The sequence below is a fragment of the Tasmannia lanceolata genome, unplaced genomic scaffold (assembly GCF_043159265.1).
Source record: "Tasmannia lanceolata isolate RefF3 unplaced genomic scaffold, GAP_Taslan_0.1 ptg000006l, whole genome shotgun sequence".
In the NCBI taxonomy this organism is placed as follows: domain Eukaryota; kingdom Viridiplantae; phylum Streptophyta; class Magnoliopsida; order Canellales; family Winteraceae; genus Tasmannia; species Tasmannia lanceolata.
Genome location: NW_027518683.1, coordinates 20,931,750 through 21,003,838, shown reverse-complemented (window position 1 = coordinate 21,003,838; position 72,089 = coordinate 20,931,750). Strand labels below are relative to the sequence as shown.

Below are 72,089 nucleotides of genomic sequence, written 5' to 3'. Positions count from 1 at the left end.
GCCCTTTCAGGTTTTCAGTCTAGCAGATCTTCAAACTCCATTTTTTTTTATTCATCATCATTTTTTTTTTTTGTTTCGGGACCTAGATCATTAGTTCTGAACGCCGGAAGGACTTTATAGGTAGGATAGGGCTTTTCAAAGAATGGCTTAAGGTTCAACAAAGATTTCGACCGAACCTGTGAATAGGTTGCCTACATATCCCAAGGTAGGAATCAGGTCGTGTATAGTTCAGGGCGAATGCCCCTAGTTTGAAGATAAATTGTTCGAAAGTTTATTGATTTTTCTTTTTTTTTCTTCTTTCTGGAATAATTGACTTCTCTTCTTTAGGAACTTGTCCCCTTTTTTTTTTTCTGAAAGGATTGAATTTCTTTTTTTTTTTTTGGATTGATTGAATTGCTTTTCTTTTTTGAATTGACCGAACTCAGTTTAACCGAGCTGCCTACGTACCCCAGTGTAGGGATCAGGTCTCGCGTAGTTCGGGGTGAATGCCCCTAGTTTGATGGGTTTTCAAGAAAATTTCATTTAGGCTCGAAGGGTTTGCAAGCCAGTATTCTTTTGACGTTGGGTTCTGATTTTGGGATTTATTCGGCCAAAGGAGGCCTTCCGATGTTCAGATTGGGAGTCGATCTAGTTTACTAGAGTCCCTCTGGTACTGATTATTTATTTTTTTATTTTCTTTTTCTTTTTTTTTACGGAGTTTGACGGCATTTCCAGGTAAGAGATAATAAATCTTCTTCTTTCAAGATTCTAATACGTGCCTTCGACTTTCATAGAGCGAAACTTGTTCTTCGACATCCTCCATCTATGGATTTGTAACTCTTGATATCTGATGATCACTTTTCAATGCTTGCTCTTGAACTTCTTATCTCGAATTTGATGGCTTCATGTTATGAATTTGAGAACCAAGGTCATTGATTGGAAATATGAAAGTTGTTTCCACTCCATGCCCCTTGCATAGCATATGATATTCACTTCATTCTTTCTTGAACCTTCTATCTGGGTCTTTCTCTTGGCATTAATGGTAACACTTACCGGACCATCTTTTTATCCTCAAAATGGGTTTACCAATTCTTCACACTCTTCAGAGGGTAATGTATTTTCAATCGGCATTTACTGGATCAAGGTTTCAGTGCCAGTGTTTACCACTTTAATTTCATCTTTGAAAGGCTGAGATTGGCGCTCCTCCTCTTGTTCAAGTAATCGTTGTGACTCAAGTGGAGTTTCGTCAATTTTGTCCTCATTTGATGAGGGAGTCTTACTTTAAGATCAGAAGCACACTTAAGAAACAGACACCAATGAACTTTTGGAACTGAAATTTTTATTTAAAGAAATGGCTATTACATCTGATGACCTATCCTGAACATTCTTAGGATTCACAACTCTAAATAAAAAAGAGAAGCAGAAGATATCTTGCCTGGACTAGGCATTGACCTTGAAATGTAAGACCGGACTCAACAATTGTACTGACCATGATTACTGATTCGCATAGGGGAACGCCCCTAGTTCAAGGATTATGATAGTGAACTCTGAAGGACTTAGCAAAATATTCTTGAAAAAGGTTGCCCTTAGAGTAAGAAAAGACCAAGGGTACAAGCAAGATTGGATCATCTGGACCAGGCATGATCAGATCATGAGATTGCATAATCGAAAGATTGTGAGATTCTGCTCCTGCCAGTTAGGGGATGGCATGAAGATACGATCGAATCGTATGACAGAAGAATGAAAGACGCACGATCAAGAGATTAGATGAGATAGTATAAGATTGCTTTCAACGGATAGATCATGAATGACTAATCCTATGAGATCTTTGGAAATGATGGGATTTATATCCTAACCCCAAAGGAAAAGTTTTTAGTCTTCGCACATTTTAACAGTGTTACCTGAAGGCATCAACCCTAATCCTAATCTAGCGGAGTGGAGAGAGGATCTCGACTCATGACTTTGTTTGTGTACCTAGGACCGATCGTAGCCATTGGAAGATGGACTACGGCCTAATCTAGACACAAATGGGTAAGATATCCTAAACTAGGCTCACACATGTGGTGCACATGTGTTCGTATACTGCATGCATGTGTGGGTTAATCTAGGGGTAAGGCCAAGAGTCCCCTTAGCGCGAATCCATGTTCGATATACTGTACCAGTGTCCGGCGTATCAGTACGTGAACAAGAGATCCGTTTACGCACCATAAAGGTACTAGGCTAAGGGTGGAATGCTTCTCTAGCACAGAGGCACCAGGTGATGAAATCCCAGTCAACCATGCTAGATAACACTCCGGGTTCCTAAAATAGGACGTGTGTGCATGTGAAATGCAAGGGTTTAGATGCAAGTGATGTAAGTGTGTGCAATAAGTTCGCGCAATCTATGATGCCTTCAGGTTTTGTTAAATTAAGTTCGAGTAAAATGTGATGAGAAAATAAAACGAGACAAACTAATCTAACAAGTATAGAGTTTTTATGAGCCAGTTAAATTAAATTTAAATGAATTATCTTTTGAAATTTTAATGAAGTTAGGTGGTCCCCAGCAGAGTCGCCAGACTGTGGGACATGATCCCGCGAGAGGGGCGTGGGGCGCGAGCCGCCGCGCGCTCTCTCTTTGGTCTCTCGTTCCCACGCGATTGGCATGTGCATTTTATTTGTTGATTTGAATTCGTCTTTCCTGTGAACTTGGGATCACTAAGGCAATCTGAATTCCACACGAAAGAGATTGACAGAGTCGCCACCTAGATGTGGGATCTAGGACCCATAATTAACCAGAAATCTAGACTCGCTACCTGGTTACGAGAATGGAAGGTATGGGGAGTTATCCACCACATGCACCATTCTTGTCCGATAATCGGTCTTCGATTCCAAAAGCTAACTCTTTTAAATTTATTTTAAATGGCTCATTCAACTCTATGTTAATGTGCGAACTAAGTGACATGCATCCTAGAATCTAATTTCAATGTGAATCCTAGATGTGTATCTTGATTTATTAATTTGTCTGGATTCATTCTAAGTGAAAGTTCTCCTAGAATTCTAATTTCATGGAAAACCCTAACTGATTTGATTAAGTATTTACAAGAAAATTAATATACAAAACACCACAATTTGTTGTGGTGCCGACTCGCGGGTGGTATGCCGTCAGACATCCAAGCTGCCTACGTACCCAAGCCTCACTGGGATCAGAGTCGACGTAGTTCGGTGCACCTAAGCTAAGCTACATATGCCTAACTCAACTAGGACACCGACTTAGACGGATTTGACTGTTTCAACAGTTTTAAGAGAAATTATTTAATTCAAGTTGAGGATTTTATTATCTTAGGATTTCATCTAAGATGCTATATGATTCTTATCTGAATGCAAGTTGTCCCTTAGACTAATGCAGGTTTTGCCTACATCCTAGTTTACTAGGCTTGTCCTAGGGAAAGATCGGGTGACTAGTGTAACTAGACCTATGGTACGGTTGCTATTCATAGCAAGCGTCCGTGATGAGGCTGGACTCCTAACTCTAGGACTCCCTAAAACCTAGGACACGGCACGACACCAGTGTTCCTAAATTGGGCTCTAATGGTTCTTAGATTGGAAACCATAATCCAATGGTTCCGAAAGACACAAGATAAATCGATTTAAGTTCTCGAGGTTAATGAGTTTCAGATTTCGAAGATTTTCAGTTTCTAGACATTTAAGGATTACCAATGGTTCTAGGGTTCACCAATTTCGGCCTTGAATGGCATCCAAAGGAGGGAATCGTGCGCTCTTTCCTTGTGCAATTTAATACTTAGGTTATAGCATCTTATTGCCTGGCAGAATCTCAGGATTTCCGTGGACACCAACCTCGGAGCCAACAACATGCTATAACTTAAATATTCAAATTGTCAAAGATCAAGTTGCAATTGGGATACGATTATGGATGCACGGGCCATTTTTCCAGGAAAATCTAAAGATCCTAAAATTTCTGTTTCAATGAATTAAGGAGTGAACATGTGACAGAATTTTAAAGTTCTTTAGGAATTTTTATATGATTTTCAATTAATTTCGAATTTTCCATGGATTTTATCAATTTTAAGCATATGAGCGGTTTTACAAGTGAAATTGTTGCAAATAAATTCGAAATGATTTGAAATTTCTACAACAGCAAGATGAAAATGTATGTAGCTTACAGGATGAGTTTTGCATATTTTTACATTAAATTCACATTTAATCTTGATTAAACCATTAAATGTCCAGATTGCACAATTAACACATAAACTAGTAGAAATGTAACTCTAAATTCTATGAAATTTCTACAGAAATACTATATGAATCAAAATAGCATGCAGTGAGATTTTCATGAATTTTAGAAATTATTTACTACCAATTTCGGATTTTACAATTTCCAGACCAGATTATAAATTAACACTACATCCCATATTAAAACAGATCCAAATCACACGAAACCTTTACAGTAACAAGTAATATGGAAGATAAGACTACTGTAAAAATTTTATGAATTTTAATGATGATGTGATGTTAGTAAAAATTCTCCTAAAATCTGATAAGTTTCAAAGAAAATATTAAATAATATACCAAATAAACTCCAAAAATCTTTATAAATTCATGGTAAAATGAATAAGTAACATATTATTTTCCCACGAAATTTCATTAATTTTAGAATCTGTTTGGTATATAATTTAATTTTTCTTCTTCAAAAGATGTTTTTTGAAGAGTTTTCCATTTTTAAAACACAATTTGCGGAAAAAATCAGAAAAATTCGGAAAAATACAGAAATATTTTGAGAACAATGCACCTACCTGTGGTGAAGATCTCCGCCCAATCCAAAAAAATATAAAAAATCCTGCCGCCGCCGATCCGCTCCGCCGTCTTTCGCTTTCTCTGGAGTGTTTAGAGGGAGTGATTGAGGGAGTGAAGAGATAATGGAAGAAGAATATTAGGGAGAGGGATGGAAGAATATATTGAGGAAAGGGATTGGAGGGAGTGATTAGAAGAGATAATGGAAGAGAAAGAGATAATGGAAGATAAATTTCTTTCTTTTTTTCCTCCCTCTCTTATGGATGGGAAGGGAGATATATATAGGGAGAGAAAGAGAGAGAGAGAGATATGTTGGTGGAGAGCTCATCATGTTGTCCCTCTTAGTGGAGAATCCATCATTATTGCTCTTAGTGGAGGGCCCATCATGTTTCTTAGTGGAGAGTCCATCATTATTGCTCTTAGTGGAGGGCCCATCATGTTTCTTAGTGGAGAGTCCATCATTATTGCTCTTAGTGGAGGGCCCATCATGTTTCTTAGTGGAGAGTCCATCATTATTGCTCTTAGTGGAGGGCCCATCATGTTTCTTAGTGGAGAGTCCATCATTATTGCTCTTAGTGGAGGGCCCATCATGTTGTCTTAGTGGAGAGCTACCATCATTGCTCTTCATAAGAGGCCCCACAACGCGGGCCCCACAATGTGGGCCCTCGGTTGATTCGATTTTAAACAAATGTTCAATGCGGGCCCACCAAACGGGTACAAATTCTCCCTAGTTTAGATTTTTCTGAATAATCCTTCTCAACATTTAGCGGGAAAATACGAAACACGACGGAAACGACCAAAAATATTTAGAAATGTAACAAACGGATGCGGGAAAGAAAGACATTGGAAAACCGACGGAAAACAAACCCTAATTTCTTTATCGATTAAGGTAGAGCAAAATGGGGTGTCTACAGATGCCCCTCTTTGGTAGAGATGACGTAGTCATCGAATACCAAAGTCAAAATGACAGAGCTATTTTGCGTAGCTTTAATCGACAAAAGACTCTACACAAACGGAACTTAGACGCAAACATTTACTACCTAATGCAAGGCCCTAAATGAAATCCTAGAATTAGAACATAATAAGAAATCCTGATGCGGTGCCGTTCACAAACGGGCAACGAGAGAATGAGATACCACTTTCGAATGGATTCCGAACAGAAAGAACAAAGATCGTTCTCAAGCGGTTTTTTTTTTTTTTTTTTTTTTTTTTTTTTTTAAAAAGAAAATGAGACATCTTTCACAAGCGGGCTCAAGGAGGATAAGAGACCATTCACAAATGGATTCAGAAAATGAGGTACCGTTCACAAACGGGCTCAAGGAGAAGACGAGACCATTCACAAATGGACTCGAAAATGAGGTACCGTTTACAAACGGGCTTAAAGAGAACACATGACCATTCACAAATGGACTCGAGAAACGAGGCACCGTTCACAAACGGGCTCAAGGAGAACATGAGACCATTCACAAATGGACTCAGAAAATGAGGTACCGTTCACAAACGGGCTCAAGGAGAAGACGAGACCATTCACAAATGGACTCGAAAATGAGGTACCGTTTACAAACGGGCTTAAAGAGAACACATGACCATTCACAAATGGACTCGAGAAACGAGGCACCGTTCACAAACGGGCTCAAGGAGAACATGAGACCATTCACAAATGGACTCAGAAAATGAGGTACCATTCACAAACGGGCTCAAGGAGAATAAAAGACCATTCACAAATGGGCTCAGAAAATGAGGTACCGTTCACCAACGGGCTCAAGGAGAAGACGAGACCATTCACAAATGGATTCGAGAAACGAGGCACCGTTCACAAACGGGCTCAAGGAAAACATGAGACCATTCACAAATAGACTCAGAAAATGAGGTACCGTTCACAAACGGGCTTAAGGAGAAGACGAGACCATTCACAAATGGACTCGAGAAACGAGGCACCGTTCACAAACGGGCTCTAGGAGAACATGAGACCATTCATAAATGGACTCGAGAAATGAGGCACCGTTCACAAATGGGCTCAAAGAAACAAGATAGCTTCAACCACGAAGAATTTAGAGATTTTTCATAAACTTGAATTTGACGTAGGATTGGATTTGATGAATTTTTGATTTTTCAGAAATAAGGCAGCGTCCACAAACGGGCTCAAGGAGGACATGAGACCATTCACAAATAGACTCAGAAAATGAAGTACCGTTCACAAACGGGCTTAAGGAGAAGACGGGACCATTTACAAATGGACTCGAGAAATGAGGCACCGTTCACAAACGGGCTCAAAGAAACAAGATAGCTTTGATTGATGAACTCAACAACGAAGAATTTAGAGTTTTTTCATGAACTTGAATTTGACATAGGATTGGATTTGATGAATTTTTGATTTTTCAGAAATAAGGCACCGTCCACAAACGGGCTCAAGGAGGACATGAGACCGTAAATGGACTCAGAAAAATGAGACACCGTTCACAAACGGGTTCAAGGAGAAGACGAGACCATTTACAAATGGACTCGAGAAAAGAGGCACCGTTCACAAACAGGCTCAAAGAAACAAGATAGCTTTGATTGATGAATTCAATAACGAAGAATTTAGAGATTTTTCATGAACTTGAATTTGACATAGGATTGGATTTGATGAATTTTTTATTTTTTTGAACTTAATGAAATCGAGGATGTTATAGATCGTGCCTGACAAAGATATCGGAAACTAGGACTTTGACGAATGATGAAACGGCAAACCGAAGAACCATTACTAACAAGAATGGATTAGAAACACTTTTATGAAACTTCAACAGGATTTTTCTCAAAGAGACTGCTGGTCTTGTCTTTGGGGATTTGGATGACTGAAACCTTGAACAAGACACTTGAAATTGGTAATCTAGAACAACGGCTCTCTTGGATATAATCATGGAAAAGTGGGACTTGCCTCTTGATAGGTGTTTAGATAAACATTTCTTGACCAGGAAAGTATTTAACTAACTGGAAGGAAATTCTGAATTTTAACGGTTCATCTTTCTGAGAAATTGGCTCGACCATCATTGCATCTGAGGCTCTTCCAAGCTTAAGATGCCTTCCTGGGGTATGATCTTTTTACGGAAGCTGGGCTTTCTGATGTTTCTACTTCTGAATTCTTCTGGGTTGATCATCTTTGAAATATAGCTGTTTGACTAGATTCTCGAACTTTTTCAGGTACAATCGCAGGGAGCTGACGAGGCCGGGCCTCCTTCACCGAGACAGTTGCATCATTTGGACATATGGATGACGATTGACTCTTTTTAAATAGAAAACTTAGATAAAAGGCACTACTCAAAGGATTGAGGAGCTCTAAAGGAGTGAACATAGAATAACAACGATTGATTAACTACACTGACAGACACAGTAATGCTTCTGACTTAGTTAACGTTTTATTTGGTAAGTCTATCCTTTCAAGGAATATTTTTTTCAATTGGTAAACACTGGACTTTTTCCTTAAAACCGTAATGCCTCAATGATTTAATTACAACTCCTAGGATTGCTTAGCTCCAATGCCCCCAGTTTTGAGGATGTCACTTGAATTTGTTTGAACTTCAATTGATCTTCAGTCCTGATACCGGCTGTAACCTTCTTATAAATTTGCTTGAACTTCAGTTGATCTTCAGTCTTGATACTGGCTGTAGCCTTCTTATAATGATTCTCTTACCGTGACCAAGTCACCTCTTCAGGGTTTTTAACTTGGCGGACCGTGGTAGCCTTAACTTTTGCCTGAACCGTCTTTCTAGGTTTTCGATTCAGCAGGCTATCCCCTTAGCTTTTGCCTAAGCCGCCCTTTCGGGTTTTCAACTTAACAGGGGAATGATCTTAAATTTTGCCTAAACCGCCCTTTCAGGTTTTCAGTCTAGCAGATCTTCAAACTCCATTTTTTTTTATTCATCATCATTTTTTTTTTTTGTTTCGGGACCTAGATCATTAGTTCTGAACGCCGGAAGGACTTTATAGGTAGGATAGGGCTTTTCAAAGAATGGCTTAAGGTTCAACAAAGATTTCGACCGAACCTGTGAATAGGTTGCCTACATATCCCAAGGTAGGAATCAGGTCGTGTATAGTTCAGGGCGAATGCCCCTAGTTTGAAGATAAATTGTTCGAAAGTTTATTGATTTTTCTTTTTTTTTCTTCTTTCTGGAATAATTGACTTCTCTTCTTTAGGAACTTGTCCCCTTTTTTTTTTCTGAAAGGATTGAATTTCTTTTTTTTTTTTGGATTGATTGAATTGCTTTTCTTTTTTGAATTGACCGAACTCAGTTTAACCGAGCTGCCTACGTACCCCAGTGTAGGGATCAGGTCTCGCGTAGTTCGGGGTGAATGCCCCTAGTTTGATGGGTTTTCAAGAAAATTTCATTTAGGCTCGAAGGGTTTGCAAACCAGTATTCTTTTGACGTTGGGTTCTGATTTTGGGATTTATTCGGCCAAAGGAGGCCTTCCGATGTTCAGATTGGGAGTCGATCTAGTTTACTAGAGTCCCTCTGGTACTGATTATTTATTTTTTTATTTTCTTTTTCTTTTTTTTACGGAGTTTGACGGCATTTCCAGGTAAGAGATAATAAATCTTCTTCTTTCAAGATTCTAATACGTGCCTTCGACTTTCATAGAGCGAAACTTGTTCTTCGACATCCTCCATCTATGGATTTGTAACTCTTGATATCTGATGATCACTTTTCAATGCTTGCTCTTGAACTTCTTATCTCGAATTTGATGGCTTCATGTTATGAATTTGAGAACCAAGGTCATTGATTGGAAATATGAAAGTTGTTTCCACTCCATGCCCCTTGCATAGCATATGATATTCACTTCATTCTTTCTTGAACCTTCTATCTGGGTCTTTCTCTTGGCATTAATGGTAACACTTACCGGACCATCTTTTTATCCTCAAAATGGGTTTACCAATTCTTCACACTCTTCAGAGGGTAATGTATTTTCAATCGGCATTTACTGGATCAAGGTTTCAGTGCCAGTGTTTACCACTTTAATTTCATCTTTGAAAGGCTGAGATTGGCGCTCCTCCTCTTGTTCAAGTAATCGTTGTGACTCAAGTGGAGTTTCGTCAATTTTGTCCTCATTTGATGAGGGAGTCTTACTTTAAGATCAGAAGCACACTTAAGAAACAGACACCAATGAACTTTTGGAACTGAAATTTTTATTTAAAGAAATGGCTATTACATCTGATGACCTATCCTGAACATTCTTAGGATTCACAACTCTAAATAAAAAAGAGAAGCAGAAGATATCTTGCCTGGACTAGGCATTGACCTTGAAATGTAAGACCGGACTCAACAATTGTACTGACCATGATTACTGATTCGCATAGGGGAACGCCCCTAGTTCAAGGATTATGATAGTGAACTCTGAAGGACTTAGCAAAATATTCTTGAAAAAGGTTGCCCTTAGAGTAAGAAAAGACCAAGGGTACAAGCAAGATTGGATCATCTGGACCAGGCATGATCAGATCATGAGATTGCATAATCGAAAGATTGTGAGATTCTGCTCCTGCCAGTTAGGGGATGGCATGAAGATACGATCGAATCGTATGACAGAAGAATGAAAGACGCACGATCAAGAGATTAGATGAGATAGTATAAGATTGCTTTCAACGGATAGATCATGAATGACTAATCCTATGAGATCTTTGGAAATGATGGGATTTATATCCTAACCCCAAAGGAAAAGTTTTTAGTCTTCGCACATTTTAACAGTGTTACCTGAAGGCATCAACCCTAATCCTAATCTAGCGGAGTGGAGAGAGGATCTCGACTCATGACTTTGTTTGTGTACCTAGGACCGATCGTAGCCATTGGAAGATGGACTGCGGCCTAATCTAGACACAAATGGGTAAGATATCCTAAACTAGGCTCACACATGTGGTGCACATGTGTTCGTATACTGCATGCATGTGTGGGTTAATCTAGGGGTAAGGCCAAGAGTCCCCTTAGCGCGAATCCATGTTCGATATACTGTACCAGTGTCCGGCGTATCAGTACGTGAACAAGAGATCCGTTTACGCACCATAAAGGTACTAGGCTAAGGGTGGAATGCTTCTCTAGCACAGAGGCACCAGGTGATGAAATCCCAGTCAACCATGCTAGATAACACTCCGGGTTCCTAAAATAGGACGTGTGTGCATGTGAAATGCAAGGGTTTAGATGCAAGTGATGTAAGTGTGTGCAATAAGTTCGCGCAATCTATGATGCCTTCAGGTTTTGTTAAATTAAGTTCGAGTAAAATGTGATGAGAAAATAAAACGAGACAAACTAATCTAACAAGTATAGAGTTTTTATGAGCCAGTTAAATTAAATTTAAATGAATTATCTTTTGAAATTTTAATGAAGTTAGGTGGTCCCCAGCAGAGTCGCCAGACTGTGGGACATGATCCCGCGAGAGGGGCGTGGGGCGCGAGCCGCCGCACGCTCTCTCTTTGGTCTCTCGTTCCCACGCGATTGGCGTGTGCATTTTATTTGTTGATTTGAATTCGTCTTTCCTGTGAACTTGGGATCACTAAGGCAATCCGAATTCCACACGAAAGAGATTGACAGAGTCGCCACCTAGATGTGGGATCTAGGACCCATAATTAACCAGAAATCTAGACTCGCTACCTGGTTACGAGAATGGAAGGTATGGGGAGTTATCCACCACATGCACCATTCTTGTCCGATAATCGGTCTTCGATTCCAAAAGCTAACTCTTTTAAATTTATTTTAAATGGCTCATTCAACTCTATGTTAATGTGCGAACTAAGTGACATGCATCCTAGAATCTAATTTCAATGTGAATCCTAGATGTGTATCTTGATTTATTAATTTGTCTGGATTCATTCTAAGTGAAAGTTCTCCTAGAATTCTAATTTCATGGAAAATCCTAACTGATTTGATTAAGTATTTACAAGAAAATTAATATACAAAACACCACAATTTGTTGTGGTGCCGACTCGCGGGTGGTATGCCGTCAGACATCCAAGCTGCCTACGTACCCAAGCCTCACTGGGATCAGAGTCGACGTAGTTCGGTGCACCTAAGCTAAGCTACATATGCCTAACTCAACTAGGACACCGACTTAGACGGATTTGACTGTTTCAACAGTTTTAAGAGAAATTATTTAATTCAAGTTGAGGATTTTATTATCTTAGGATTTCATCTAAGATGCTATATGATTCTTATCTGAATGCAAGTTGTCCCTTAGACTAATGCAGGTTTTGCCTACATCCTAGTTTACTAGGCTTGTCCTAGGGAAAGATCGGGTGACTAGTGTAACTAGACCTATGGTACGGTTGCTATTCATAGCAAGCGTCCGTGATGAGGCTGGACTCCTAACTCTAGGACTCCCTAAAACCTAGGACACGGCACGACACCAGTGTTCCTAAATTGGGCTCTAATGGTTCTTAGATTGGAAACCATAATCCAATGGTTCCGAAAGACACAAGATAAATCGATTTAAGTTCTCGAGGTTAATGAGTTTCAGATTTCGAAGATTTTCAGTTTCTAGACATTTAAGGATTACCAATGGTTCTAGGGTTCACCAATTTCGGCCTTGAATGGCATCCAAAGGAGGGAATCGTGCGCTCTTTCCTTGTGCAATTTAATACTTAGGTTATAGCATCTTATTGCCTGGCAGAATCTCAGGATTTCCGTGGACACCAACCTCGGAGCCAACAACATGCTATAACTTAAATATTCAAATTGTCAAAGATCAAGTTGCAATTGGGATACGATTATGGATGCACGGGCCATTTTTCCAGGAAAATCTAAAGATCCTAAAATTTCTGTTTCAATGAATTAAGGAGTGAACATGTGACAGAATTTTAAAGTTCTTTAGGAATTTTTATATGATTTTCAATTAATTTCGAATTTTCCATGGATTTTATCAATTTTAAGCATATGAGCGGTTTTACAAGTGAAATTGTTGCAAATAAATTCGAAATGATTTGAAATTTCTACAGCAGCAAGATGAAAATGTATGTAGCTTACAGGATGAGTTTTGCATATTTTTACATTAAATTCACATTTAATCTTGATTAAACCATTAAATGTCCAGATTGCACAATTAACACATAAACTAGTAGAAATGTAACTCTAAATTCTATGAAATTTCTACAGAAATACTATATGAATCAAAATAGCATGCAGTGAGATTTTCATGAATTGTAGAAATTATTTACTACCAATTTCGGATTTTACAATTTCCAGACCAGATTATAAATTAACACTACATCCCATATTAAAACAGATCCAAATCACACGAAACTTTTACAGTAACAAGTAATATGGAAGATAAGACTACTGTAAAAATGTTATGAATTTTAATGATGATCTGATGTTAGTAACAATTCTCCTAAAATCTGATAAGTTTCAAAGAAAATATTAAATAATATACCAAATAAACTCCAAAAATATTTATAAATTCATGGTAAAATGAATAAGTAACATATTATTTTCCCACGAAATTTCATTAATTTTAGAATCTGTTTGGTATATAATTTAATTTTTCTTCTTCAAAAGATGTTTTTTGAAGAGTTTTCCATTTTTAAAACACAATTTGCGGAAAAAATCAGAAAAATTCGGAAAAATACAGAAATATTTTGAGAACAATGCACCTACCTGTGGTGAAGATCTCCGCCCAATCCAAAAAAATATAAAAAATCCTGCCGCCGCCGATCCGCTCCGCCGTCTTTCGCTTTCTCTGGAGTGTTTAGAGGGAGTGATTGAGGGAGTGAAGAGATAATGGAAGAAGAATATTAGGGAGAGGGATGGAAGAATATATTGAGGAAAGGGATTGGAGGGAGTGATTAGAAGAGATAATGGAAGAGAAAGAGATAATGGAAGATAAATTTCTTTCTTTTTTTCCTCCCTCTCTTATGGATGGGAAGGGAGATATATATAGGGAGAGAAAGAGAGAGAGAGATATGTTGGTGGAGAGCTCATCATGTTGTCCCTCTTAGTGGAGAATCCATCATTATTGCTCTTAGTGGAGGGCCCATCATGTTTCTTAGTGGAGAGTCCATCATTATTGCTCTTAGTGGAGGGCCCATCATGTTTCTTAGTGGAGAGTCCATCATTATTGCTCTTAGTGGAGGGCCCATCATGTTTCTTAGTGGAGAGTCCATCATTATTGCTCTTAGTGGAGGGCCCATCATGTTGTCTTAGTGGAGAGCTACCATCATTGCTCTTCATAAGAGGCCCCACAACGCGGGCCCCACAATGTGGGCCCTCGGTTGATTCGATTTTAAACAAATGTTCAATGCGGGCCCACCAAACGGGTACAAATTCTCCCTAGTTTAGATTTTTCTGAATAATCCTTCTCAACATTTAGCGGGAAAATACGAAACACGACGGAAACGACCAAAAATATTTAGAAATGTAACAAACGGATGCGGGAAAGAAAGACATTGGAAAACCGACGGAAAACAAACCCTAATTTCTTTATCGATTAAGGTAGAGCAAAATGGGGTGTCTACAGACGCGTCTCGCTACAGGACAAAATTCAGTTCATCTCAAGCCGAACTGGATATAGCACGAAGCGCTACAAGATAAAATTCAATTTCGTCTTTTAGCAGATCGCGCTATATTCAGTTCATCCCAGGCCGAATTGGATATGACGCGTCTCGCTACAGGACAAAATTCAGTTCATCTCAGGCCGAACTGGATATGACGCGTCTCGCTACAGGACAAAATTCAGTTCATCTCACGCCGAACTGGATATGACGCATCTCGCTACAGGACAAAATTCAGTTCATCTCAAGCCGAACTGGATATGACGCGTCTCGCTACAGGACAAAATTCAGTTCATCTCACGCCGAACTGGATATGACGTGTTTCGCTACAGGACAAAATTCAGTTCATCCCAGGCCGAACTGGATATGACGCGTCTCGCTACAGGACAAAATTCAGTTCATCCCAAGCCGAACTGGATATGACGCGTACCTCCAAATGACAACCGGACTGGATCTCCGGACTGGATCTCCGTACTCCGTACTGGATCTCCGAACTGGATCTCCATACTCCGAACTGGATATGACGTGTACCTCCAAATGACAGCCGGACTGGATCTCCGGACTGGATTTCCGCACTCCGGACTGGATATAACGCGTTTCTACAAAACGACAAAAACCAGTCCGGCGACGCGTACCTCCAAATGACAAACAGACTGGATCTCCGTACTCCGGACTGGATATAACGCGTTTCTACAAAACGACAAAAACCAGTCCGGCCCAAGCCGGACTGGATATGACGCGTTCGCTAAACGACAAAAGCCAGTCCGGCCTCGACCGGACTGACGAACTCCGGACTCATCTCCAGCCGGACTGGCTCAACTCCGGACTCATCTCCAGCCGGACTGGCTCAACTCCGGACTGACGAACTCCGAACTCATCTCCAGCCGGACTGGCTCAACTCCGGACTGGATTTCCGCACTCATCCCCAGCCGGACTGACGGACTCCGGACTGGACCTCCGGACTCATTTCCAGCCGGACTGGCTCAACTCCGGACTGGATTTCCGCACTCATCCCCAGCCGGACTGACGGACTCTGGACTCATTTCCAGCCGGACTGGCTCAACTCCGGACTGGATTTCCGCACTCATCCCCAGCCGGACTGACGGACTCCGGACTGGACCTCCGGACTCATTTCCAGCCGGACTGGCTCAACTCCGGACTGACGAACTCCGGACTCATCTCCAGCCGGACTGGCTCAACTCCGGACTGATGAACTCCGAACTCATCTCCAGCCGGACTGGCTCAACTCCGGACTGGATTTCCGCACTCATCCCCGCCGGACTGACGGACTCCGGACTGGCGAACTCCGAACTCCGGACTCACCTCCAGCCGGACTCCGGACTGGATTCCCGGACTCATTTCCAGCCGGACTCCGGACTGGATTTCCGGGCTCACCTCCAGCCGGACTCCGGACTGGATTTCCGGACTCATTGCTAGCCGGACTGGCTCAACTCCGGACTGGATTTCCGGACTCATCTCCAGCCGGACTCCAGACTGGATTTCCGGACTCATTTCCAGCCGGACTCCGGACTGGACCTTCCGACTAACCCCTTCGATTCACTTCCATACGGTGCCCGCCCGTCCAGATAATCCATCAATCACACTTTCCCAAGTCACTCAAGGACTTGGAAAACTGGGGGGCAACTGATGGGGTGTAAAAATTCCAGCCTCTCACAGGCCGCCACCTGTCCTGGAGTAGGTGAACTCCAGCCTCTCACAGGCCGCCACCTGTCCTGGAGTAGGTGAACTCCAGCCTCTCACAGGCCGCCACCTGTCCTAGAGTAGGTGAGCTCCAGCCTCTCACAGGCCGCCACCTGTCCTGGAGTAGGTGAACTCCAGCCTCTCACAGGCCGCCACCTGTCCTGGACACCTCACCAGGTTTTCCCCTATAAATAGGGGTTCAAAGCTCAAACCAACGGGTAATGCGAAAAACCCTCTCCACCCAAACTCTTAGACTAGCTCTGCACTCCTGCTCATACTGACTTGAGTGTCGAAGGCCCTGTCCGGAGTAAAACCCGGGTTGGTCTTCTGACCTCGCTTGCCTTGTGCAGGACTCAGCTCCCCTAGTCATCTAGCTCAGCTCTTACGTCACTGTCGTACCCGTTACCGATTTTCGGTCTAACACAATCTATAATTGCGAGCAAGTGAAAATCTGCCCAAGACAAACTAGAAGAACCACGAGCGAACCAACCACAAGTAGAAGTCAATATCAAGCATCCATGTAAGAATCCAAAGCCACTCTAGCAATCGATACACCCCACAAACAACCCACTCCTAGGATCTAAAACGCTAGGAAACCCTGTAAGATGGCCCCGATACCACTTGATGCAATATATTTTGCAGGGTTGATGCACAGAAGTGTAAAGTGCAGGGACTGTTCAAAATTATTAAAAGACACCCAGGCCAAGATTTAAGATCCATCCAGATTTTATCTCCCCGAGATGTCTCGAAATTAATGATCTGGATGATTCTGTTCTCTTTTTTCTAGATTCCCGAAAGGAGGAATTGGAAGCTGAACTAACGAATCTCGGCATCCACTCCTTTTTATTCGCTCCACTTCCGGAACAGGTACAAAAATGGGCATTTTTTCTACGTTGTTGACCTTAGTTACTGAGGGGTTTCGGGGAAGACCTATGTGAGGCACCTTTCGGGTGTGGGATGCTCGTTTAACCTCAGTATTCATCTCGTTCTTACATGGAGTCATATATGTGTGGATTACATATAGATTTGATATGGATCCATTTTTTATTCCTTTGATTCTTGCTCGAGCTGGATGATGAAAAATTTTCATCACCTGAATCGCCCCATCTATCCTCCTAAGGAGAAGTTTGGTTTCAAACTCCGGTTCGAACAGGAGGAATACACCATGCTAATGTGCCTTGGATGATCCAAATCTCCGGGTCAGGAGCTGATAAGCACGAACTATCCATGTGGCTGAGAGCCCTCACAGCCCACGACAACAACGCAATTATCAGGGGCACGCTCTACCACTGAGCTAATATAACCCTGCGGGCCTCCCACGGGGAGGGTCACTATGCCAAAAGTGAGAGAAAGCCCATCCCTCTCTTTCTTTTTTGCGCCCCATGTCGCCACACGGGAGGGAATGGGGGTGCAAAAAAGGGATCCTATCTACTTCTTCCGACCTAGGATAATAAGCTCATGAACTTGGTCCTACTTCACCGTCGAGAAAAGAAAGAAGATTTCCATCTCCAAGTTCCAAGCTTAGCCCTATTAGTTTAGAGTTTAGTAAGGGCGTAGCTCGCTTATTTTTGGGTGTGAAGCAGTGTCAAACCAAAATACCTAACAAGCATTAGCTCTCCCTGAAAAGGAGGTGATCATCCGGTTCCGCATAGACAAGTACCAAGAAAGGAAAAAGCGAACTATGTACCATTTCTTCTCGATACTGATTGAAACTGCGTTGCTGTGTCAGAGGAAGGATAGCTATACTGATTCGGTATACTCTAAATACGAAAATCCGATTGTTGTGAGTAACATATCAAAGCCACTTCTTCCTCTTGATCACTATCACTATTAGTATTAGTACTAGTATGAGTATTGATATTCTGATCGTTATCAGTATAAATTACCACACGTTTGGCTTTTCTTGAACAAATACCATTATCCTCCGTCGATTCTTTCATTTTCAGCCTCGTGTTCTTCCAAATCATCTGTCAATTTATATGACCATCTCATCAAGATCAAGTAAGATTTAAGATCCTCAAGATCAGGTCGGATTGAAGCTCTTTATGAAATGAAGAAGCCATGGAGTCATGTTATCAGGTTCATCAAAACGAGCCAAGCCTTTAAGACATCTCAGTGAAGACAGTTCAGTTAAGCTAACTAGGGCACCTTCGACCTTCGAAGAAGGTCTTGATTATTTCAAGTGGCTGAAAGTCAAGTCAGAGCAGAACCTCCAGGTGAGGCCCCTTCATACAAAATGTGAAGGATCATGGTCACTATTGTTTTCCTCATCGGTATATATGAGATTTCAAGTTTAAACTCCTCATCAAACAGTTCGAATAATGTCAACAGAGGCAGCACATTTAGTTTCTTATGGCAACAATGGAAATTATGATTTGTGACAGAGAATTCTGTCCATTTAAAGTGGGCCAAATTTGATCAAATAAAAAACAGAGAATGAATTCTTGTGAAAGAATTCTTGTGTAATAGGACTATGTCATAGAATCTGAATCTCTTAAAACAATCCAATGGCAATCACGAGGTTAGGGGATGCCTGCAATTCCATCTCAAAATAGGGAACTCTAACAAGTAGCTCTCTTTGTGGAATTGGTATTTTCAGCCCAAATTACATACGCCGAAGCTAATTAGACATATTCTCGTAGCCTTCAAGATGCAATTCAATTTCATATTCACTCTCATATTCAATTTCAGTTCAGCAATTCCGATTCAATTAAAGTATCACCAAGGCGGTAAGCTCAAGCAGCGTATAAACTGTGGTGGAGCTTTATCATATTTTAGCAGATCTATATAGAATGGTGTCTCGGATTGCAAATGGCAGCAATTTTGAGAGCAATTGAGAATTCCGAGTAACACTTCAGGTTCAAGGAATTTAGGCATGGAAATCACCAATGTTGTAATCTTGGACAAGACATGAAAGGCATGTATAGACATGCATTAGATCCATGGACTCTTAGGTCCTTAATGCTTTGAAATTGAGAGCAGAACAATCAGGTTGAAAATAGCTCAGTTAACGAGCTTCCACCATACAAGTTCAAATCCTTGCCAAGCAAGTTGTGACACTTGTGCTAATTCGTTGCCAAGTCAGAACACTTCAATTGATATTGGATATTAGCCAGCAAGGGTTATAAGGACTTAATAGAGGATAGGAGAACGGATTTTGATACAGAATGGTGGACGATGTGGAAGTTTCAAGGGTAGATTTGCACGACTGTCAACTATGCTTCTTTTTCTCTTATTCCAGCAATTTGCTCATGAATCAACAGCTCATACACACAATCCATCAGGTTAATACCCCGAGTCTTCCAGAGCTTTGCACCAATTGCAATTGCATTACGACAATGATTCAAAATCCGTGGCATGGAGACACCAAAGTTCAAATCCGATGGAATTCCTTGAGAATCAAGGAAGAAGATAATGAAAAGAGATGGAGATTGATCTTTCATGCTCTAGACACCTCCCTTCATTAGATGTATTTTGCTAAGGGGAAATATTTTCCCTCCACAATACCAAGCTCTAGATAGATATAGATCGAGATCTTGGAACCAAAATTTCAAATTACAAATGTAAGGTCTCTAATTACAAAATGGTGGGAAAGTAGTTATTTATAGCCAATGACATTGTAAAATGATATTAATAGGGGAATAATATCCCCCCCCCCCCCCCCCCCCCCTTCAATTCGTTAAGTTTTAAAGGCAAAGAATTACTTTAAAAGGAGTGAATTTATCCTCAAGCAGTGAACCATTCTCACAGTAACCGTTAAAGGGGGGGATTTTATCCGGAAAAAGAAGGGGGGGGGGGGGGGGGAGGGGAGATATCATTTCCCTATTAATATCCCTAGTTGAAGAAACATTACTATAATGCCACTAATACTGGTAAAATAACAAAAATTAGTGCAACTCGGGTCAGGTTCGGGTTCAGGTTGAGTTTTCCAACCCAAGTTGAGTTCAGGTCTGGTTCGGGTTGAGGGCTTGGGAAACCCGAGCCGCGTGAAACCCGATATTTTTTATTAACTTTTTTTTGTTGTAAGTTTAATAATTTGGGTTGGGTTGGGTCGGGGTCAGGATGGAAAAAAGAGTTCCTCGGATCGGGTTGAACCTCGTCAGCTTAGAAATCGGGTCGGTCGGGTCAGGTTGGGTAAATGGTTCATCGCGTCAGGTTCGGGTTGGCCTTAACCGACCCAACCTGACCTGAATTGCACCACTAACAAAAATGCAACTACTAAACCGCGATCTCGATTTAATCCTCGAGACAGAATGGTAGACGGGTATGAAAAATCCACGCACAAACAAGCAGAGAGAAACACAAACGCACAAATTTACACAAACCCATACACAACTTTGGAGTTTGAATTAAAAAGCTGCATCAGTTAGACAGTTACAAATTAATATATTGAACTCTAAAAGTGATTTGTATTGCTAAAACATCTATTTTGATCCATTTGCATTTCGTTTCTCCTTCCAACAAACCCATCAAGGACATTATTTCTACAACAAAATTGGGTTTTCCCTATTGACTTTAGTTACAGTGTTTCCTTCTTAGGGAAAAACAAATGTTCGTTTACAAGAGAGAAACAAACGCATTCACAATATTATATTTGCAGTTACACTGATTATGTAAGAGTTTGTATTGCACCTAGGGCAAATCTGATGCAGAGTCAGATAGGATAGCGACAACAGAAGCTCCGATGCAAAACAATGCAGGGTAGGCGTAGCTGAAGCTATGTATGTAGGGATGCGGAAGCAAAGGGGAAATTAGAAGGTAAAGGAAGGATAACTTACTAAAAGTGAAGGGAAAGGAATATGAAAAGTTGAAAGGATTGAAAATGGTAGTGAAATATCCAGCAAAGGGGAAACCGTCCGTAGGGGTCTGATCATGGATTTGAAATATCCAGCCTTCGAACAGCTTAGATGCACCTGCATCAGAATCAACGACCCCCATAGAGGATTGAATCCCCAATGGATGACGAGTATCCACCTGACCTGTCCGAAAAAGGATATGACATGGAGAAAGCATCCAAACCTTCATTGTGCCCCATTTCTAAAGGGCTTACTCTAAAACTATTTGAAGACAGATCAGGTAGAGGAGCATCCCCATCTAGAAACTGCATGACTTGCCTCATGCTTGGCCTAGTGCACGGCAAGGGATGCGAACAGAGCAATCCAAGCTTCAACACCAACTCCATTTCGTGCACTAGGTAATCAGTTCCCAGATTTGGGTCACTTGTCTCTAAAATTATGCCTCTCCTCCAACATTCTGACACCCAATCAACAAGAACCAGTTCTTCTGAAGACGCTCGTAGATTTATCGGCCTCCTTCCACAAGCAACCTCGAGTATGAAGGCCCCAAAGGAAAACACGTCGGTGCTTGTCGTTGCCTTGCCAGTTCTGCTCAACTCCGGTGCCATATAACCTATAGTTCCGACCATATGAGTGGTTTGAGGATCGGTTCCATGATCATATAATCTCGATAGACCAAAATCGCCTAATCTTCCATTGAATTCATGATCTAGTAAAACATTGCTCGCTTTGATGTCCCTGTGGATGACAGTCTGCTCCCATTCTTCATGCAAGTAATACAGCCCAGAAGCTACTCCCTTGATGATTCGAAATCTTTGATTCCATGTTAGAACTGAAATGGGCTGATCAAAGAGTAATTTGTCAAGACTTCCATTGGGCATGAAATCATAGACCAAGAGGAGCTCTCCTTTACGCCGCCAATATCCGAGTAGCTGTACTAAGTTCCGGTGCCGGAGCCTTCCAATGCTGATGATCTCTGCTAGAAACTCCCTCATCCCTTGCCTTGATTCATGAGAGACTCTCTTCACAGCAACTTCGACTTTGGAGGAAGGTAACACACCTTTGTACACCCTACCGAAACCTCCGATGCCCAGAAGCTCTTTGCCGCTAAAGCCCTTGGTTGCTCTGAATAGATCCTTGTATGAGAACCTTTGTGGCCCATATTCACGCTCCCAATCCTCGAGTAATTCTGCGAATTTGATCTTCCTTCTGACAATAAGTTGAATGCTGGTGAGGATCACTAACATGAAAACTGTTGTAATTGTGGGCAACCCAACTGTCAATACTTTCGATTTCTTTTTGGGACCTCTCCGAGGAAGCTTAGGAAGACGTGATAGATCGAGTTCTTGAGCTTTTCCATTCATCTGAAAGCTCCATCCCAAAACATAGTGAGAAGTTAGAACCGATCCTGTCGATGAAGAAAACCCCACATACATATCTTCTAACACGACAGATGAAAGATAAGAAACCTTCGAAGACAAGAGAGGGCGATTAGGTTTAGGTTTCTTGACTGGAGATATTGTTACATCAAGTTTCTTATCTGTATCATTGTACTCTACCCAAACCTGCATTGGTTCTCCACTTATAAGGCTCAAGTTCTTGATCCCGCCATTTTCATTACTGTAATAAGCTGCAGGGGCCGAGTTAGTAGAATTTAAGCTGTTGATATCGATTCCTACGTGGTTATCATTGATATCTCCAAATTCGGTGCTCTGGATGGTATCCAGCTCAACAGCAAGAACATGATTAGAAGAATTTCCATTGTTGCTCGAATTGAAGAGACCCAGATATTGGCTAGGTAGAGCCCCAGGGAGATCTCTCGAGGGGGCGATGACAAAGGCAATACCATGGCCGCTTAAATCAGGATAGGGGGCGAAAATTGCAAAGACAAATGTAGTAGAAAATGAGTAAACAGTACCATTGGTAGCATCCTTAAATTGGAAGGGCATGGAGTGGAAGGCATGACCCTTGATTTGCTTTGTGTTGTTGGTTAGCTGTAAGAGACCGTTGGGTGTAATTCCTGCGATGCCGTCGAAGCTCAGATTGGCACTGAGGAATCCATTGTAGGTGAAGCCATCAATGTTAGAAGCTGTAATTTTGATGAGGAGAAGCACAAGAAATATCTTAGTAAACATTGATGAAATCTTGCTAGAGATTCAAAATGTCTTTGAAAGAGCTTTCCCATGTATAGCATAAAAACTCAATATGAGAATTATAGGAGAAGAGGAAAGTGTATATCCCAGGCATTAGGAGTAAATGCTATTTACTCGTGGAGTCAATGCTATTCATCCCTTGGCTTTACACTTTCTTTAACTGGTTGCAAAAAACTGTTAGAACTCACAAATAGCTCTCACAAGCCAATCAGAATAGTGAATTTTAAATTTCGTCTGAAATTTAGAAACTTCCGCTGAAATATTAAAGAAGAAAAAAAATCCTTACGCCACTTGGGTTGCAAAAAAATCCAAGGCAACTTTGAGTCGTCAGAAAAAAAGAAGAAGCATTTTTATGTTCCTCTGAAAAAACAAAGAAGTCCCTTTTGTAATTGGTATGTTCCTCTGAAAAAACAAAAAAGTCCCTCTTGTAATTGGTGCTCCCAAGTCCCAACCATCATATTTTGATAATGGCACTAATCACCATGTTTACATTTTCAATGTAAATTTATTGTAGATTTACATTTTCAATGCCCCAATAATATATTGTTTAAAACAAATTGAAAGATAATCGGTAAGGGATATCCGCCCACAACATAATCAGACTACGGGACATCTCCCCACCCCACATTCCCCAAGGGCATGCTTGGAAACCATGAAAAAATCATGGAATATTTGTTTACCAAAGGTGGGAAGAGCAGAGATGGAGATTTGTGAGTAAAAAACAAAGAAAAGAAAAGGTGAGGAGAGAAGAATGTGATGGGTTTTGTAAACAAAGAAAATAATTTCATGTGTTAAGATAGGATTTTTGTTTTCCATGTTTTCCAACTCCTTCCTATGCTCTCCTCACTCATCAACTCCCCTCAAATCTCACTCTCTCTTAGCTTTCCACGGAATTTTTTTTCATGGTTGCCAAACATGCTCCCAATCTCATCGTTTTAAATTTTTCTTAATTAATTATCAAAAGTTATTACAATAATAGAAAACTCTCAAAAGCTAATGGAAAAGTCATAAATAAATATTGGACTGCCATTATCCAAACACGAGCGTGGAAGATTTGATTTTTCCCCGGCGGTTGTATGATTCAATAGAAGTTGATAGCCAAACAAATAGTTAGGATGCCGGGAATGGACGGGAAAGGGATTGGAATGACGTGGCGGGGCGGGGGGTGGCGTGGGGGGCAAAAAGGAAAGAGAAAGAATGAATTTATTTTCATGGACTTTTCAATTCCTTTGATTGTTTGGTTTTTGTAACACCGGGCCCCACCTTGGGTCGGTGATACAGGTGCATCTCAACCAATCGACGGTTGGATGTTTCACAAGAGTAATCGGATTGATTGGAAAGCTACAGATTGCTGATCGGACCGCTTTGGACCCTCGGGTCCATGCTCAGACGATCCAGGTCGAAAATCGGGCCAAAGAATATAGCCGAAGATCCTATCTTCAGACGAACCATTCAATGGCTATAAGGAGATTCAAGCATGTTCAAGATCGACGGCCCAATTCAATTCCATCGAAATTTTGATCAACGAGTTTCATAGAAATAATTTCTAAAACTAAGGTTTATAGTTAGTAATTTTATATTTTCTGGTAGTTTGATTTAAGAATTTCATAAATTAGCCTTCCTATATTAGTTATTTCCCTAAGTTAGGAGTTCCATATTAGCAACTACATATTTAGGTTTTTTGTTTCAAATGCAACCATCTTTATTATCAGTTAGAATTAAATTGTTGCTAATTAGCTGCCTAGAAAGAAGCTGCTGAGATTATCCACATAACATTCTCTTGTAAGCGCCTTTTAGAAAGCATCGGAGTGGAGTGGCGGCTCAATTTCCGTACTGGCAACCTCCAAATCTTGGATGTGGCATTTGAATTCTAATAGTTACAAATGTTGCTACTCTGCTTCTTTTATAAACAAAGACCAAGTGGAAGAGGAATCTCACTGAATTTGACGTGTAGAGGTGTTTCTTTTTTTTTTGAAAAGGGCAGCAGAATATATATATATATATATATATATATATATATATATATATATATGAGGAAAGTGTTTCTACTCGGTCCCCTAGATAAGCTTATCTACTCCTCCCTTTAAAAAAATACAGTGGGCCCACGCTGTTTGGATGATCCAAAGCATTCATTTGATAGGTCTTAACATAGATAGGGTGTGCCCAAAAAATCAGCACCAAAGGGTCATCCTAGCCCTTCGTTTTGTAGTGCCTTGTGGTGCCCAGAATGGACACATATAAACGTCCACGTTTATATGCGTCCATTTTGGACACGGTGTGCCCAACAAAACAAAGGGCTAGGATGACCCTTTGGTGCTGATTTTTTGGGCACACCCTATCTATGTTAAGACCTATCAAATGAATGCTTTGGATCATCCAAACAGCGTAGGCCCACTGTATTTTTTTAAAGGGAGGAGTAGATAAGCTTATCTAGGGGACCGAGTAGAAACACTTTCCTCATATATATATAAACAGAACCGAGATGGTCCTGAAGGAACAAAGATAATACAAAGATAGCATTACAATAAATCAAGGAGGGAGATAATCAAAACACTCGAACGCGGACCTAGAGACTCCTTTCTTGGCAAGGGAGTCTGCTTCAGCATTGGCTGATCTCCTAACATGGCCAAACGCGATGGATGAGCCCTTAGAGCAATCCTCTATTTCCTCTAAGAAAGGCAAAAATCTCCAGGGGGGAATAGCGACGCCCGAAAGCCAACGAATAACATTTAAGGAATCCCCTTCGACTATAATTTTGGCGAACGCCAGGCGAGGCATCGAACGAATCCCGCTATGAACGGCTCTAACCTCTGCTTCATTCGAGTCTGCCAATCCAATAGGCCCCGAAAAGGCCCAAAGGACTTCCCCCTTGTTATTTCTACATAACCCCCTATTCCTGCCGCTCCTGGATTGCCTATAGACGATCCATCAAAGTTAAGCTTTAGGGACCCCGTAGGAGGAGGAATCCAGGACGGAAGGATTTTCACTTTGGTAGCCTTTTCCATGCATATGATTGGCCATCCTTCCCAGAGGTCGAAAGCTGAAACAAAACGAAACAGAGGAAGGCTTCGGGCCCAGGATATAACCGTAGCTATCAACTGAACAAAGATCCAATAGGGAGATCTAGCCTTCCCTTCGAAGATACGCGCATTCCTCTCTTTCCACAAGAACCACCACGAGGCCAGGAGACACATCTTCCAAAGAATCCTACCTTTCTTTTTCCAGGGATTCCATTCCCAACTCTGAATGAATTCAGCCATAGAGTTGGAGGGGACCCAGCTGATTCCAAAACGAGAAAATATGAGACCCCAAATATTTCTAGCAACCTTACAGTGGATGAAAAGGTGGTCAATGGATTCGCCAGCGGATAAACATAGAGGGCAGTGGTCTACTAGCCACATTCCTATCTTCCTCAACAAATCCATAGCTTGAATGCGACCCCAGCATACAGACCACCCAAAGAAGGCAACTCTCGGAGGGCAAGATAGCCTCCAAACTGAGGAGGATACATGCTCCGCTAAAGATGGGATCAGATGATGATAAAAAGATTTGACTGAAAATATCCCCGAAGGATTCCAAATCCAAATCCGACGATCAGCGCCCGAAGACTTGATGAAGCAAGAATCCAATAAGGATAGGAGGTCGCGGTAAGAGCTTAACTCTCTAACGAAGAAGTCTCTTCGAAACTTAGGATACCAAACCACTTTCCCTTGCTCCCTAGCAAAACATTCTGATACCCAGGTCTCTTTCTGAGATGAAACAATGAATAAGTCAGGAAACATCACCTCAAGGGGTTCAGCCGAACACCAAGGATCCTGCCAGAACTCCTCGGTCCTAATCGACGATCTAGACCCTGAACTACTAGAAGACGATTCCCCCGAACCGGACTCAGAACTAGAGCTACTAGACATGAAAGCAAAAAAAGAAACGAATGAGACGCGCTCAAGAAAAATTACCGGATTGCACTGAAAGCTCCCGAATCCAACGCCGTTCACAACCGCAAAACTACACGAGCCGAACTGGCCTTCGCCGAACTGGCAGAGAGAAGAAGAGGAGGAGAAGGAGAAGTAAAATGTGAAAAATGAGAAGGTAAAAACCCCCTCTTTATAGATTTTTCTGAGGCGATTTTTCGAGGACACCGAGTGGTGCCACGTGTCTTTTAGTAATGGCGAGCACAAACTTCGAGGCAAGGGCGTAAGGGAAATACGCGCGTACCTCTAAAAGACCAAGGACATTCATCCAAGTGCTCGTATGGAGGAAAAATCAGTCCGGCCCAAGCTAAACGACAAAAAGCAGTCTGGCCCAAGCCGGACTGGATATGACGCGTCTCGCTAAACGACAAAAAGCAGTCCGGCCCAAGCCGGACTGGATATGACGCGTCTCGCTAAACGACAAAAAGCAGTCCGGCCCAAGCCGGATTGGATATGACGCGTCTCGCTAAACGACAAAAAGCAGTCCGGCCTAGATATGACGCGTCTCGCTAAATGACAAAAAGCAGTCCAGCCCAAGCCGGACTAGATATGACGCGTCTCGCAAAACGACAAAAAAAAACAGTCCGGCCCAAGCCGGACTAGGAAAATCCGGCCTGATAACTTCCGGACTGCTTCAAATTCCGGACTGCGCTAATTTCCAGACTGCCCCAAGTTTCCGGACTGCTTCAAATTCTGGACTGCTCCAATTTCCGGACTGCTTCAAATTCCGGACTGCTCCAATTTCCGAACTGCTTCAAATTCCGGACTGCTCCAATTTCCGGACTGCCCCAAGTTTTCGGACTGCTTCAAATTCCGGACTACTCCAATTTCCGAACTGCCCCAAGTTTCCGGACTGCTCCAATTTCCGGACTGCCCCAAGTTTCCGGACTGCTTCAAATTCCAGACTGCTCCAATTTTCGGACTGCCCCAAGTTTCCGGACTGCTTCAAATTCCAGACTGCTCCAAATTTCCGGACTGCTCCAATTTCCGGACTGTCCCAAATTTCCGGACTGCTCCAAATCCCGGACCGCCTCACAGGCCGGGCCTCGACCATCACCAATCAGAGATGTACTCAACCACGTTTCCCCAAGTCACGAAAATAACTTGGAGAACTAGGGGGCAACTGATGTAGTGTAAAAACAGCAGCCTATTAGCTGCCGACACGTGTCTTCAGGGGGGCCCACCGCAAACCCCGCGTCAGCAGGGGTAGTTTGGTAATTACCACAGAGTAGGTGAACTCGGGCCTATAGCTGGTCGACACCTGTCTTGGAGCGTTAACTCCCCAACTACCCCAATTTTCCTCTATAAAAGGGCCTCCAAAGCCCATAACTCAGGGTATTGAATTCTCACCCACCACTCTTAAAACTCCCTCTTCACTCCGGCTCATACTGACTTGAGTGTCGAAGGGCCTGTCCGGAGTATACTCCGGGTCGGTCATTCTGACCTCGTTTGCTTCTTTGCAGAACACATTTCATCCAGACTCGATTTCCTTCTCTTCAGCTCCTCGGGCCCTCCAGCTCGGCTCTTACGTCACTGTCATATCTGTTAACCGATTTCAGGCCTAACAAAAAGGGCCTCCAAAGCCCATAACTCAGGAACACATTTCATCCGGACTCGATTTCCTTCTCTTCAGCTCCTCGGGCCCTCCAGCTCGGCTCTTACGTCACTGTCATATCTGTTAACCGATTTCGGGCCTAACAGGTAGGAAGAAGGAATGTGCTTCATTAATGGAGGAATCACTGATGAAGAATGGACCCGACAGCCCACTGCCGGAAAAGGATCCGTTGTGTAAACAGACCGAATGCCCATCCCCGGCACCTGATCCATCAACGGCGAAGGCTCCGGTGATTAATATAGGCGCTTGCTCACTGCCTGGGGATCTGTTGTGTAAATGGAACGATTGTCGGTCGCCGACATTAGAGCCATTATCGGCAAAAGATCCGGTGGTTAACCAACTCGACTATCCCAGCCGGTTTTAAATCAAGCTGAAGGTTGCGAGGGAGCTGAAACGGCTGCCGTGAACCTGGGGTTGTTACTCCATTGTATGGCGGCCAAATTGGTTACAAATGAAGCAGATTTTCTGGAATACTAGGAGGCTAAATTCAGATAGGAAGAAGATGGCGGTGAAGGATTTGTGCCTAGTAAGACAGCCGGATATTCTTTCAATCATCGAAACCAAAATGATGGGGATCACTGACAGAATTATCGATAGTGTTTGGGGAAGGAACAACAGAGGGTGGATCGCAAAGAATGCAACGGGGTCTGCTGGGGGGTATTAGTCATATGGAAAGACAATCTATTCGAATTGAAGGACATTCCAGTTCAAGATCACTTGGTATCGATATGGTTTAGAAGCCGGGGATCCAACCTTCAATGGGTGCTCACTACTGTGTATGGGCCGGCAAAAGCGCGTGAAAGGAGAGGTCTTTGGCCTGAACTAATGAGGATCAGAGACTTATGGGAGGGACCTTGGATTCTAGGGGGGACTTCAACACCATTCGATTTCCGCAGGAGAAAAACTGTGGAAGTAGAATCACGACAAGCATCAGGAATTTATCGAATTTCATTCTTGATTCTGAATTGGTGGACCTTCCCCTAGAAGGAGCGAGCTATACATGGTCGAATAATCAAGAAAGGTTGGTGATGAGCTGTCTGGATCGGGTTTTAATATCAAAGGAGTGGGATGAAAGGTACCCGTCTATGTTTCAGCGTGCATTACCGAAACCATATCGGATCACAATCCGATCCTGTTCCAGCTTTGCGAAGCATCCACAAGACCAAGACCGTTCAAATTCGATATGGGGTCATGTGATTCTCCGGGATTCTGTAAAAAAAGTTGAAGAATTGGGGGGGGGGGGGGGGGGGGTTTGCATTTTCACGGATGGAAGGGATATACCCTATGTCGAAAACTCAAGGCGTTGAAAACAAAGATAAAGGAATGGGCAAAATCTGAGGCTATTGCAAGGGATCTCAGAAAAGGGGAAATTCTAATGGGGCTTACTGATCTGGAAAAGAGGGAGGAAGTGGGAGGACTGATGGAAGTGGATCTACAAAGTAGGGCGCAGATGAAATTAGAGTATGAGGAAATAAGACGTCGGGAAGAGATCAGCTGGAGGTAGAAATCTCGAGCCATCTGGCTCAAGGAAGGCGATAACAACACCAAATTCTTTCACAAGATGGCTAGTGCGCGGCATCGGAACAATGCCATAAATTGTTTACTTGTAAACGATGTAATGATGGAGGAACCTGGGGAAATTCGAAAGGTAATTGTTGATTTCTACCAAAAGTTATACACATGCAAGGAAAACTGGAGGCCCAAATTTGAAGGTCTTAGTTTCAGACGGATTTCGCAGCAAAAACCTGAGTGGCTTGAGGAGTTTCTCAATGGAGGAAATCGAAGCCGTGGTAAATTCGATGCAGAAAGACAAAGCTCCAGGCCCGGAAGGATTCCCAATAGCTTTCTACCAGAGATATAGGGAAATGATCAAAATGGAGGTATTTGATTTCATGAATGAATTTCACGAAAGAGGGGTGATTAAAAAGGAGGCTAATACAACATTTATTACTTTTGATTCCAAAGAAGGAAGGGGCGGTGAAGCTAAAAGATTACAAACCGATCAGCTTGGTTCATAGCATGTATAAGATTCTAGCTAAAGTCCTTGCTCGTCGTATAAGTGAGGTTATGGGGGAGATTATCTCAAAATACCAAGGGGCTTTCGTAAAGAATCGCCAAATTCTCGATGGGATTTTGATTGCAAATGAAATTCCGGACACAATGAAAAGAGAAGATGGTCAAGGACTTCTAGTCAAACTGGACCTCGAGAAAGCATATGACCATGTCGAATGGGGGTTATTAGATTACATAATGAATCGAATGGGATTCGGTACCGAGTGGCGCGGCTGGATAATGGGATGTCTATCCTCTCCATCTTTCTCGGTGCTTATCAATGGGTCACCGAATCATTTCTTCCAAAGTTCTCGTGGGATACGTCAAGGTGATTCGTTATCACCGTATCTATTCATTATGATGGCTGAAATTCTCAATGCGCTCATAGTGAAGGCTGAACGGTGTGATTATATTAAGGCCTCAAACCTTGCCGCAATTCCCCTATTGTATCCCACCTCCAATTCGCGGATGACACAATCCTATTCCTCGAAGAAGGTACGAATCAGATTCTGTACATGAAGCGGCTATTTCGGTGGTTTCAGATTTTTTCGGGACTCAAAATTAATTTTCCCAAGAGTGTGGTGGCGGGAATAAATCTAACACCACAAATTATTGATGGGATGGCAAGAGGACTGGGCTGCCAAGAAGTCTCTTTTCCGCTGTCATATCTGGGATTACCTCTCGGCTTTGGTATTCCTAGGGATGCTCCCTGGGATCCGGTATTGGAGCGCATTGAGAGAAAACTCGCTACTTGAAATAAGAGATATTTGTATTTTGGGGGGCGGATTACGTTGATTAAAGCGGCTTTGTCCAATATGCCGGTCTACTTCATGTCTTTGTATAAAGTCACGCCAAGAATTGAAAAAAGAATCGAGAAACTTTAGAGGATTTCCTATGGGAAGGCATGGAAAGGGCTAAGCGAAGCAAACATTTGTTGAATTCGCGTAAGGTGGTGAAATCAAAATCGAATGGGGGAATCAGAATCGGAAGGATGAGAATTAGAAATAAGTCACTGCTTGGAAAATGGCTAGAGATTCGGAATGGAGAAAGGGGCTCTTTGGCAGTCTATTGTAGCTGAAAAATATGGTGCTGGCTGGGGGGATTAGATATGTAATGGTGCGGGCAGAAGAGCTTCCGCTGTATGGAAATCTGTCAATTCAGCTCGGGAGGAATTTTACCCCAACATTAGATTTCGGGTTGGCAAGGGGGAAGGGGTTAGATTCTGGGAAGACCTGTGGTTGGAGGATGGCGTGCTATCTTCTAAATTCCCTGACTTGTATCGGCTAGCGGCGGATCCACAGGCACGTATCTGCGATTATCTAATTCGGGGTGAGGGGCTTGATCAAAATTTTTGGGACATAAAATTAAGGCGAAATCTAAAGGATGGGTAGAACATTTCACAGATCTATTACAGCTCTTAGCACCCCACTACTCGTCAAGAAATGTGGAGGATTGGTCGGTGGATATGGACCCCAGATCCAGAGGGCAGGTTTTCTACTAAATCGTTCTTCCGGAAAATGACTGAAGAGGACGGCAGGCAATCAAAACACGCATCGGTGTGGCGTCTGGCAATTCCGCCCCGGAGGCCTTCATTTGGACGGTGTCTAATCAGTGCATAAACACGTGTGATCGGCTAAAGAGTTGCAAGTCGGTGTGTACTGTGTTGCAAGGCCGAAGAGTCGATTGACCACGTGTTGCTTCATTGCCCGTTCTCTTCATTGATTTGGATGGATATTATCCAATTTTTCGGCATGCAGTGGGTTTTCCAGAAAAGAATATCAACTGTCATTACTGAATGGTGCGGCGCATTCATCGGCAAGTTGAGGGAATCAATGTGGAGATCCATACTGTTTGCAATCACATGGTATTTATGGCGAGAAAGGAACGACCGTATATTCAATAACACTTCAAGGGCCCACCATCTCATTAGCCTCGACATCGAACTTGCTATTATTGAGTGGGAACGGGCAAAAGGAGGATGCCCCTACTCGGTGAGTGAAATATTGCGACACTGGAAATTGGTCATTGGTGAGAAGAAAAGGCGAAGGCCGACAAATTCCCCGAATTGGTCGCCACCTCCGGAAGGATGGTTAAAGCTTAATTTTGATGGGAGTTCAATTAGAAATCCGGGTCCAGCCGGTTTCGGGGGAGTGCTCCGCGACCACAATGGGAATTGTATTCTATCTTATTCGAGCCCCGCAGGCATTTGTGATGCAAACGAAGCGGAGGTCATGGCCCTGCTATTTGGGCTTCGATGGTTCATGGTTAATAACCTCGGACCCTTGATAGTCGAGGGAGATCCGTCTAACACCATCTCTTGGGCAAGCAGTAGAAGCAGCGGCCCTTGGCGTCTGGCACCGAAGATTGATGAGATCAGGGATCTTGTCGGATATATACGCCCAATACTTGCGCATATGTGGAGATCGGCAAATTCTATTGCTGATAAGTTAGCGAAGGAGGGAGTGGACAGGGCTAATACCTTGTTTGTCTTCACGCCAACTTAACAGCTTTGCATGATTGTATTTTCTCCTTGTCTATGGTGGGCGTGGATTATGTAAACTTTGGACCCATACCAGGGGACATCTTGTCCCTATTTGTATGGAACCACTTTATGAAATAAAGTTTTGTTACCTTTTCAAAAAAAAAAAAAAACAACAAAATCACAAAAGACATGACAAATAACCAGACTGACTAGTATACCCTACTAATGCAAGTGAACAAATAACAAAAATGACCCTACAGTAATGGATCAATGTAGGACGCCAATGGAATAAGGGATGCACCTACATCACTTCCCCGGCACGTGCTGACTCGACGAAAGACATCATTTTGGGGGTAAAACCGATCATCCATAGAAAGCCGACGCATGGCAGAGAGTGCACCCGGCCAGGAGGGGCCCTCAAAGTTGAGGGTAAAGAGCACCACCTCATGAAAGCTCCGCTACTACCTTGACCGAGAGAAGAGCCCTTGATTGATTGATGCTCAACAGCCTGTTGCGACTCTCAAGCAGGCAAGAGCACTCAAAAGCCGCACGGCACCACAGAGCCTGTTGATCGACAGATTCACCGCTGCCGAGGATTGTATGACATCCCTCCAATTGCCGACCAATTCCACCAGATCCTTGCAAGGCCCTACCATTTTCAAAGTCCCATCCTTGTCAGAGATCGTACACGGTCCCATCATTGCCAGTTCCTTATTATAAATGATAGCTTCTAACCAGTCATTATGAGGGACAGATTCTGTCATGATACATCACATGTACCTAATCCCCCCCCCCCCCCCCCCCCCAACATGACACCAATCACCCAGCATTTTGTCACCTTCATATTGCACCCACCAGACATGAAACCTTCGCCTATAAAAGGGAACCCACCCCTCCATATCAAAAGGTCAAATGTTGACTGCTTCAATCCAGGTAATGATAATCCACCGCCACACCATCCAGGTACGAGCATCTTAGTCGGGCTACCAAGCAACATTCACACTCCTCACCTTGCCATTCACCACCATCTTTGTGTTCAACTCTCACTACGTTGACTCCGTCTGACTTGAATGTTGAATGGTACCCCTGGAGTTCCCACTCCGGATGTCTCTAACCTTTTGTCTGTGAGGGTAGGCCGTAGAATGAGATCACCACTATTCTACTAAAGTGATGACGTCGAAATATGGTCCCTTGCTCCAAGGGCTGGTAGAGGTTTGGCTCCAAGAGAGCATTAGGGGTCTCAGAGGTTTGGCTCCGGGAAGCCACTCCGACGCTCAAGTCAGAAATCGATGTCACAAACAGAAATAATAACTGAGAGGGAGCATATCTCCTGGGCTTAAGTTCAAGGTGAAGTAATGGCTAGAAAAGATTAGATTCTGATAATTTTGAGCATGGGGACTTATATAGAGAGGGAGCTTCTACACTGTAGCTTAGTGTGATCGCCACGCAGCATAGTTTCATCGGGGAAGAGGTGATGATGGCGTTGCGCCATATTGGAAAGTCCCTTTTAACACTCCTTGACAGTATATTAGAAGAGCGGCAGATAGGGATATGGGTCAAAGGGTGTGCTACTGGCACGTTGTGATAGGGTGCTGGAGGAATTCTCAGTTTAATCCTCAACACGAAGCTAGGCAAAAGGTGGGACCTCTCATGCGTTAGTGCCATTATCAAAATAGGTAAATGATTTATGGGCTCCAATGTTTTGATAAACATGCGCTCCAATTTTTTTCGTGTAGTATTGAAAGGGCTGTCAGAGGAATATTACTGTTTTCAAAAAGCTCCTAAAGCCCTTTAAATACTACACGACAAACATGTGGAGTGCATGTTTATCAAAACATTGGAGCGCTGAAATCATTTCTCTATCAAAATATTGTGATTAGAAGAACTAGTCACAATCATGGTTTTAAATTTTGGCCGAAATCTGAAATTTTGGATTTTGGTCGGGACAGAAACTGAAATTTGCCAAAATTTGGAATTTTGCAAAATACCAAATTTGGTACTGAAATTTCGGAATTTCAGTAATTTCAGTCTGACATTTCAATTTAATGTAATTTAAAAAAAAAACTGTTACAAAATTTCGGCCGAAATTTTAGAATTTCAGTCCAAAATTGCGAAATTAATTAAATAATATTTTATAAGAGAAAACGGTTCCTACACATATGTGTAGAGAGTTCTCTACACACTAGCTTAAAATACAGTGGGGGCCCACATTGTTTGGGTGATCCAAGCCATCCATTTTAAAGGCCCTCACATAGATACCGTCTACAAAAAATCAGATCCATAGGATCATCCCAACCCTACGATTTGTGGAGGTAAAATGGATGTCTTTAAACCTTCAAAAATTAGTCTATATTTTGCCTCCACAGTTCGAATGGTTAGGATGATCTTATGGATCTGATTTTTTCTAGACACCCTATCTATGTGAGGGGCTTAAATTGAATGGTTTCGATAAGATTGGAATCAGGAAACCATGGCAATTATCTATTGGAATATAATCTTTGGCGCCATCACGTGAAGAACTTACCCGGTGGAAGTCCTACTCCTCACGGTCGCCAAAGACATTTATTCTGCAAAATTGCAACCACCCAATTAATATTATCTAGATCTTTCATTATGACTCTTCGCATGATTAATTCAAAAGTTGATGGAAAAGTCTTAAATAAAGATAAGACTGCCATTATCAAAACATGAGCGTGTGGATACGATTTTTCCCATCATTTATTATTCAATAGAAGCTTATAACGGAGCGAATATTCCTCGAGGTAGAGATAGGAAGTTGGCTATCAAGAGGAAAAGAGTTGGACGCACAAAAGGCCAAAACTGAAAGAAAGAAAAGCCAACCACAGGCTTTGTTACTTCTTCTCTCTCCTTTTCTAATTAACATGGACCCAGGGGGTCTGTTTTGATGCCCGGCAGGAAAAGAGAAAACATGGATTTATGTTTCCATGGACCCTTTTTAAATTCCTTTGACTCTTAGGAGGAGTGTGAAAGAATAAATGATTAAATAACACCAACTCTAGTAGCTTAAGCTTTTGAATTAATTGGTTGTTTCACACTCACCTCACTTATTAACACACCCCCTCTCTTGCATACACGCACAAACAAGTAGAGAGAAACAGAACGCATAAATTTACACAAACCAACTTTGGAGTTTGAATTAAAAAGCTATTTCAGTTAGACAGTTACAAATTAATATATTGAACTCTAAAGTGGTTTGTATTCCTAAAACATCTATTTTGATCCATTTGAATTTAGCTTCTCCTTCCAACAAACCCATCAAGGACATTAATTCTACAACAAAACTGGGCTTCCCCTATTGACTTTAGTTACTGTGTTTCCTTCTTAGGGAAAAACAAATGTTCGTTTACAAGAGAGAAACAAACGCATTAACAATATTATATTTGCAGTTACACTGATTATGTAAGAGTTTGTATTGCACCTAGGGGAAATCTGATGCAGAGTCCGATAGGATCACGACAACAGAAGCTCCGATGCAAAACAATGCAGGGTAACCGTAGCTGAAGCTATGTATGTAGGGATGCGGAAGCAAAGGGGAAATTAGAAGGAAAAGGTAGGATAACTTACTAAAAGTGAAGGGAAAGGAATATGAAAAGTTGAAAGGATTGAAAATGGTAGTGAAAAGGGCACATGAAATGGTTGGAAAAGCTCCTAAAAGGTAACAAGGACTGGTTTGCGCCTAAAATTAAGGGAGACTATGGTGTGGTTATGAACTGACCTCAACAATGGTTATCAGTTGATCTCCAGCTAGTTTAGGCAGCACAACAACAGCAGCAGGTGGCTGTGCTTTTAACCAGAGGGCAGGATCTTCAATTGGCGGGACAATCTTGGCAAGTAGCAGGTGACTTGCTACGAAACTTGGGACATGGACTAGTTTTTGAAGATATTCAACTAAACTAGAGTTTTCATTAATCAAAAGCTTGTCCAAATAGTTTACATATATGGCTTTTTATAGGCCTTTGATGAGCAATCCTAATCCAAGACAAAGATTGTAATTCTACTCAAACTAAAACAAGAAAAAGTCTAAGATATCCCTAAAATTTCTACACTTCGAAGTAAACTTAAACTCTCCCTAAATTTTCTCTCCTTGTGAACGACTAACTCTAATCCAAACGAAACTTCTAAATAAATCTAAATTTTAGCGAATAAGAAAATAGCAAAAAAAGAAAAGAAAGGGAGATGATATTTTCACTCCCCACGCATTAGGCATTTGCCCCCCTTATACCGTGAACAGTGGACAACTTTAAGGCTTTTTGACATCAAATCACGTTAAAAGGGCGGCGAATGCGTACTGGGGGGCGAATATCATCACCAGAAAAAAAAAAAACCTAACTAAAACTAATTAAAATTGGATTCATAGTAAATAAGAACCGTCGATTTGGACATCGTCCGATATCAGGATGATCTGGGACTTTTCGTCCTTCTGGAAATATGATCTGGCATTTACTCAAACTTTACTGTCAATTTGGACAGTTGGTTCACTGATCCAACAGTCCCTAGGTGACGCAGGGAGAGTGAGAGCAGCAACACCAAGATGGAGATCAACACAAGCAGCAACTAAAATAATCTAGTGGGGGCTTGAAAACCAATGCCACGGTTTGAAGAAAAACTCCAATATAACACGTTAAAGGAGCGAAGCTCCTTCACCCACGTGAACGAGCCAATGCTCTTCACAAGAGATATTCCAAAAATCTTCTTTATTCAATCTGTCTTTCTTTCCTCATGACATTACATAATATAGAGAGTCAAATCTAAGAATAGCAACATTAAATACTAACTTAAGACCTAAGCAATTAATTCCACCTAAGGCAACAAAAACTAAACTTACAAATATTACTAATAACCCTAAAATAGCAATTTCGTAATTGACCCTTACCATAACCAAAAAAAGACCATAACTTGTTGAAATCAAGTCCAAATCGCGTAATCTTGGGCTCTTTAGATAGGTAATCGAAAAACCTTTCTAAAAATACCAAAATCAAGCTAAATAGACAAGTTTTGACACCCTAAAAAAATAATAAAAATAAAATGACGTAAATTGAAAATAAAAAAACAACAGATTCGATCAACGCCGCACGTTCTGCATCAGTAAGGGTCTGATCATGGATTTGAAATGTCCAGCCTTCAAACAGCTTAGGTGCACCTGCATAAGAATCAACGACCCCCAGAGAGGATTGAATCCCCAATGGACGACGAGTATCGATATGACATGGTGAAAGCATCCAAACCTTCATTGTGCCCCACTTCTAAAGGACTTACTCTAAAACTATTTGAAGACAGATCAGGTAGAGGAGCATCCCCATCTAGAAACTGCATGACTTGCCCCATGCTTGGCCTAGTGCACGGTACGGGATGCGAACAGAGCAATCCAAGCTTCAACACCAACTCCATTTCGTGCACCAGGTAATCAGTTCCCAGATTCGGATCACTTGTCTCTAAAATTAAGCCTCTCCTCCAACATTCTGACACCCAATCAAAAAGAACCACTCCTTCTGCAGACGCTCGGAGATTTATCGGTCTCCTTCCACAAGCAACCTCGAGTATGAAGACCCCAAAAGAAAACACGTCGGTGCTTGTCGTTGCCTTGCCAGTTCTGCTTAACTCCGGTGCCATATAACCTAGAGTTCCGACCACATGAGTGGTTTGAGGATCGGTTCCATGATCATATAATCTCGATAGACCAAAATCGCCTAATCTTCCATTGAATTCATGATCTAGTAAAACATTGCTTGCTTTGATGTCTCTGTGGATGACAATCTGCTCCCATTCTTCATGCAAGTAATAGAGCCCGGAAGCTACTCCTTTGATGATTCGAAATCTTTGATTCCATGTTAGAACTGAAATGGTCTGATCAAAGAGTAATTTGTCAAGACTTCCATTGGGCATGTAATCATAGACCAAGAGGAGCTCTCCTTTACGCCGGCAATATCCGAGTAGCTGTACTAAGTTCCTGTGCCGGAGCCTTCCAATGCTGATAATCTCAGCTACAAACTCCCTCATCCCTTGCCTTGATTCATGAGAGACTCTCTTCACAGCAACTTCGGCTTTGGAGGAAGGTAACAGACCTTTGTACACCCTACCGAAACCTCCGATGCCCAGAAGCTCTGTGTCTCTGAAGCCCTTGGTGGCTATGAATAGATCCTTGTATGAGAACCTTTGTGGCCCATATTCACGCTCCCAGTCCTCGAGTAACTCTGCGAATTTGATCCTCCTTCTCACAAAAAGAAGAACGCTGGCGACGGTCACTAAGATGAAAACTAACATAAAAATGGGCAAACCAATTGTCAATACTTTTGATTTCTTTTTGGGACCTCTCCGAGGGAGCTTAGGAAGACGCGATATATCGAGTTCTTGAGCTTTTCCATTCATTTGAAAGCTCCATCCCAGAACATAATGAGCAGTTGGAATCAATCCCGTCGATGTAGAAAAACCCAAGTACATATCTTTTAATACAACCGATGAAAGATTAACCACCGAAGACAAAAGAGGGCGATTAGGTTTAGGTTTCTTCACTGGCGATATTGTTACATCAAGTTTCATATCTGTACCATTGTACTCTGCCCAAACCTGAATTGGTTCTCCACTTATAAGACTTATGGTCTCGATCCTACCATTTTCATTAATATAATAAGCGGCATGTGTGGAGTTGGTAGAATTTAAGCTGTTGATATCGATTCCCACATGGTCATCATCAATATCTCCAAATTCGAGGTTCTGGACGGTATCAAGCTCCACGGCAACAACATGATTAGAAGAATTCCCATTGTTGCTAGAACTGAAGAGGCCTAGATTTTGGACAGGTAGACCTCTGGGGAGTGCTCTCTCTGGGGCAATAACAAAGGCCATCCCATGGGCAAAAACAGGATAAGTGGCGAAAATTGCAAAGATGAAAGTAGTAGAAAAGGAGTAAACAGTACCATTGGTAGGATCCTTAAATTGGAGGGGCATGGAGTGGAAGGCATGACCCGTGCTTTGCTTTGTGTTGTTGGTTAGCTGTAAGAGACCGTTGGGTGTAATTTCCGCTATGCCATCGAAGCTCAGATTGGCACTGAGGAATCCATTGTAGCTGAAGCCATCATTGTTACAAGCTGTAAGTTTGATGAGGAGAAGCACCAGAAATATCTTGGTAAACATTGTTGAAGTCTTGCTAGAGATTCAAAAAGTCTTTTAAAGAGCTTTCTCATGTAAAGCATTCTGTTTGATAATATATAGGCTTAGAGGAAAAGTGTATATCCCATGCATTCTGAGTGAACGCTATTTACTTGTGGAGTCAATGCAATTACTTATACAGATAATAGACGTTAACTTCAGAATGTACGAATATTATATGTACCATATTTTTTGTTAATGGCACTCATCTCTTGGCTTTACACTTTCTTCAACTAATGCCAATCAGAAAAGTATAAAACATGGTGATTAGTGCCATTATCAAAATATGATGGTTGGGAGCACTAAGTGATAAGAACTAGTAAACTAAATTATGGGACTTAGCCAAGAGACCATCACACGTCCAATACTAGCAAAACAAGACAGAGAAGAGAATAGGAGAGGTCTTTTTGGCTTTAGGGAAGAGTCCGTTTGGATGCCGGGAATGGAAGGGAAGGGGATTGGAATGACGTTGGCAACAGGGAAAGTGAAGGAATAAATTTAGGGTAATGATATATTGGCACCCGTTTAGGATGATTTGCACCCCTTTTAATGTGAATTATGGCAGACTTTAACTTTTTGTGTAGAAGGGGTACGAATCATCCTACAGGGGATGTGAATTTATCATCTCCCTAAATTTATATTTCATGACCTCTTTTCAATTCTTTTGACTGTGGTTTTTGTAACACCCGACCCTACCTTGGGTCAGTGATACAGGTGCAACTCAACCGATCGAGGGTTGGATGTTTCGCAAGCGTAATTGGATTGATCGGAAAGCATCAAATCTGTGATGTTTCGCAAGTGTAATTGGATTGATCGGAAAGCATCAAATCTGTGATCGGACCGCTCAGGACCCTTGGGTCGATGCTCAGACAATCTAGATCGACAATCGGGCCAAAGAATTTGGCAGAAGATACTATCATCAGATGAATCATCCAAAGGCTATCAGGAGATTCAAGCATGTTCAAGATCCACGGCCCAATTCAATTCCTTCAAAATTTTGATTAACAAGGTTCATAGAAATACTTTCTGTTATCGTCAAATTCCTGCCTATGGATCGAACGGTTTAAAGAAAACTGTTACAATGATCTATGAAATAACTAAGATCTCAGGCACAAAATTATCTTATTAATAGAGCAAGAATCTAAAGAATACATTTGAGATTCAAAGCAAAATGATCTAATCAAAACAAAGAGAAAGCTAATTAGAACTCATATCTTCTCCTAATCGAATCTCAGATCGGAAACAGATTAAAGAAGACGAAGTTTTTCTCTTTGGAACAATGTTCTTTCTTTTCATCTCTCCCCCTCAAATGAGGGGGAGAGTCTCCTTTTATACTAGACTAGTTGCAGACCCGTGCGTTGCACGGGAACGAAGAACAAAGAAAATCAAAACTCAAATGAAGGACACAGGAAAAAACAAATAAATTACTATTTTCTGTTTATTTCTTCTACAGTATCCTGCCAACTAAACACTGATCTCAGAGGTTTTCCTTTCCATTTAGCGAGCTTGATGCTAAAAAAAAAAAATCAATAATAAATTAAGCAACAAACATTAAGCAAAAAGAGAACACTACTACTTTGAATTTTATAGCAAAGAATTCAAAATGAAACTTCACCAACATTGATGCAATCTTGATGCCAAAACAACAGAAATCAAATGTACTTTTCTTTGTACCAAGATGTATGGGCAAATATATGTATAGATAGTAGTCCTTTTAATGGAAAAATTTAAATCCAAGCTATGCAGTTTGCTTAGGGAAAACCAGATGTATGGACAGAACATGGTCCTTTTTATTTCACTAATTATTGAAAGCAGAGTCATCTATCAAGGGATTTGCTAATGTCCATTGCAAAAAAAAAGGAAAAAGAAATGCTTGAAGCACATAGGTAAGCAACTGCATCACCTGGACACAGTACAACTGATCTGTGGGTGTCTTGCTTCCAATCACAACGTTTAGTCTATCGTAGCAAAGGCAAGACAATGGGATATTTCATAGAGAATAATTATACTTAAAATAGATAGAGAACACATAATAGATAGAGAACGTGAGTGCATACATCAAGGGAGACAAACACAACCGTGAAAAAATACAGCGCAGGGTAGAGCAATAGAGATTGTGGAGAGAAAGAGATATTTTTTCCTTTCATTCTAGCATTATTTAATTGTCACTTCCTTCTTGAATAAGAGTCCTAGCAAAATCTTTTTCCTATCTAATAAATAAGACTACTACATGACGACATCTCCTCATTAGATGATAGCTATTGCTTTAAAGAGGGATAGACACGTATCATAACACGAAGAGTAAGGATTCTAGTAAATATGATCATCATAGGGCTTCTAGTATATATGGGATTCTAGTAAGAGAGAGAAAGAGAGAACGAAAAGAGGAAATAGCCCTAGTTTCTAGGGGCGAGGATTCTAGGATATATGGGATATACGTTTAGAAAGAACGGGTATAGGAGGGGTGACACATGGCAGCACCACATTGTGCGACATTCAGCTTTACTTATATATAATTAGGTTAGATGGGATCATACATCTTTACTTTGATGTATCACCTATGTGGCACTTCTTCATTCGTTCTTTGCCATCTCAACCATTCTTGGCATATATTCCGAATAAAGCCATATGTCGCTGTCAACTGATTGTGTGATTAGATCTATAACAACTTTATCTGAAGTGACTTAAAGGAATCATGTGATTTGTTATAAACGGAAAGCGCTGGATGATTTATTTTAGGCTGTCGGATGATACTCTGTTATGTGAATTTACCCTCAACATATTGCCCCCCTACTTCTTTGACCTATTTTTAGATCTGAGAAGTAGTAAGACTTCAAAATCTTCGGTTTTGATAAAAAAGATCCAATACTGATCCTTCTATAATTATATCGGTGTATAGTCTGAATGTTATTTGAGAAGTTAAAGAATCACTTGGATAAGTTTGGATATTGTCAGTCGGCGAACGGAATCATTACTTTGCCTTGGGAACTTGGAACGTCAGCCAAAAGCAATCGAAATGAGTACGGAATATCTCTGTAATAATGAAGCACGATTTCCGTTTTAATCTCTGCAAAGCCACGTGTCGAAATAGCAATAGGTCTTTCGAGGACGCGACTTTTGACCAATCCTCTATTTAAGAGTATCGCTGCTTTCTTTTTCCCTGTATCTTCAAACCTTTTCTTTCGCCCACTTTTTAGCGTAAATTTTTCTTCGTCTCCTTCAAAACCTTTTATGGATTCCCACTCATCTATTCGGGGTAAGGAGCCCGTGGTTCCCATCATTGACCTCAGCTCTAAAGGAGAGAGTGAAGAGTCGGGATCAAAACCTGAACCGAAATCCACAACAAGAAGAACGAGAAAGAGGCCGGTGGGGAAGGAAGAAGCAGAAGCTTCTAGCTTGCCCTCTCCTCTTCCTTCTATTGAGGTGGAAAGAGGAGAGTTGAGAGATTTTGTGGAAGAATGTTTACTCTTCCAAAAGGAGGTGACTCTCTTTTATTTCTTCCTTTATTACTTTCTTTTTCATAATCTCTTGATACCTTTATCCATTCTTTCTGTAGGGTGAACTCCCCCATAAAGCCGCTGTGGTTCGCCTTTTGGAGCTAGGAGATGAGGTCTACAACCTCAAAGGGAGAGTTTACAAGTTAGAGATGGAGGCTCGTGATCTAATGGCGGAGAAGGAGTTTTTGTTGAGTCGTCTGGAAGCAAAAGATGATCTGATCGAAGCCATTAAGCTTCGTCTTGACAGTGACGACGGACTCACTTCCGAAGATGACGATCAGGGGGCACCCTCTGAGGGTTGAACTTCAGTCTCCAGTAGTCTTTTCATGGCCTTCTTCAGTGAGAAGGTCTTTTGAACTTGACCTTCTCACTTTGTATGTCCGTGGTTCCCCTCATATGTCCATGACAACGTGGGTCGTGGACGATGGTTAGGTAAAATAAATGGGAGGCTGCCTTGGAACTCCTTTCTCCCCTTTTTTTTCTTGTTGGCCGAATCTTATTTGGTAAAGATATCTTGTATTAGATTAGGAATTTTTTGTTTATGAGTTTCTAATTTGGAGCAAACGAGACCTTATTTTTTTAAGCCGGAAAGGAATGCGACCCCGAGGCGGGCCTCAACATATTATATAATGAAGGCACAATACAAGAGGAGGGCTATCCACCTGGCCTCTGAGACAACGACACACAAATAGGAACCAAAAAACCCTAAACAACACCACCTACTTAGTTCATCTGCTTGGAGGAATATTAGGAAAACTATGAGCGTCGCATCTTGCAGCCCCACGGGTTATGCGAGGCATTTCTGATCAGCCATGGAATATTTGAAAGGATCTAGATTTGACGCTTCATTTGCGAGAGCATCTGCCACTTTGTTACCTTCTCTGAATTGGTGCTGATGATGAGGGCCCAAGTTGTCCATGAGGTCTATGATTTCGGGCCAGAAGAAAGAGATGGTCCATGGGTGGCTCCCTTTCTTTGAGATGGAATCCATAAGAACTTTGCTGTCTGACTCTACTATGAAATTCTTGAAGCCAAAGGCTTTGCATAACCTAAGGCCGTCCAATAGCGCTCTCGCTTCAGCCACCATGTTGATGGATTTCCCATAGAAGAAAGCAAAAGCAAATATAACTTTTGCTTTGGCATCACGCATAACTCCACCGCCTCCTGACTCCTCCGGGTTTCCCTTGGCTGCCCCATCAATGTTCAGTTTGAACGAACCAATCATCGGCCGATCCCACCAAATCCAATTATCCCTACTGATTTTTTCCATCTGTGGTTCAATCTGGATTTGCTCCAAAGCTAAACATTCCATCATATTGTTTTCTTTGGTGAATTTTTGGCTTGATCTCACTGCTCTTAAATTATTCACTATTTGCCGAATCACCCAATTTGTACTACTCTCTTTACCTTCCAATCTTCTATTGCAACGTTCCTTCCATATTTCCAAAGGGATAAACAACGCTGACATGCCAAGGAGAAATCCAGCTTGGGTGCTTCTTTTCCTGCCAAATGATATCCAAGCAAGCATCCTGCTCCTAACTGGACAGCAGAATCAAAGATCTCAAAATCCAGATGGCATTCAAATATGAATGTTTTAAGCACCGCAGAGAAGAATCAGTTGATCATCTCTTAGGGAATAGTGGCCTAGCAAGGGGAATCTGGGAGTTCTTTGCAGACCTCTAGGCCATGAAACTACTTCCCTTGCAATCAGCTGTAAGCAGCTTCTCTTTTGTAATTATACTTATCAATGAAAGTGAGAATTTCTGTATTGCGATTGATTTGCCCCCCTCAGTGGTTAATGATTATATGGTTATGTGTGTATCGGTTCCGACACTTTGTCTGCAATGTTTTCATCATATTTTATATTTATATTCTTTCAATTTTTGTCAAGCGGATAGGGCTGGCAATTTAACCCGGAAAACAGGGGATCCGCCCGGCCCCGTTCGGGGCGGGGATTCCGATTTAAAAAAATTCCCCGGGGCGGGGACGGGGCAGACCTTGGCCCCGCCCCGATCTGCCTTGCCCCGATTCATTACTAGTACCTTGCATTATAAAAATTACTTATTTAAAAATTGAAATTTCAAATCTGCCCTTATGGATATAAGGGAAATGATATCAACACACATACTTTAATATTTTCAAACTAATCTTGTCTTTTAGTAGTTAAAGATCTATCAAATGATCATTTCATTTCCCAAAGGCTTTCACAAGTCAATTAATGAGAAAAGACAACCGAGGTTGTGCAAATATCATTTTTCATAAAAATATGCTTGTGATATAAGATTTCTGTAAGTAGTTCTCACATTTCTTATTTTATTAGGCAGGGATTGTACTGGGATTTTTTCCCTTGGTGGGGACGGGGCAGGAATGGGGATTAGATCCCCCCCCCCCGCGGGGCGGGGTCGAGGATTCACCGCAATCCCCGAAATGGGGACGGGGCGGGACAGGGAATTTTCCACGAGGTGAGGATGGGGACGGGGAATGCAACATCCGGCCTCACCCCGCCCCGTTGCCAGCCCTATAAGGGCAGGAATGTCATTTCCCAAATTAATGGCGTCGAAGCAATCATTTCTTGCGATTGCGTAAAGGAAATCAAATATTTCGATTTCTGGAATCAACCCGGAGACGCCACGTGTAATATTTCTTGTTTTTTAATGTGACTCTACGTTTCCCGCGTGTGGGCATAAGGAAGCTTTAAAAGAAACCCTAAAACGCCGTCTCTTTACTTTTATATCTTTTCTTTGAGGGTTTTTGGAGTTTTCACCAGTTTTGTTCAATGAGTTTTCTGGAGAATTTCTAGGAGCTTTTTCAAGGATTTCTGGTGAGTTCTCCGTCTTCTTTTGTTTCCTCTGAATATCTTTTGTTTCATTCTTTAAGCTTTCCATTCTGGTTTTTGTTGGAAATTATTTTTGAAAACGATGTCTGATGCTACGGATTCGCAAAACCAATTGTTTGAACCGTTTTCTGAGAAGGAATTGGATTCTCCTATTAAAAGAACGAGAGATGATAGTGAAGAAGAAGGTTCCTCCAAACCTTTTATGAGTCCAGATAGCATTAAAAAGGAAGAACATAGGGTTAGAATAAATAAACTGGAACCTACTTGGGCCCTCAATATTAGGTTAGTGAGAAAAATCCTAGCGACACTTCTGAAACTGTGGGTACGGTTCCTTATCAGGAAATTGAACCTATTACTATTGGGGATTCGAGTGAGGAAACGGATAATATTCTCTTGTCCAGGATGCTTCATTATCGAGAAAGTTCGGGTCCGAAAGAAATCGAGATATATTGTCCGAAGGAAGCTCGAGAGTCTGTATGTACTTTAAAGGAATCTTCGTTGAAGATGCACCAGAAGGGGCTGCCTGTAGGAATTAAAGGGGGGTGGACAAGTATATCATTTCTCTTTAAGGCACGATTAAGGGTTCACAAGGGGGATTCCCATTTTTCTTTCGTAAAAAAAAAAAAAAAATCAGAAAGGGGCGAGAGCAGAGGGAGAGAAGAGAGGGTTTAGGGGAGAAAAGAAGAGGGGAGTTACCATTTCCATGGCCAAAAATCTTCCCAACAGCCATACTCACCAACACTCACCTCCTCACACTTATAAATAGGGCTTGTTAGGAAGCTGAAAAGGGGGGATACCATTTTTGATTAAAAAAAATCTGCAGAGAGAGAGAGAGAGAGAGAGAGAGAGATGAAAGTGAAACCCTAACCCTTTTTACCATCTTCTCCGGTGAATTCCGCCGGATTCAGGCCTAACTCCGGCCAGCTGTACTTTTTTTCCTTTAAGCTATTGTTCTTACATCAAAACTCAGATTCGAGCCATGAAAAACCTCAATTTTCATATCCTAAAACTCTAACCCTAACCCTACCATTTCCGATCAAAAGTTTCTTTCTTCGGCCAGGTTTCCGGCCACGCTCCAATCAGATTTTCGCCGAGCATCACCTCATCTGTTTTAAGCTTTTTGTTACTGTGTGCTGTTCATAAACCCTAAGATCTAGATCGATCTTCTTTGTGTTCCTCATAAGCCGAAGAACACTCAGATCTATAAGCACAAGCCTCATCACAAGCACAAATCCAAACCCCTACCTCAGTAGAGCTTAGATCCAAAGCTCAGATAAGATTCAGTTACGAACAGAAAATCTGTTTGTTAAAGCTTTCGTTTGGACATTGTGTATTTTTCATAAGCTTGAGTTTATTGTTCTTTTCTTTTGATTGTCTCATGAGTGTGAATGCTTGATAGTGCTGTGTGTTTTTCTATCTTAACAATTTTCCATGATTTATTGAATTTCTCTTATGATCATTCAATCTATCGGTTCATGCAAGTGTTTATGAGAGTTTTTACATTTGATTCTACTTCCTTGGATCAGTGATTATTAGCATGTGAAATGGTTTTATACCTATCTTGTTCATTCATTTGAAGCTTTGCACATTTTTGTTCCTATTCAAGCCAACTGATATGGCTTCATGGAATGCCAAAGTAATTCACAATTTTTATTTTTCAGTTAAAGTGAAATTATGGCTGATTTCAAGTGGTTAGGTCTCTAGTGGTCAGCACAAACATGCATTGATGGTTTTATGCCACCAACCAGTCTTTCTCTTATAGTCAGCTTATAAGAGTGCTTTTTAGAGCAAGAGTCTTTAGAGGACTATAATTATTATTGGACAATCCCTTGTACATCAATAGACAATTTAAAGTATATATTCATCATAGAATGCTAGTTATGTCAATGTCATTTATATGGGACATGAACATGGGCTGATATTTGTACTCAATCCCTTTCGGTAATGACACTTTCCTCAGGATGTATTAGTATGGATGCCATCTGTTTGTTTTTTGTAGAGTCCATGGTAGTGATGATCTAAAGGCTGATACATTTGCTTAACTTAGCAAGCGTTAGGGTTCATAAGTGCATTCCTTTAAATCTATAGGAGCAGGTTGACAGTTTCACTTCTACAATTTGACCACAACATTCAAACAGATACTATGTTTTAAAAACTGAAAAAATGGATAGCAATTTGAAACTGGGTTTTGATCTTGGTTCAATCCAAGTTTTGGAATGTTTATCTTGTGTATGAGAAATGCATGTGGAGAGTAACCTGTAAGTCAAGGTATGTTAGAGTATAGAGTTATATTCTGGTAAAGATATTGTTGTGGTTAATCATATGACAAGTTTTACAAAGATTGAGAAATTTCTGATGTAATTCACGAGTATGAAGTGGTGTTATGATAGAAATGAGAATGAAATAAGGTACAATAATATACATGCTAGTTGAACACATCCTTTTAAGTAGCTTGATCATACAGCACAGATCTTGAAATCAGTTAGCATAACCTGAACCAGGTAGCCTAACCTGAACTGGGTAGCATAACATGAACCAACTTGATATGACTTGAGTATATTCATTACGTCTTGTCAATCGTGTATAGAAGTCTAAAGTTTTTTTTTTTTAGTTTAATCATATTTTGAAGATGAAAAGCAACACAAAATAATTCTCTCATGAGCCTTATTCAACTCTTGAAGCTTGGTGAAAATGCTGTCACATTTAAAATGAAAACCATTGCAGTCCTTTTTTATGATGTGCTGAAATGAAAATCATTGCAGTCTTTTTTTATTTTGTGCTGAAATGGAAACTGTTGTAGTTCATCTACATGGTGCCTGAACTGAAAATTACTTTAGTTTATTTTCATTGTGCTGTTGTAGTTTATTTTCATGGTACCTGAACTGAAAATTATTGTAGAACATTTTTACTATGCTGAAATGAGAGCTCTTGTAGCTCATTTTTATTGTGTAGAATGGTCGATGGAAAAATATTGTAACTCATTATGCTGAATTTTGTATATGAGCATTTTAAATATTAGATGTTGATTCATTTATAAGACCTCCATTTTGAGTATTGGAAGTAATCTTGAAGTCTAAAGATTTATGGGAAATATTGAGGTTGTCATGATTTTATTTCTAACAGGTTCATTGGATTTCTTCCTTAATATAATTTTTTTTAGACGCACTGCTAAGTATGTTCATCTAAATGGTGTTTGATCAATTGGGTGTGGAATTTCATTTAAAAAAGAGTTATGTGGATAAACTTATTGTTTTAGTGCAGGTGAAATCACTCATGAACATTATATTAGTTGAGTCCAAATAGGGGTTACATGCACTTCACATTTATGGGGATTGATAAGATTATGGGTAAAATATTATCATTGCTAAGTTTAGTTGATCAAAAGAGTTATTTTACCCCTCAAATCTCTTGTTGGATTTATAATCAGTTAGAGTCTTATATATTGTTCACTCGGTTTTTCCAGACTTCGTATTTAAATTGGGATGTATATATATATATATATATATATATATATATATATATATATATATATATAATTTTTTTTTTTGGAAGCACAAGTACATAATATTTGTTTTAAATTCTTCTGCTGGGGCTGTAGTAGAGATTAAATATTGTTGCAAGATGTGAACAGACCTCGCAATTCCTTATGTCGAGGTTCTTCAAGTGGTTATAATTATAAGCTCTATCATATAAGTTCTGAACTGAACTTTGGTTGATCATCTTCCCAAACTCTAATTGTCGTGATTCCTGATAGTTTATTCCTTTGCACAATTGTAAGAGTGTTGCGTGTATATTTACTTGAGAAATTTGAATGCTTATATTTCATTGATTTTCATGATGGGGAGTGTGACTTATGCTTGAAAGGAAAAGGAATGACCCTCACTGTGAGGTTTTATTAATTAGATAAGCTTGATTTTTTTTTATATTCTGCTTCAATGATTTTTTTTTGGGAAAAATACATTTCCACCCCCTCTAGTTTCTGACACATACACTTCTAACCCTGACTTTCAAAACGTGACATCTACACCCCCTGAGGTTGCATTTTGTTATAAGTATACCCCCTCCGTCAACTGTCCGTGAGTTTAACCCGACGGAATGGCCCAAACTAACCTGGGTTAAGATTTTGAGGACAGAAATACCCTCACTGGTTTTAAGCCATTTGCAGAGGGATTAGGGTTATGCAATTTCCTTCATCACGACCACCATCGCAATCTCCGGCACAACCCATTTACGTTGTGGCATGGTTAATCTCAGCCTGATCTAGTTCTGAGAGATGCTTTCCAAGGAATTCATACAATTTCTCTTCCTTGTTCCATGACTCCCAATTAAAACCTTGAAAGCAAAAGGTCATGAACTTTAAAAAAACTAGGAAATAAGAAATAGGGATAAAGGCAAATGAATGGGCTTTTTTATATTCCTGAAATAAGATCTGTGATAGTGTGAAGGAATCAAAATGGGTTTCGAAGTTGGGTGGCTGCGAAGGTGGGTTCTAGCGGCTATCGATTTGGATTTCTGGATGGGCGAATTGGGCTCCAAGAGATGTATTTCAAGAGGGATGGGATATTGAACCTGGGTTTGAATGGGCTTGGCACTGAATCTGGGCATGAATATATAGATTTGGAAAGGAGATGGGTTTGGTATTGAATCTAGGTTGGAATGGGTATAGAAGTGAGATGGATATGGTATTGAATCTGGATTTGAATGGTTTTGAAGATGAGTGAAGTGGGCTTGGAGCTGGTTCAAAGTGGATTTTGGGGGTCTGCACATTTGGAGCATATGTTTAGGTATTCAGGTTGAAGATGAGATGGGTTTCATGTTTTTGAGATAGGGGTTTTGAACAATTCGTTGGAGTGTTTTGGTGATTCAAGTTTCGTTGGATTTAGATCCAAGTTACTGTATTTTGATTTCAGTTCACGTATTAAGGCTCAACAGATCCAAGATTCAATACCCACCTTCGCAGTCACCAAATCCATCTCATTTTCAGTTGGGGAAGACGAGGGCATTTTGGTCATTTCCGCCTCGCCGTCTACTCCGTCACATTAAAAAAACCCATTGTAACTTCAGGAGGTATAGTTGTCACGTTTTGAAAGTCAGGGTTAGAAGTGTATGTGTCAGAAACTAGAGGGGGTGTAAATGTATTTTTCCCTTTTCTTTTAACTCTTAAGGATATTGCAATGAATTTTGTAAAAGCTCAGTAGGCAAGTTGTAGGAAAGGGATTATAATATATTTAGAATTGTTACTTTGTTACAAATTTTATGATAATCACATCTGAACTGTTGTTTTGATGCCAGAATTTTGTGGAAGAGTTCTGAATTGTTCTAAATTGTTGTTTTTGTGTTTGAACTGTGATATTACATTTGTTTGTGACCTCATAGATCATTAGCTAAGGTTATTAAGTATGCTTTACGTTTTGAATAGACATTATTTCATAAAGTCTATGATTAAAGATGAATAATATGACTTAAAATCTGAATACGAGCAGAGTTGTTAGGAATTGCATTGTTGTTTTTATTCATTGACTTGAGTCGAATTATGGATTGGTAGGAACTTAATATTTCCTATGATTTTTGTTTGTATAAGCCGTTTCATCTAATGGGGTAAAAGATAAAGTATGCAGGCACTCTACTACGGATATGGTTTAGTTTGTTTATTCTCCAGTATTAATTAAGCTATGAGAGCTTTTACAAATTTAAATCACTTCTGGATAGTTTTTGAACAAATATCCAATCACATTGGTTACATACATTGTATGATGTCTTTATGAGGTACATAGTTTTCCTATGTGTTCTTGAACTTGATAATTATTTTTCTCCTCTTGGTTATTGAAAATAGGGTTCTATATGTCTGGTCAATTTTTAAGGAATAAAAGGGTTTCACTGTTTGGGGATTTGCTTTGAGAAGTATATTGGCATAAGGATTTTTTTTACAAATGTTTAGAGTATTTTGATCACTCTTCACTTCTTTTAATTGGTTTGAAATGCAGAAATTCAGAGTTTAAGCTCTGTGTCATATTACTGTTATCATTTTATTTTTTCATATCAAATGAAATCAGCTGTGTTGTTCTAATTGAGTTTAAACGCATTTTGTGAAAAAGTAAGTCGTATATAATAGTCTAGTTTAGGCTCTATATTCTATAAAGGTGCATTTTCTTCAAATTTAAATCTTTATTGAGTTTAGTAACTTTGAATGATTTTTGTTAAAAAAAAGGGGGGGCATACGATCATGGAATTAATTAAATTTTCATTATTAAGATTTTAGGATATCAGGAAATTACTTGAAGTTATGTGTTCTAGTCAACAAGTCAATATGATCTTAATTAAATGAAAATTTTCTCAACAGACATTTAAAATGATTAAGTGTGTTTCGAACTTCTATGATGTCATTTGGTTTTCTTTTAAGCTTAAAAATTTGTTCACATCGTTTATTGTGAATATAGTTTCTAGGTATGCCTTTAGACATTAGATTTTATCATTGCAAGGGCAATGAAAGAGTCATCTAGAGCCCATCCTTTAGGGGACTTGCACAGTCCTAGTAGCAATTCCCTCTGTCATTTATTAGATTTATTTAGTCTTTTAAGATATGTACCCATAGACATTAGAGCCTGTCATTGCTAGGGCTATGATGACGCTAGCCGGAGCCTCCCATTTTAGGAGACAAGCTATCTCAGTAGAAAAGTTCCCTTCTTTAGGAGATAAGCTGTGTCCCACTAGATAGTCACCCATTTAGTAGACCACTTGGTCTCATTAGAAAGTTGCACCCCTAGGAGACTAACTCGGTCTCATGCTAGTGCATTACCCACCTCTAAGTTAAAGACTAACTTAGTCTTTTAGTTGCACTAACCCTATTTATCATTGCAGGGGCAATGATAAGGTTACTTGGAGCCCACCTTTGTGTCTAGGAGACTTACCCAGTCTCACTAGCACCCTTCTTTGTCTCATCTTCTTTTAGGAGACCTGCTTTAGTCTAGTTAGCTCTCCCTTTAAAGTCACATAGTCTAGGAGTCTACCATCTAGTTAGGAGTCAGCCTCAGAAATAGGAGTCTGTCCTATAGTGTTAGGAGTTAGCCTTTTAGTTTAAGAGTATGTCCGATTGTCATAGAGAGTTAGGATTCTATCCTACCTTCCATAGAGTCATAGGATTCTGTCCAACCCTTGCAAAGTTTAGGAGTCTGTCCTATCCTTGCAAAGTTTAGGAGTCTGTCCTACCCTTATAGAGTCTAGGAGTCTGTTATTTTCTTCTGGGAGTTTGTTCTTCATATAGGAGTATACCCTTTAGCTCTAGGGATTCTGTCCTTAGCGTTGACACTCCGCGAGGCTGTGGATCACGGGGTGTGGTCATATAGGTTCCCTTATAGCTAAAAGGAAACATCGAAATATCTCAAAATTCAAAAACATCTGAAAAATCAGAAAACTTCAAAAACCTTAAAGCATTTGAAATGTTAAGAGTCATTAGGTGAGTAGTTAGGAAAATCTGTTTCCGAACTACGCTGGCTTGATCCTCTTCCACGAGGTACGTAAGCAGTTTGGGATTGTCATCTCGAGTCTAGTCAAATTTTGTAAATAAAACATTTTCAAACCTTAAAAAAGAAACCATTTGAACATTTTCAAACAAAGCTTATAATAAATCATTTTAAAAAAGATCTTTCCCTAGAGTTAGGAGTCTGTCCTATATGTCTAGAGAGTTATAGAGTTAGGAGTTTGTCCTAGAGTTATGAGCCCATGTGCAGTCAGTTTGACTATAGAGCTTGGCGCATAGTCGGCTGATGGCTAGATTTAGGATGCACTTAGGTAGGTCATTATTTTTCTTAGGATACAGTCTAGTTGCACATAGGGTGTAGGAACCACCTGCATTAGATAGGGCAAAAACTTTGCATTTAGTTAGGGCATATAGGGTGTCCTAAAATGCACAATCAACTTCAACTTAAATAATCACATTCAAAAAGCTTTAAAAATTAGTCTGGTCTTTTAGGTCGAGTCTAGTTTAGTGGTTTAGGCACAATAGACATTGTAGCTTAGAACAAGCGACAGAACTACGTAAACCTTGATTCCAAAAAGAGGCTTGGATACGTAGGTAGCTTCGATGATTGATCGTCCAAGTCCAGGGAATATAATGACACATTTTTTATTTGTTTAAAGTTTTAGGAGTTAGTTGTAATGTTTGTCATTGTTTCTCATATAGGGAAATGCTAGTGTGTGTACTTCTTTCCTGTGATTATTCTTATTCCTCACACAGTTTCACATGTTTACACACACTTAGCTGTAGTGGACTTATTTTTTTTTTTACTGCTTCATTTACTGTTCATTCACATGCTTAGCTGTAGTTCTTTACCGCTTACCAGTTGCTTATCTCATTTATCTGCTTAGCTGTAGCTCTTTTACTGCTTTCATGCTTACTCTAGCTTATCATATCTGCTCATTATCATTGTCATTATCTGCTTAGTTGTAGATGTGCATGTGTATGTTTGTCGTTTTCTTAGATGTGATGAGTTAGGACTAAATGTGATGTGTGGAGATAGGTATCAGGGTTATCTGATATTGGATTAGCACTAGTTTTCTACGCCTCTTTGAGATACGGTAGATTCAAGTGTTCATTGCAATGACAGATGACACTGATATCAACTCTCAGTAGGATTTGGATGATTTCTTTTTCTTTTGCTCATCCCAGGGTCATGGATGCTTAGGTAGACGTCTTCTCGGGGATATTCATTTCCATTTCACATGATTTTCACCCAAAATTTTTCGAAAATAATAATAAATGGCATAAGAGACCGAGTGCGCTCGGGCGAATGGGTTGCCTAACACCTTCCCCGTTCGTAATCAGGCATGGACCCAATTATCTCTGGATTTATCTATTGCACAGATAGATTTTTTGTTCTATGGCCATATTCCATGGATGACGACTCTTTCATATTTTAAGTACGTCTTGATTCCGGACTTGTCTCTAAATCAAGAGGTATCTCCTATATCGTCGCTCATGCTGTGAGGGGCACCATTTCGAGAGAACCTTGGCAGAGCTCTCCATCGTGTGGAGATCGAGAGGCCCTCTCGGGTCCAGCCTCGAGATCGCGGGTCCACACTCTCGAAGGAATAAAACCAAAAATAGAGATTAATCTTCAAAATAATAATGGAAAGTGCTTGAACAATAAGAAGACACACATATGTCGTAATTATATAATTACAGTTATTCAAAACAAACAAAAAAACCCTCTAAGAGGAGGAAGAAGAAGAAGTTGTTCGTTGGGGCTTAAGAGCTCGCCTTTGCTCCTCCGAATACGGAACACAAATATCCTCCGCTTCATTTTCTCCTTTCACTTTCGATCTCTGTCGATTGAAAAATGAAGAAAATAGATGCCAAGTGGAAAAAAATTAAAACAGAAAATGTTATTTTTCATTTCGTTTGTTAGTCAAATTGAATTCTTATCATAGATTAACCTAGTTAAGTTTTAGTCACAGTCCAATCACTGAGGCCTTGTTCGTTTGAGATTAGGAGTTGTGACAACCGATTGTGAGTGTGAAACTGATTATTGGAGTAGAATTTGAACATTATTTTGAGTCCAATAATTGGTTTGGTCCTTACAATCAAGGTTTAAAATTTCGGTTTCGGTAACCGTTTCGGACCCCACCAAAAACCGAAATTTCGGTCCGAAATTTGGTAATTTGGTTCCAAATTCCGGACGGTCCCCACCGGTAACCGAAATTTCGGATTTTAATAAATAATGTCATTAAACCGAAATTTCGGTCCGAAATTTGGTAAAGGGCAAAAAATGGAAGTTCGGAAAATTCCGGTTTCGGTCCCCACCGGTAACCGAAATTTCGGATTTCGGTCGAAATTTTAAACCATGCTTACAATTGGTTGTCATAATCTTAAATAAATAGGGCCTTATTAAGATTGTGATTTTGGATTAGGATTTGATTCATTGAGAATCATCTTCAAGTAGACTTGTCCTAACGAATGTGCGACTAAGAAATCCTTCACTATCTTAAAGCGAAAATGCCTGAAAAAGGATTGTTTAATGGAGAAGAATTTTTTTGACGGTAGAAACTTGCAAATGAACGATTAAGATCATCGAAATTGGAGAATATATTTTCTTGTGCTGAAAATAGGCTACTTTCCTTGTTTAACTTTAAAAGGATCTTAAGGCTGCGGCCAAATGATTAAGCTTTTCAAGTAAGAGCAAACGTCAGCCACATCCCTCAAGGATCGTAACTGAATTGAAAACAATTGAAGATATTGCAACATACTAAACATTCTGATGAAGCTTCCTTCCCATGATACAGTTAGGATAAAATGGGTCCGAAAAAAGTAAAAAATTACATTTTATATAAACATCCACAAAATAAAGGGTTAATGTTATTCCAAGGAGAAGAAAATTGATTGTAAATAAACATCCACAAATTGAAGGGTTATGATTATTCTATGGAGAAGAATTTTTTTCATCGCAGATACCAACAAACGAACGATTAAGATCAACCAAGTAAGAGGCCCATCATTTTTTTTATTATAGGTGCAATGCAGTGACATGCCAATGAACGATTAAGATCATAGTGGGCCCATTAGCAGTTTTTATTATAGGTGCATTGTTGTTAGTTAATTCCACACGTGGGGTTGTTAATTAGCTAGTGAGAAAAATAGGTCTAGGGTGAGAAATTTTCAATATATATATATAATATATACAAGGTTTAAAATTTCGGTTTCGGTAACCGTTTCTGACCCCACCAAAAACCGAAATTTCGTAATTTGGTTCCAAATTCCAGATCGAAATTCTGAAATTTTGGACCGAAATTTTGTAACACTTTTTTTTTTTAATAAATAATGTCATTAAACAGAAATTTCGGTCCGAAATTTGGTAAAGGGCGAAAAATGGAATTTCGGAAAATTCCGGTTTCGATCCCCATCAGGTCCGAAATTTGGTAAAGGGCGAAAAATGGAATTTCGGAAAATTCTGGTTTCGATCCCCATCAGTAACCGAAATTTTAAACCATGTATATATATATATATATATATATATATATATATATATATATATATATATATATATATATATATATATATATAAGCTGAGAGGAAAAGCCCAAGCTTTTCTGATTTTTTTGGAAATTCGGTGAGATTTACACCTCAGCTGAAACAGATAAATGCCTCATATGCCCTCAAATTCACACTTTTGTGAGTTTTAAATACCTCTTGTGCTCTCAAATCTGTGATATTTTACTGTCAGATAAGTATCTCTCTAACCCATGAAAAAAAATCTCTCTCTGGCTCGCTCGCTCTCTGGCTCGAGTAAGCTTTTCTCTTCGTCAGCCGCAGAAACTCGAGAAGGTCTTCTCTCTGTAAAGTTCCATCTCTTCCCTTTTTCTTTTGTTCTTTGTAGGCATTTTTAGGGTTTCTTTATCCCAATTTCTTTCCTGCGGTTCTTGATAGGTATTTGTTCTTTCTAGGCATATTTTTTTAGGTATTTTTAGGGTTTGTTGGTCTTTCACTTGCCTATTTTTTGGGCATTTCTGTTTCTATCTCTTCCCTTTTTATTTTCTTCTTTCTAGCCATTTGTTTGGGTTCCTTTATCCCTCTCTTTCTCTTCTGTTCTTGATAGGTATAATAAGCGGGGTGAAAAGTCAGGCTTTTTCGAATTTTTTACCCCTTTTACCACAAGTCAGAGATATTTTTGTCGCATCAGAGATATTGTATTTTTTTTGGTGATTTTGTGTTGGTACCTCCATTTGAATTTGTGGTTTTTGTGGGTTATTGGTTTTTCTAGCTTTCCATAGAAGCTTAGATCTGTTTTTCAAGTTTTGGCATTTATCTTTTATTTTTATTATTTTAATAAATGCCATTTCTGTAAGGATGATGGATTAGAAAAATTCCTACTAAGATCGTTAGGGTAGCATTTTTTATATTAGACAGTAAGAATCCGTCTTCTACTTGAAATTAACTTTGTTGATCAATTTGTAAATGTAAATTGGATCATCCAAACAATGTGGGCCCCCCTATGTTTGTGAGCTCTAGCTCACAAACACTTTTGGGGTTTTTTTTAGGGGAAGTGATAAATCGACTCCCAAATATCTTAAATCGACTCCCCATGTGTCTTTCTCTCTCCACTTTCTCTAATTAAACATGTTTTGATTCATCCTACCCTTGCTGGTTATATTTTGTGATTTCTGCTTGCATTGATGGATATTGATCACAAATGTGAGGATGCTAATATTGCACATCATTTGTTTGCTGAAATGCCTGGGATGGATATTATCTAAAGGAATGCGATTATTTTTGGGATTGCAAATTGTGGGCAGTATGTTCATCAAATAAATTACCACATGTTTAAAACAGCATGGAAACATTAGCATTTCACATGCCAAGTCAAACTATACTGACAATGCCTACTTCTGAACCCGAAATCTGCCTAGCTGAATACTCAGAAGGTGTTGACTTTGCACCCATGAAATAAATCATGTACTGATTGATGAATCATTTACTATTATATTCTTATTTTCATACATAGGTTTTGAATCCCTTTTCTTCATATAGTCTATAGGTTCTACTATTTTCTTATAGATTTTCTTAGATCATCACTATTTTCTCTGTATGTATTGCCTAAGGTTAGGATTCTAACTTTCTTACAAAGATGGTTCTCTTATATCATCATTTTGGTCTTGGACCATTTTTAGAGATGGATCATAGCATCACATTTGATAAAAAGAATTGGTGTTTTAATGAATAACAGGAGATTTGTATTTGTGCTATTTTCAGAGTTGGTTGTAGTCTGCTTTGGATCATATATGAATTTCTTCACAATTCTTCACTTATAGAAACGATCCTAAAATTATATTGTTGATGAATTTTCTTACAAAACCTAAAAACATCTATTTCTTTGGTTTTAGCAGGTATCAGTGACATTTTCTTCCGAAGTTTGGGAAGAACAACTGTAGGTTTTTTTCTTTAGTAATTGTAAGATTGTGAATTGAAGGTTCGATTGTCTCTGATATGCTGACATGCCAATTTTTGGGCAAAGACTTATCCAGTGACCTTTATTCTCTCACATATGCAATTCCAAAATGAAATAATATGTCTGAGCAGTTGTGACACCAACTGCTGAAGCAACTCTGGATAAAAAACGAGAAGTAGACTAAATTTTGGTTGTATGTTCATCTTGGGTTTCTGAGTATTGGATGATATTCCCTCTCTCTTACACACACTTCTTTTGTATCTTCTTGAAACTCTGGCATAGATTTTATAATTTTCATAGGCATGTTATTGTTGGGAATACCTTTTTTTTTATTTTTTATGGTTAATGGGTGATTTTATTTGATGCACACCGGGTGTTTGATGGAATGCTTAAACAAGATATTGTTACATGGGTTTTAGAATATTGTAGCATTATTTGTTAATGGGTGTTTAGCATAGGTGTTTTATTGGTTTTTGGAGTTGAATTCAATTTTATAACACTCTACATCTTATTCATTTTGTTAGGTTCTTTCTATTTTGTCAACTTTGCTTGCTTTTTATGAATCATTTACTTTCCTTTGTCATGCCATCCATGTATTTTCCTTTCACTTCTTTATAAATGCTCTCTTACATATGCAATTCCAAAATGAAATAATATGTCTGAGCAGTTGTGACACCAACTGCTGAAGCAACTCTGGATAAAAATGAGAAGTAGACTAATTTTTGGTTGTATGTTCATCTTGGGTTTCTAGGTATTGGATGATATTCCCTCTCTCTCACACATGCTTCTTTTGTATCTTCTTGAAACTCTGGCATAGATTTTATAATTTTAATAGGCATGTTATTGTTGGGAATACCTTTTGTTTTAATTTTTGTGGTTAATGGTGATTTTATTTGATGCACACCGGGTGCTTGATGGAATGCTTAAACAAGATATTGTTACATGGGTTTTAGAATATTGTAGCATTATTTGTTAATGGGTGTTTGGCACAGGTGTTTTATTGGTTTTTGGAGTTGAATTCAATTTTATAACAGTCTACATCTTATTCATTTTGTTAGATTCTTTCTATTTCGTCACTGTACTTGCTTTTTATGAGTCATTTACTTTGTCATGCCATCCGAGTATTTTCCTTTCACTTCTTTATAAATACTTTAGAAAAATCTTTAACTCAATCTTTTAAACTAATTGTTTTAATCATTTACTTTCCTCTGCCATGCTGTCTGAGAATAAGATGAATTGTTATATTGTTGAGGTCATTTACATTCTTTTATTGGAAAAACTATTGAAATGCCTTTGATTTTAAAACCCCGATGAATTTGGAAGAGTATCTTACTATTAACAGAAAAACATAAAATGAGTATTTTTCTAATCAATTTCTTTTAGGATTTTGCTATTTCCTGTTCTTTTTCCATGTTTCTTATCAAGGGTTGCACTTCTTTACTAGAAAATCTATATTCCCATTATTTACCTCATTTACTTTTGGAATCATTTACTTTTCTTTGTCGTGCCGTGCATCGCACGGCTGGTCTTTACTAGTATTATAATAAGGAGGATCGCCTGCTTTACTGTTCATTGAAGCTTACGTGGCAGCCTCCCCTTTCGTCTTACTGTATATTTTCTACTATTTTAAAAGGCTTTGCTTACGTGTCAGCCCCCTATTTCGTCTCACCCTGAGAGAGAGAAAACCTATGCCCGATATTTTAGAGATTTTCTCTCGATATTTTAGATCTCTCTTTGTCTCTCGATATTTTCGTTTTTTTTACGCAGCCCTCCCTTTCGTCTTACCTAAAGAGAAAAAACTCCCACCGATATTTTCGAGACCAATTGGTTTATAGGATTTATTGCCGATTATGGCATATCCTGAAACAATCTTTTCTTATTCATCAGCTGGATTTATTGCCGATAATAGCATATCCTCTCCCTCTCTCTTCTGCCGTTTCATATTCAATCTCTTTTTCTTGGCAAATAGAATTGTCATGCTCCACCTCTTTTCTCTCTCTCAACGATCCATAATCCAAATATCAGAAGTTATTGCACAGAGAGAGAGAAGCTAGGAAAATAGAAAGAGTTGAAAGAGATGGTGAGATGTGGAGGAGCTTTAGGGGCTACTTTGATGGCTACTTCCAGTAACAAAAGAGTAAAAGACCGAAAAACTATGAATTTGGTATTTTTTGCAACTTTTTTTTTTTCATATTATTATTATTTTTGGATGGCTTTTCAGGCAAAGTAGAAGAAGGGATATCAGCCATGGGGTTTAAGGTTTTCGATTTTGAGGCGGTATTCGAGATTTGGAGTGAAACTGCGCCAACATCTTTTTGAAGATATTTGATATTTCTACTTGCCTTCAGTGATCTCATACATGGCATTCTTTTTTTTTAGTTTTCATATTATAAACTATGGACCACAAGAAAAAGCAGTTTTATGATCAATATGGAAATATTTTCAGGTTTATTTATTTATAAATGCATCTTTTCCTTTCACTCAATCTATGTGTTGTTGTTGTATGCATCTACAGTTTGAAATGATTATTTTGTTCTAATTCAGATCAAACTCAACAAGTTTCAGGGACTCCTCCAGTTCAGATAATAAGGGATTTGAGAATGGTCTAGATACGATTGACCATATAGCAGTAACATCAGCTGTATCTTTCGCGGCAAAGCATGTGTATCCCACCGCTGCTGCCACTTGGAAATCTGATGTTGAACCTTTGCCCTTCAAGTGCTGCTTAATGTCCACCTCTTTGCCTGAGAACACATCGTATATGATCTTTTGTTCTAGGTGAGTTTTTTTAGCACTAAAATATGATTCATTGAAAAGTATGTTCTTTTGGATGCTCAATTGCTAATACATATGGATAGTTTTATAGACCATGTGGAGTCAGCTAAAGCTTTGAACCTTCACTTATAGTGAATTTCATTTCAGTTATGAGATGGAATGACACTTAGTCGCAAGAAGGCAGAGATACACATGAAATTGAGTTGAACAAAATCCGCATTCCTGTTTCCATAGCATACATAAACGGCCATCATCAATAGCATAGCTTTCATCTCATAAGGGACTTCTCAGTTTACTTTCTCCTTCGATCATCATTACTACCACCATCGTGTTTTGCAACAGACGTAGTTATCCCAAATTCCTAATCTTTCCTGTACCTTCCCTGGATGTTCAGAAAGCATTGAAAAATAACAAATCCATGAAATTTCGTAAATATCTCATAGAAGTTAGCAATAAATAAAAAAAGCCCGTCTCACTTTCTCTCTCAATCAGTTTTTCCAGGACGTTTCATCTACCCTCTCCGTCTCCCCAAGGATTTTCCAAGTCAATCTCACATCTCTGGGTTTTTCATTTTGGTAAGGATTTCATCTTTTTCCCTTTCCATCTTATGCAGGGAAGCATAGAGAGAAGTGTTTGTATTGCTGCGCCTTTTTCACATTTCTTATATTTTTGCACCTTCAAATGGGATCTTGTGTTTTCTTTTGTTAATGCGTTTGGAGTCCACGTAACTGTTTCTGATCCTACATATTGTAAACATAATGCATTTCATATAAGACTAACTATTTCGTTTTCCCTGTGTGGTGAATTGGCCATTAGTGTAACGTAAAAGGATGGATCTGCCTTTTTTTTGTTGTTGATCGGATTGCATGCCCAATGAAGGTTCCTTCACAAGAGGTGTTTATTGATTTAATTATTAGTATAGTTTGACTAGAGCACTACATTTGTGTTAGTTTTATTGACCATCTACAGTTGTCCTATGAAACCGAGATGCGGAGTTGTCTGGGATGAATGGCACGAAGGTTTGATTTTCTTTTCATTATTAGGTCATGTTCTGTTTAGCTGTGTGCTTTTTTTTTAATAATTTTTACATTTTCATTTTTTATTCACTTGGTTTTTTGGGTTTAGATACTTTTTCCCCCCTTTGGTTGTACATAATTGGGGTTTTATCCCCACATTTTGACTCATTATTGTGGAGAACTTATATGATGAAAGGCCGTATAAACACTTAAAGGTGGTACGATAGAAGTACCACCCTTCATATTTGATCCAACAGCAGCTCCTCAAAAAGTGAAATGCTATTGGATCAAATATCAAGGATGGGATGCTGAGTACGTGTTTATAAGGCCCTTCATATAAGTTCTCCATTATTGAATATCATGTTGCCTCCTAAATTAAAAAAAATCAAAATTTTTCTTCACATTGGAGTTTTCAGAGCACTCTATGTACGAATTGTTTGTTGTTATATTTTTTTATTTTGATGAATAAGCTCGGGTTAGGAACTTAGGCGGCACCTGCTGTACTTTCATTTTCTCAAGTGAAAATTTTCATTGTTGCTTGATTATAATCAGGATAGCACTTAGTACAGATTTCTAAGAATTCGAAAGTGGGTTTACAATACTCTTATTTTTAACTCCAAGAACTCTTCCAATGCATTGAATTGTTCTTATTCAACTTCCAATCCTTAATTTTGGCTTTATATTGATTTTTGTTAAAAAATAATTGGGCAAATTATTAAAAAAATGCAAAGCTTTTGTGAAATTGTGAATGAAGGGTGCGGTTTTAAAATTCATGAGAAAAGGGCTGTTAGGTACGGTTGGGAGAGTACGTTTACTAAAATACCCTTCCATCCATATAACCTTACGTTTTACACTTTCACTCTCTCTTACCATTTTGCAGTCGTTTGAAACATTCTTCACTCATTCTCTCCCTCTTATTACCTCGCCGGAAAATACTATTGTTGCTGGGAAGCTTGCATACGCGTCAGAAAGTTAAGCTTGTCGCTGGAAAGTGTAGCTCCTCTTGCCAAAAACAATACTTCAACTCTCCCAAGGTATTTTTTTAAACCATTTAATGTAGGGTATCATTTTTTGGGTTTTCTTCTCGGGGTGTTGGATATGAAATACTTGGTACCATTATTGAAATTGTGTTAGGGTTTCAAAAGGTTTCACTTGATTTCTAGTTTATCCATGGTTTGCAAACGGTTTCATTATGTTGATTTTCGTTTTGTTAGGGTTTCAATGGAATGAAAGAAATTAATTTTAGAAACGAAATTAGGGTTTCATTTAGGGTTCGAAAGGGTTCCATTTGTTTTGAAAGGTGTAACTCTGGTTTGTTAGGATTTCATTCAGGATTTGTAGTTTTGAAGGGTTTCATTTTGGTGGCCAAGGGTTTTATTTTTGTCTTCATACGATTTTTCTCTCACCTCACACTCCTTTTTTATAATTTCCAAATTACTACTCTTTATTAAGAATTTCGAATAAACTTCGCATTTTTTTCATCATTTGCCCAAAATAATTTAAAACAAGTGTACTGCATTTTTTTTTAATCATTTTTTGTTTTTTCTTTGTCGGCCCCCGTGCATCGCACGGGTTTCTTATTAGTATATATATATATATATATATATATATATATATATATATATATATATATATATATATATATATATATATATATATATATATGAGAAAATGAATGGTTTGGATCACTCAAATAATGGACACCCTATCTATGTGAGGGCCTTAAAAATGAATGGTTTGGATCACTCAAATAATGTGGCTCCCACTGTATTTTAAGCTAGTGTGTAGATAACTTATCTACACATATGTGTAGGAACCGTTTTCTCTCTCTCTCTCTCTCTCTTTATATATATATATATATATATATATATATATATATATATATATATATATATATATAAGTAAGGGAATTATTTCAATTTCTCTCAAAAATCTGTGGGAATTACATATCACTTTTTTTTTTTACTTTTTTTAACAAAAGCACCCATTCAACACACATATTTACAATCTTACCCCCTCCTATATGCCTTCTAGCAAAGGCACCCATTAAAGCCACTTAATTTCAATCCTACCCCCCTCTATGCTTTTTAACAAAGGCACCCATGAAAGCCACATAATTTCAATCTTACCCCCCTCCTTTATGCTTTTGTAATAAAAAATCTATAGGGTGATCTTAACCATCCGATGTAAGAGGAACAACATATTATGGAAACCTCTATCGATTGGACGGTTAGGATCAGCATATGGAAATGATTTCTGGGGCACAACCTATTGATGTTGTGTTCCATCACATGGACGGTTTGGATAAACCTGTGATGTGGTCCGTACAGTTCTTGGGCCGGGTACGGGTCCAAGATTCGTGACCCGTAAATTCCCCCAGACCCTTACGGGTCGGGTCAAACCCTCCCATATTTTTCAAAATCTTTTTGATGGGCCCAGAAATTAATTTCTTCAAATCTTTGCACTCGTCTATCCCCGACAGTTGGTGGGCCCAAAAAATTAATTTTTTCAAATCTTTGAACGAGGTAGGCCCCACCTGTATTTTTCAAAGTGCATTGTACGCACCGCCCCATGATCCAAACCCTCCATTTGATAATCATAGCCCTCCAATCTAAAGAAAAACTGCATATTACGGAAACCTCTATAGATTGGAGAGTTGTGATCATCCTGATTTTTGGGGCACGACCTATTTACATTCTGGCACATCAAATGAATGGTTTCGATCATCCTATCGTGTGGGTTGTGCATCGACATTAAGGCCAAATTGCAGGCCCTACCCAGATTTTTCAAATGAAGTTTGCGGTCAACGCCATAAGATGATCCAAGCCGTCTATTTGATGGGCCGCGACGCAAATAGGTTGTGCCCCCAAAATCATTTCGATGGGATGATCGCAACCCTCCGATCTATAAGGTTTTTTTTCCGTAATATGCAGTTTCTCTATTGTCTATAATGAGAATCTAAATATAATCATAGCCCTCCGATCTAAAGAAAAACTGCATATTACGGAAACCTCTATAGATTGGAGAGTTGTGATCATCCTATGAAAATGATTTTTAGGGCACAACCTATTTACATTGTGGCCCATCAAATGAATGGTTTTGATCATTCAATGGTGTGGGTCGTGCATTAACATTAAGGCCAAATTGTAGGTCCTATCCAGATTTTTCAAATTAAGTTTGCGGTCAACGTCATAGGATGATCCAAGCCGTCCATTTGATGGGCCGCAACGCAAATAGATTGTGCCCCCAAAATCATTTCGATGGGATGATCACAACCCTCCGATCTATAAGACTTACGTAATATGCAGTTTCTCTATTATCTATCACGAGAAGCTAAATATAATATTTTCCCACTACCCGTGCAAAAATTAATGAATTACCTGATGTCGACACCTGCACTTTGGCATGAAAAGGGTAGATGGGAAGCAGGTGAAGGATTTTGTAAGACGTTGGTGTCCTCGGCAGAAAAGTCGTTTAATTCCTCTGTTATTAGGAAAAAAGACGGTGCTATTCTATGTTATTAAAGTTATTACTTGCCACGTTTCTCTGTGTCGGCCGAGGTAGCGAATTCGAGAATATCTACCTGATCCTTATTTGTGTTGCACACCACACGTGTCCTCAGTTCTATGTGAATAAAGAAGGTATTAAATGTTTACTGCTATTTAAAGCAGCCCTTCATACCTATTATATTAAATGATTCCTGCAAAGAAACTTCTCCTTCCTCAAATACGCCTTCACCTTTTCCCTTAGACAGCAGAGCCTACTGTTTTCCATAAATACAACCAAAGCCAAATGGTCATGAATTCACCCCCCTCTTTTTTAAGATGGACGGTACAGCCCAGATCATTGGATGATCCAAACCGTCCATTTGATGTTGGACAATGTAAATAGGTTGTGCCCCAAAAATCCTGATCCCAACCGTCTGATCTATTGGAGCTTCCATAGTGTGTAACTCCCTCTTTAGATCAGCCCCAAAAATCATTCTCATAGGACCATCACTACCGTCTCATCTACTGAGGCTTCCATGGTGTGAGTCCCTCTTGCGATCAGAGGTTTAGAATCATCCTATGGAAGTGATTTCTCGGTCACCACCTCTTTACGCTGTGGCCCATCAAATGGGCGGTCATCAATTCACCCTCTTCTATGAGGAATTCACCACCATTGGATGATCTAAAAGCATTGCTAGGAAAACAGAATTACGGTTTGTAAAAAAAAAAAAAACCAATAGCAGCCACATAGGCTCACTTTTTCAACAGATTTTGTCTTATTCATTCATGTGGCAGCTCTCCCACGCGAAATGCCTTTTTTGATGGTCACAAAAAATAGTAAAATTTCAATTTATGATAATATGCCTCTAGATTAACCATGAATAATTGCAAGAAAAACTTTTCTGACGGAATATTTTTCTATTAAATATTTTTTCTTCTCACAATGTAAAGGGAAATAAGATGATTATGGTTAATTTAGGGTAATATCATCATAAATTAAAGGTCTTTCTTTGCTTCAAATATGAGCAAAAAAACTGCCCATTTATGATTTTCTATATATTTTATGTACCCTTTAATTTACAGTTCGATGTTATTCTTATTTTTTTAAAACTTATCCACCCCTATTTTACTATTACATTCCCCATTTCCTCCAAATTTCGAGAGTTCTACTTATTTATTTTTTAAAATAACAATTGTAGCTTTATTTTTCTCGCCCGGGCCCGCACACGCGGGCTGCCCCACTAGTACATATCTATATATACTAGTAAAAAAACCCGTGAGATGCACGGACCGACAAAGAATTGTACGGACCACATCATAGGTTGATCCAAACTGTCCATGTGATGGAACACAACAAAAATAGGTTGTGCATGTAAAATCACTTCTATAGGTTGATCCTAGCCCTCCAATCTATAGAGGTTTCCATAATAAGGTGCCCGGAATTCGTTAATATTTTGAAAGGTGTCTTGAATCCGTAGTATTATGTAACATATGCACCCAATATGTAATTTTGCAAAGAAAAAACGCCACAAGTGATGTGTAATTCTATTAGAATTTTAGAAGAAATTCAAAAAATTCTCTGATTTTCTCTTCTGCTATATATATACTAGCAAAAAAACCTGTGCGATGCACGGGCAGACAAAGAATTGTACATACCACATCATAGGTTGGTCTAAACCGTCCATGTGATGGAACACAACATAAATAGGTTGTGCCCGTTAAATAATTTCCATAGGCTGATCCTAGCCCTCCAATCTATAGAGGTTTCCATAACTGTTGTTCCTCTTAAGATGCCCAGAATTCGTCAATATTTTTACAGGTGTCATGCATTCGCAATATCAGACTTTCCGTACTTTGACCCGCACATAGTGAATAAGGAAAAATAGTTTTTTCGTCATCGTTATGGGTGCAATTTGGGTCACAACCTGACCCAACCCGATTTCCAACCAGACTGGGTTCAACCCGACCCAACCCGATTTGCAATTTCCTCAACCCGACCCAACCCGATTTTCAATTGGGATTGGGTTGGGTCGGGTTGACCCGATTTGATATGCTATCAATTGTTGACCACTTCAACTCAAGCCGGGTTGTTTTGGATTTTTAGCCCAATAGTGAGTCACCAATAATCCAAACCAAACAGGGACTAACAATTAACAAAGAGAAATGTTATCCGCACTACTATATTTCAATGATCACACTCCTCACTTTATTAAAGTACGGTATGGCCCGCACCATAGGATTATTCAAACCGTCCATTGTGGACTGTGGAGACTATTTCAATGTTGGAAAAGAAAAACACATATACAGAACTTCTTCAGATGAAACCCAAATTCGGGTTTCGGGTCGGGTCGGGTTGCCCGACAGCCCAACCCCACCCGACCCGATTTCCAATTCAGGTTGATTTTTTCCAACCCAACCCAACCCGATTTGCAAAAAAGCTTAACCCGACCCAACCCAAATTCTGGTTGAACCCGTCGGGTTCGGGTTCAACCCGACCTGCTTGGGAACATCCAAGTAACAACGATGGTTTCAAATTATATTTAACGCTAATGTGCTCACTACCATATTTTATAATGGCACTACTCACCGTATTTTGATAATCACACTCCTCACTTTATTAAAATGTACGGTATGGCCCGTACCATAGGATGATCCAAACCGTCCATTAGATGGGCCACTGCCTACATAGGTTGTCCCCCAAACATAATTTTCATAGGTTGATCCGAACCCTCCGATCCATAGAGGATTATAGGTTGATCCAAACCGTCCATGTGATGGAACACAACATCAATCGGTTGTGCCCGTAAAATCATTTCCATAGGCTGATCCTAGCCCTCCAATCGATAGAGGTTTCCATAATTGTTGTGCCTCTTCAAGGGAATCCGTCAATATTTTGCCAGTGTCTTGCGTGAGTAATATAAAGTAGTTCTTTCGTCATTTTCATATGTCTTTACCTCTTCTTGGTAGTATTTTTTCGTAATAGGTACTTCTCGTATGTAGATTACGATTTTACCCTCAAATAATTTCTCATAGAGATATATGTTAGATATCAGCAAGGGGTTATTGGTAAAAGAGTAATGCTGATGTGTAAATCCCAGATAAAAAGAAAAGAAATTTCTTTTTCCTCGCTCTACATATATCTACTACTATAAACTAGGAGGAAAAGAAGAGAATTTTTTGATTTTTTTGAAAATTATATGAGAATTACACATCACTTTTTTTGACTTTTTTTTAACAAATGCACCCATTCAACTCACATATTTTCAATCCTACCCCCTCTTTTATGCTTTTAACAAAGGCACCCATTAAAGCCATGTAATTTCAATCTTACCCCTAACCTTTATGATTTTTTAATAAAAAATCTATAGGGTGATCTTAACCATCCGATTTAAGAGGAATTATGGAAACATCTATAGATTGGAGGGCTAGGATCAGCCTATGGAAATGATTTTTGGGGGACAACCTATTTATGTTGTGTTCCATCACATGGACGGTTTGGATCAACCTATGACGTGGTCCGTACAGTTCTTTGTCAGCCCGTGCATCGCACGGGTTTTTTACTAGTATATATATATATATATATATATATATATATATATATATATATATATATATATATATATATATGAGGAAATGGTTTGTGTGCAGCTGCACAGATAAGCTATCTGTGCATGGCTGTACAAACCATAGTGGGGGCCACATTTTTGGGGAGATCCAAAGCATTCATTTGGAAGGCCCTTCCATGGATAGGGTGTTTACCAAAAATCAGCCCTGTAGGATCATTCTAACCCAATCAAAGTTGGAGGGGAAATGGACAGACACTATTTCTGCCCATTTTTTCCCTCCACAAATGGCAGGGTTAGGATGATCTTATAGGGCTGATTTTTGGTACATACCCTATCCATGGAAGGGCCTTCCAAATGAATGCTTTGGATCCCCCAAAAAATGTGGCCCCCACCATGGTTTGTGGAGATAGCTTATCTGTGCAGCTGCACACAAACCATTTCCTCTCTCTCTCTCTCTCTCTCTCTCTATATATATATATATATATATATATATATATATATATATATATATATATATAGCTAGAGAAAAAAGGAATTTCTTTTCTTTTTCGGTGAGATTTACACGCCAGCATTACTCTTTTACCATTAACCCCTTTGCTGATATCTAACATCTATCTCTATGAGAAATTATTTGAGGGTAAAATCGTAATCTACATACAAAAAGTACAGACCTAGGGTACCTGTCTATGACAATTACGAAAAAAAAAACTACCAAGAAGAGGTAAAGACATATGACAATGACAAAAGAACTACTTTATATTACTCATGCAGGACACTTGCAAAATATTGACGGATTTCGAGCACCTGAAGAGGAACAACAATTATGGAAACCTCTATCGATTGGAGGGCTAGGATCAGCCTATATCGATTGGAGGGCTAGGATCAACCTATGGAAATGATTTTACGGGCACAACCGATTGATTTTGTGTTCATCACATGGACGGTTTGGATCAACATATAACCCACTATAGAACGGAGGGTTCGGATCAACCTATGAAAATTATTTTTGGGGCACAACCTATGTAGGCAGTGGCCCATCTAATGGACGGTTTGGATCATCCTATGGTACGGGCCATACCGTACATTTTAATAAAGTGAGGAGTGCGATCATCAAAATACGGTGAATAGTGCCATTGTAAAATATGGTAGTGAGGACATTAGCACTATATATAATTTGAAACCATCGTTGTTACTTAGATGTTCCCATGCGGGTCGGGTTCAACCCGAATTTGGGTTGGGTCGAGTTAAGCTTTTTCTCAAATCGGGTTGGGTTGGGTTGGGAAAAATCAGCCCGAATTGGAAATCGGGTCGGGTGGGGTTGGGCTGTCGGGCAACCCGACCCGACCCGAAACTCGAATTTGGGTTCCATCTGAAGAAGTTCTGTATATGTGTTTTTCTTTCTCAACATTGAAATAGTCTCTACAGTCCACAATGGATGGTTTGGATAATCCTATGGTGTGAGCCATACCGTACTTTAATAAAGTGAGGAGTGTGATCATCAAAATATAGTAGTGCGGATAACATTTCCCTTTGTTAATTGTTAGTCCCTGTTTATTTTTGATTTTGAGAACCGATTGTGAGTTAAAAACTGATTATTGGTGACTCACTATTAGTTCTCAAAATCCAAAACAACCCGGCTTGAGTTGAGGTGGTCAACAATTGGTACCATATCAAATCGGGTCAACCCGACCCAACCCAACCCGAATTGGAAATCAGGTTGGGTCAGGTTGAGGAAATTGCAAATCGGGTTGGGTCGGGTTGGAA

General features: G+C 39.8%; 2 protein-coding genes, 1 long non-coding RNA gene and 1 pseudogene across 3 annotated transcripts; 1 reads left to right on the top strand and 3 right to left on the bottom strand.

Moving 5' to 3' along the window:
- Positions 1-20,317: 20,317 nt before the first annotated feature.
- Positions 20,318-23,072, bottom strand: LOC143878483 (L-type lectin-domain containing receptor kinase IV.1 pseudogene; annotated as a pseudogene).
- A 14,668-nt stretch (positions 23,073-37,740) lies between these two features.
- On the bottom strand, positions 37,741-40,302 carry LOC143878482 (L-type lectin-domain containing receptor kinase SIT2-like). The gene is made up of 2 exons (XM_077380763.1): positions 39,978-40,302; positions 37,741-39,884 (listed from the first exon to the last, which is right to left on the bottom strand). The coding sequence occupies exons 1-2, from the start codon at positions 40,192-40,194 to the stop codon at positions 38,215-38,217; spliced, it is 1,887 nt and encodes a 628-aa protein (XP_077236878.1). The 5' UTR covers positions 40,195-40,302; the 3' UTR covers positions 37,741-38,214.
- A 4,191-nt stretch (positions 40,303-44,493) lies between these two features.
- On the bottom strand, positions 44,494-45,018 carry LOC143878816 (uncharacterized). The gene has a single exon (XM_077381049.1). It carries the CDS (start codon positions 45,016-45,018, stop codon positions 44,494-44,496), a length of 525 nt encoding a protein of 174 aa, XP_077237164.1.
- A 16,304-nt stretch (positions 45,019-61,322) lies between these two features.
- Positions 61,323-63,110, top strand: LOC143878481 (uncharacterized). The gene is made up of 3 exons (XR_013250982.1): positions 61,323-61,617; positions 61,702-62,258; positions 62,748-63,110. It is a non-coding gene; the product is annotated as an uncharacterized LOC143878481 (long non-coding RNA).
- The last annotated feature ends 8,979 nt before the right edge of the window (positions 63,111-72,089 follow it).

Excerpts from the sequence above, each read along its gene's own strand:
- LOC143878816 (XM_077381049.1), bottom strand. The coding sequence starts at position 45,018 with ATGGAATGTTTAGCTTTGGAGCAAATCCAGATTGAACCACAGATGGAA.
- LOC143878482 (XM_077380763.1), bottom strand. The coding sequence starts at position 40,194 with ATGTTTACCAAGATATTTCTGGTGCTTCTCCTCATCAAACTTACAGCT. Across the intron at positions 39,885-39,977 it reads ATTTAAGGATCCTACCAATG|AGAGAGCACTCCCCAGAGGT; the intron begins GTACTGTTTACT and ends TTATTGCCCCAG.